The sequence below is a fragment of the Neofelis nebulosa genome, chromosome 16, assembly GCF_028018385.1.
Source record: "Neofelis nebulosa isolate mNeoNeb1 chromosome 16, mNeoNeb1.pri, whole genome shotgun sequence".
In the NCBI taxonomy this organism is placed as follows: Eukaryota; Metazoa; Chordata; class Mammalia; order Carnivora; family Felidae; genus Neofelis; species Neofelis nebulosa.
In genome coordinates this window covers 57804806-57876894 of record NC_080797.1, presented here as the reverse complement: position 1 = coordinate 57876894, position 72089 = coordinate 57804806, and the positions used below count along the sequence as shown (strand labels likewise).

Here is a 72089-nt window from a genome sequence, read left to right as displayed (position 1 = left end):
AGGCTGTCTTCCATAGTGGTAGTGGTTGTTTCAGGAGGCAGTGGGGTGGGACCTCATACCAGCCACACTTCAGAGTGAGCAGACCTGCCTTCACATCCTTGCTCTGCCACTCACTTGCTGGGTCAGAGATCAATCAAGTTGCACACCTTTCTCAAGTCTCAGTTTTCTCATCTGCAAAATGGGGCTGATGATAATTTATGACACCTCAGTGGCTGTAAGGGTTAGGTAAGTCCAGCAAGTAAAGCACTGAATACAGTGCCTGGGGCACACGCAGTAAATGTTTCTCCTTTGTCAGCAGTCAGGAAACTGGTTCCAACACCATATCCACAACTCATCTCCCAAATACCCAGATTCCACAGGACTCTGGTACCTGGAAACAGATCAGGAGGTGAGAATTCCTGTGGATGCTCAGACACCATCTGGAGGCTCCCGTTACATATTCTAAACCTTACACCCTTGCTTCTTTGTCTCCATCTTGCACCTTGTGTTGTTCCTTTAAGGCCTCTTATGAAATGTAGGCAATCAGACTTGCTTGATTTTTGTCCCCAGGAATACTGTGAGGACCATCAAGGTAATCTACATCAAACAGCTTTTAGATGATCAGCTGTAGCACGCCAATCAGTTACAGCTACTATGACCTTTGCTACAGCTACTAGAGGGCATTGGCAGTGGGAAAGTGACTAGGGAAAGGGACCACGTGGCTCATAAGCTGAAGATGGGGCTTGAAGACAACAGACCAAGTTCAACCGACTCCACAAACATCTTTCCCATCATCATCAATACGTGGCTTTGGCGCTCTGCACATAGTAGGCATTGAATGTCTTGCACAGAGTAGGTCCATAATAGGACTCTGTTAAGAATTGGTCACGCTGATTCTCATCACAAACATGATGATGGTGATAATGCTATAAACACTGATTAGGTACCTACTCTATGCTAGGCACTCCAGGTGTCTGCTATGTAAATTCCATCTCTGAGGTAGAAAGTGCCTTCATCTTTTTTTTTTTTTTAACGTTCATTTCTTTTTGAGAGAGAGACACACAGAGTGTGAAGAGTGTGAGTGGGGGAGGGGCACAGAGAAAGAGGGATACACAGAATCTGAAGCAGCACCCAGGCTCCAAGCTGTCAGCCCAGAGCCCAACACGGGGCCTGAACTCACCAACCATGAGATCACGACCCGAGCTGAGGTCGGATGCTTAACCAACTGAGCCACCCAGGTGCCTCAGCGCCTTCATCTTCTACAGGAGAAAAATAACAGGCTCAGGGAGGTTAAGTGGCATGCCCACCATCGCACAGCTGGCCATAACAGAGACCTATCTGTGTCCAGATGCTTCTATATGCAGAACTCATATTCTTGCCTCCAGGGTCTCAGCCAAGCTCTTAGTTTCAAATTCTGGGAGTGGCGGGCGTCCTACACTGGAAGGTAATCATCAGTGTTTCAAAGGCTGGTTCTTCTGCAGGCTTGGACAGCATAGTTACAGGCTGTGAGGCTGTCCCCTTGATCCCGCAGCAAGGGGACAAACACTTGCCTCCCCCCGCTCCCTGCAAAGTCCTTGCACTGCAGGAGGCCTGACTATGGGTCAGCATAGAAGAATGCGTAAAGGGGTTCTTCATGAGTGCCTCTTAATAGCTGCTGTTCTGCATATTGCCAGCCCTGGGCATCTCTGTGGTCTCTGCAAGGTCCAGCCCTCCCTGGCAAATAGATGGTGTGCCACCAGGGTGGTTACCATGCCCCAAATCATGCCTTTTGTGTTTGCTTTTACTGCTGAGCACCCAGAGTGCACACTCACCAAGAATTTCTCCAGTGAGAAAAATCAGTGAAGATAGGCCAATGGAGGCAGGTTTGTATTTTACAGAAGAGCTGGAATCACTGCTCACGGTTCTAGATGGCAGGGATTGGGGCCTTGGAGAGGGAGACCCCTGGCTTTTCCCAGCAGGCGGCTTGTATCAACACTTAGTGGGTGACTGTACCTTCTTTGTCCATTAAGAACAAAGAATTGTTATTCATCTCTAGCGGGCATGAGGGTTGTTCAGAGAGGATTTATTAGCTCTGAAGCCAAAACTTGACATGTATTTTTTTCTGGAAATGCCATGTTAGGAATTCTTTTTTATGAAACGGAGGGCAAACTGACTTGCTTGGGGCAGGTTGGGTCACAGTCTCCCTGGGCTGTGGCATGGTGGGTGGGACCCTGCATGTATCAGCGGCTACTACTTCTGAATCCCACAGCTGGACCCCTTCACCCTTCTTCAGTGCAGACCATATTCAGGCCTCCTGCAATACAGGGGCTGTTTGGGGACGGTTTGAACCCTGGATGACAGATCAAGGGGACAGCCCAGAAGCCAGTGATTATGCTGTCCAAGGCAGTTGCAGGACAAACCATGGCTGCTTTTGCCCTCTGCAGGTCCCACGTGGCCACAAACCTCCCTCATCAGACTCTCTGCTCTTGTGTCCTCTTATCCAGGCAGATGGGGGAAAGCTCTGGCTCTGGAGTCAGATAGCCCCAACTCAACTCAGCCACTACTGGTACATGCCCCAGAGTGAGGCACTAAAACCCTCGGTCCCTCCCCTGCTCCTCAGTGGTAAGGTAAGATTAGTGATGATAACACCACCTGGGAAGTTCATTCTGAGGAAGTGGGAAGAGCTGAGCCCAGGGCCTGGCACATAGTAGGCATTCAAAATCTGGTAGCTATTTCCGTGACCATGAAGGATATGAAAGCATAGGTTATGGCAAAGACAGGCCTGGGCTCAAATCCTACCTTCTCCATATACTAGTTGAATGGCATTTCACACATTCTGTAAATTCTCTGAGTCTCGGATTGCCCTGGCAGGGTCCCACAGCAATTTGTCCACCCCTCCAGGAGAGCATTTATCACATAGATTACAATGACTCGATTGCATATTTTTTTCTTTCATTAGAGAGCTTGAGGGTTTGGCCATGTGGGAATTGTGTTTGCATCCAGGATGTCCATATAAGAATGGGAAACCATGCATGCTAACTTGTCTTCATGGAAATATAAGTGTATTTACTTCTTTTTCATTTAAAAACAGCATGTTCAGCCCCTACCTCCTAAGAGCACAGCATACTTTCCAGGTTGCTGATATAAGGGAATGGATGTATAAGACGTTGTCTCGGAATGACTGGCAACTGCAGGCTTCATGGCAAAAAGTCATCCCAATATCAATAGCACACTGACCTTTTGACTCATAGTCTGCCCTTTTGTGAGTTTGACACAGTGGATCAATTTTTCCATGTCTCAATGTCTAGACATTGGGAGACAGTCAGTTTTAGACAGCATCAGGGCCCTACCCTAGGCCCCATTCTTGGCCTGACAAATCCCCTGTTTCTGTCAATGACTCAGAGAAATACAATGAGCTTTTGCTCATCAAATTTGCAGATGACAAGACAGTGGCAGAGATGGTGATTATGTCAGATGACAGAATCAGGATCCAAAATGATCACAATAAGCTGGAACAAAGGGTCAACTCATTTAGCAGAGATTAATATTGGGCCAGAAACCAAGTGCACAGGGATTGGAGGAGGGTGGAGTGACTTAGCAGAAGCATGTGGGGACAAAGGCTTGTTTACTTAGGAGTGAGTTAGACACAAGCCAGAGAGTGGTGTGGCCATTAGGAGTGGAAGCCGAGTGTGTATTTTTAAAAGTAGAGGTTCCAAAAGGAAGGAGGTGATGATCCCACTGGACTAGCATCAGATCTGATAGCATGTGGATACTGATGCTCACTTCTGGCCCCCATACTTTAAGTGAGGCATTGACAAAGTGGTCCATGTACCCCAGAGAAGTGATCTGATACTGAGGGCACTGAAGTCCGAGAAACTGGGAGAATGTTACCCTGTAGGATTAAGGCTGAAGAAGGAACATGACCACCCTTTGCAAGTGTCCAATTTTGTCACATTGAAAAGTCATTTTGTAAGGCTAATGGACAGAATTAATGTTAATTGGTAAAAGTGTCAGCCAGGCATATTTCTGCTCTGTGTAAGAAAAAATGTTCTAATAAGTCAGTGCTACTCACCAGGGGAATGAGCTGCCCTGTGATGCTGGGGCTCTCCTTTACTTGCACTATTTGTCAGGAATTTAAGGGAGGGATTTCAGTGTTGGAGGGATGTGTCAACTTCCAGTGCCATCAACACTCGAGAGGCTAAAATTCCAAATTACATTTGTTTTCATGTTACTTTAATAATCTGAGTTTCCCCAAGCTGTCTCATTCTGGGGAATTTGGGGGAGGACAGTGGGCAAGTGGCCTTAACAGAGAGGCATGTCATGTTGCATCCGTCGTGCCAAGGGCAGATCATTGACCTTGAATGAAGGTCATGTTCTCTCTGTGCTCAGGGTAAGCTCCTTACTGTAAGGCTTCTTATTTTCTCATGCACATAGACTCAGTCCTGAGGCATGCCCAACTAAAGCTGAATCCTTGGAAGATTGAGCCTGAGCTCAGACCCATACTCTTGATAACTAACTGAGTTGTTTGCATTGTAAATCTATACATTTCACTCATACTCCCAATGTCGTTGGTAAACCCCTGGAGGACAGGGCCATATGTGTGTTACATTAAGCTCTTTCTTCATAGCAGAATGGTTAGGAGTGCATCCTCTGAAATTACACAGATAAGGATTCAATCCCAAATCCCACTCCTAGACTTTACTAGTTATGCGAGATAGGCAAGATGTGAACCTCTTGAGGGTCAGTTTTCTTGTCTGTGAAATGGGGGTGATAACATTACCCTTTGCATAGGTTGTTGTAAGGATTTAAATAAGATGTGCAAGGGGTGCCTGGGTGGCTCAGTCGGTTAAGCATCTGACTTTGGCTCAGGTCATGATCTCATCGTTTGTGAGTTCAAGCCCTGCACTGGGCTCTGTGCTGATAGTGTGGAGCCTGCTTGGGATTCTCTCTCTCCCTTTCTCTCTCTGCCCCTCCCCTGCTCAAGTGTTTCTTTTTTCTCTCTCAAAATAAATAAATACACACATACACACACACACACACACACACACACATACATATATACACATATGTATATGTGTATATATATATATATATAGGTATACATATATATGTATATACATATGTATATGCAGAACTTAGCAAAATGATAACCCACAGTAAGCACTCAACATATAGTAGCCACTGTTACTGTACTATGAATACAAAATGGAACAACTTGTCTTCTGCTGGGTTTTTGGTGGCCTGTGCATCCCTCTCTCCCTAACCCCTGTGCCCTTGCCTTTGGGTTGAACCAGGGGCTGCTCTTTCCAGCATCCCTGCCTCATCACAGGTGAGCCCCACTGCTCTAAGCTGTAGCTGTGGTCCCTGCATCCCATGATTCCTCGTGCACGTCCCTCTCATCACCCCCCCGAACAAAATCGTTCCAATCGTAACTGCCAGATTTCTCTTATTTCGGAGGGAAAGCTGTTCTCTCATATGCCTTGCATTCTAACGACTTTCATTGCTATTGCTCATTTTGATCTGTTTAATAACATGTTTTAAACTAATCCCTTGTAATAAAAGGATTTCATTACTAATGGAGACAGCTGCGTAATACAGCGGGTTCATTAGTTTCACTTTTCTAACGAGGCCTGCTGGAGTCACAAGTTTTGCAACTCTGCAAAGTTTTGGTGAGGAGCATTGCTGGGGGAGCTGGGAAGGGGATTTCTATTGCAGGGAAAGATCCACAGGATGCAAAAAAAATAGAGTCTGTGTTGGCAAAGGCTGGGTGGGAAGGGCAGAAAAATCCCCATCTCATGGCCTGTTGATGACTGTGAGGAGGGATGACAAGGGCTTCATAAAGGAAGACACTGCGTGGTGAGAGAAGGGCTCCCACAGTGGTAACAGGCCACTGACCTGTTGGTCATGGATCCCACCTGCCTCTAACTGACTGGCAGAGATGATCACACTACCTCTCCCTTGGTGGGTGCCTGCTCCTACATCTATCACGTTATATTTAATTATCTAACAGACCCAAGGCACTGTGTCTTATTCATCTCTGTATTCCTGGTATCAAGCTGGACCTGGAACAAGGAAGGTGTTTGCTCAGCTAAAATGAATTATTTTTCCCCTCTGTTTTCCCTGAAGTGCTTTCTGCCATAGCCATGCATCTTCAACAGCCATCTCTAAGCTGATGACAGAAACTTCTATCTCTGCCCCCACTTCTTGAGATCTACCTGGGTCTCCAAATACTCACTTTTCTTCTCCATGTGGCTGCCTCACACTCGCTTTCTACTTCAAATGTCTAATGCTGGATTCACCGCCTTCCCCTGCCCCCACCCCCACCCCCGCTCTTGTCACACCTTGTACTTTGCGTGTATTATATTCTGGTCAATGACGCCACTAACACTGCTGCATATTCAGTTGACAACCTGGAAGGCCTTGACATCTTTCCATCTTAGCGGTGAGCTAACCAATCCCTAAGTTTTGCTCATTTTGCCTAGTCAGCAGAGTTTAGATCCATGCACTTCTCTCCATCAACTCTGCCACCCACTTCGTCCAAGATACAGCCATCCCTCACCTTGGCATCTAACTTACACCCATCACCAGACTATGCTCCAACCAGGAGAAAGAGCGCTCTCTGATTATGCTCTCCCTGCTTTATGCCCTTTAAGCCATCCCATCACCATCCTTAACGTGGCCCATGGGTCCCTCACAAGAGCAGGCCCTTCTCATCTCTCTGGTCTCATTTAGTTTTGTGTGTGTGTGTGTGTGTGTGTGTGTTAGATTTCCTGACACAACCCTTATTTCAGTTCAGTTTTTTTTTTTGGCTTTCTGGGTCTTTTATTTGTACCCATGTATGTCTGCCACCCCATGAGTGGGCCTGGGGGAGTCAACTGACTTCCTCAATCATTTCATGCAGTGAGGGGATTGGGTGAGGAAAGAAATAAATAAGTGATTCTGACTCCTGGGTCACCCTCAACCCCTCTTAACTGGCAGATTGGGTAGGGGCATGATTGTCTTGGTGACTCAGGGTTGCAGGAGATTGGTGGGGTGAGGGGTGAAGAGGAAAGGCCAGGCTGGAGGCTGGGCTGTTAGAGTCTCTCTCTGACATTTCAGAGAGCTCACCCTGGGTTTGCCATGGCTTCCTTTGGTCCAAGTTTAGACCCTGTGCTTAGTCCTGTGCCCTGTTAGGCTATTGGCCTGGAGGCCTTTTTATGCTGCTGCTGCTGCTGCTGCAGGGCCAGCTGCATGGCCCAGATGTTCAGGGGCCACATGTAGGCCAGTGAACGGAATACCCCCTGCTGGCAGTATGCTTCAGGAGTCTGGAAGGCTAGGCCCAGGCGCTCCCACACAGTTCAGTAGCAGCCTTCAGCTGTCTGGAAACCTTCCCAAGTCAGGCCCTTCTGGATGATGGTGGCTGCCCAACACATTGGGCTACTCCCATTAGGGCCTTCACCTTGGCATGTCCATAAAGACCTCCAAGTGGCTAGCATGTAACAGGCACTATGCTAAGCAGTCAAACACTAACTGGAGTGTATCACAGCTCCTTTCATAGAACCTTATCATTTTTATCATTGTACAACCTCTTCCTCATTGTTCTGGCAGTAGACAGACCTTTTCCTCCTAGCCAGGTATAGTAGGTAGAATGATGCTCCATCCCAAATGTATCAGAAAGTGTATGTATTACTTTATAAGGCAAAGACTCTGCAGATGTGATTAATTTAAGGATCTTGAGGGAGATAGTATCCTGGACTACCCAGGTGGGCCCTAAATACAGTCTCAAGCATCTTCATAAGAGGAAGGCAGATGAAAGTTTGACTACAGACAGAAGAAGAGAAGACAATGCAATCACTGAGGCAGAGATTGGAGGAATGGGACCATGAGCCAAGGAATGATGGTAGCCACCAGAAGCCAGAAGAATCAAGAAACAGATTCTCCCCTAGAGCCTCTTGGAGGAGCATGGCCCTGCCAACATCTTGATTTCAGCTTAGTGACACTTCTGGCCTCCAGGACTGTAAAAGAATAAATATCTGCTATTCTCAGCCACTCATTAACACAGAGAATGGGCCCCAGGCTTCCAGCAGCATGTTTTAGTTTTTCAGAAATGTCAGTCTGGATGAATGATGCCCATACCAGAGAGAAGCAGAGAATGAAGGTGGACAGAGAGTCTTCTTGGTATTGGGGTGACTAGTTCCAGCCATTCCTGAAGATAACTATTTACTACCCTGCCCCCAATAGCCATGTATTATTATTCATCTGATGGTATTTTCACCTTTATTAAAGATGTAGACCTTCACCAGCAATGATCACTCATTCAACAGTGATGGCTTAGACCACATTTCCAGGAATTTTTAGCTAGAGCTGCCATTTATGGCTTTTGGCTAGTTCACCACATGGAAAGGGCTACCTCAGTGAGCTCAGCGGTCCCTCAGTATAAGCAAGGCTCTGTTGTGGTAATAGATAAACTCAAATTTCAATGACTTAACATGGAAAATGTTTGTTTCTTACCAATTCAAAGTCCAGGTGAGGGCGGTTTGTTCTCCATGTGGTCACTCAGCAATCTTGGCTGCTTCCATCTTACAATACACCCATCTCAACTCATCTACTCAATGGTCATTGCAGCAGAGGAATAGAGGTCGAGAAGAATCCACTCCCACTCTTATCTACCCTCAAACAGATGGGACAACAAATCTCTCCTGTTTACAGCTCATGGTCTAGAACTAGTTACCTGGGTCCCAACTTAACTGCAAAGGAGATGGAAGAGTCTGCAGGTAAACATCAGACAAAGAAGACAATGGATATGGTGAGATTTACTAATATATACTAGAGGGAGATCACCCTAGTTCTGCTAGTACATTCTAGGCTCAAGTGGAAATCCCATCATATGTGAAAAATTTCTGGGCAGAGTTTCAACAAATATGTCAGCAGTACAAAGGCAACATGAGGCTAGTTTTTATAAATGAAGCTAGGTAAGAAATTAATGAGAGCTCTTCAAGGACTAAGACACCTAGCCCATTAGTTATATCTGTCTGTAGAACAATATCAAAGAAGAAGTTTAGAAAGTACATATCATAATAGCCTCTGACAAAAAGATTTTCATATGTCTTCATGCATGCAAATCAGTAGCCCTGACATACATTCTTTTTTTTTTTACATTTTATTTATTTTTGAGAGAGAGAGAGAGAACAAGTGGGTAGAGGCAGAGAGAGAGGGAGACACAGAATCCAAAACAGTCTCCAGGCTCTGGGCTGTCAGCACAGAGCCCAACGCAGGGCTCAAACCTGCAAACTGTGAGATCATGACCTGAGCCAAAGTTGGACACTTAACTGACTGAGCCACCTAGGTGCCCCTACTGACATACATTCTGAAAACCCTACAAGACATGGCAAACTATTTATAAACAGGAATTATATGATGAGTTTGGGGAAATGACAGTTGAACACAGTAACATTTTTGAAGGATTGTGGGCAAGTGACGATGTGAGTTAACCACAATAAACTTCATCGAATGAATATGAAGAAACAACTCTGTGTTGGGCCTTGTGTGGGGGTTTGAGAATCATGACCCAAGCCTGAGATTCATTCATGCCATTGCTTCTTCCTCAAATGCTCTCTTTATATGTCTCTTTTCTTTCTCTAGCTAATGCCTCCTTTTCTTTAAAAACATCGCTCAGTTGTTCTGTTTGTAGTCACATAGTTTGTAATTATGTATTGTGGTGTACAAATCACCCCTAAAATTTAGTGGCTTGAGAACTCAAATATTTATTATCTCATGGTTTCTGTGGAATCCAGGAAACTAAGACCAGCTTAGTTGGGTGTTTCTGCCTGAAGGTCTCTGGAAAACTGCAAATTATCAGACAGGGCTGTGGTCTCATCTGAAAGCTAAGTTGAGGGGGACTTCTGTGGTTGTTAGCAGGACTCAGTTTCTCATGACTGTTAAATTCCTCACTCAGTATTGACAAGGGGCCTCCCTCAGTTATTTGCCACAAAGACATCTGCACAGGGCACATGGTAGCTGGCTTTCCTCAGAGTGAGTGAGAAAGCATGTAAGACCATGCAAAGTGAAAGCCATAGTCTATTTGTAACTCACAGACCCTTTGAGTCTCTTTGTAATCTCTGAAGTGACATCTATAACTTTTACCATATTTTTATTCATTAGAAGCAAGTAACTCGGAGGCTAGTCCATCACACTCAAGAGAAAGGGATTACACAGGGGCATGATTACAGGAGGCAGAGATCATTTGGGACCAACTTAGAGGTTGCCTACCACATGTTACTTCCTCCAAAAAAGTAGCAGTGGCCAGGTAGAGAAGGAAGGAGGAAATGTTCTAGAGATGTTGCTGAGACATCTGAGATGTCTCTACACATCTCTCTACAGCAACATCTCTAGCACATTTTCCCAATTTCTTTCCATAGTGACCCACATCCTGATCTGCTGCTTAGAATCTGAGAGGTGGAAAGGAATTTAGAGGTAATATTGTCCACCATCTTCATTTTATAGATGAGGAAAAAGGAATAGAAGGAGTGTCTGATCTTCCCAAAAGAATGCTATCATTTGCAGAGTGGGTCCTAGAACTCAGGTCACCTGCTTTTCTCAAATTGGTTTCCTCCATCTACTCTCTTCTGCCTACTCTGATTCTGATCTCCTACAACTTTATCAGGACTAGTCATTGCATAGAAATTATTCTCCCAAATTTTATCTAGAAACTTCTTGGTTACGTATTTGATCCTGACCTACCTGAATTGTCACCTCCTTTGGTATGCATGAAACTACAGAGATTTGGTCCCACCTTCTCTTTCAGCGGCCAGCTCTTAGTCCTCCCTCAGAACCAAGCAAAACATTTACAATATCCCAGATACTCAGTTCTTTGTCTCTGCCCTTTTCCTGCCATCCAGGCTCTTTAATGAAATGGTTCTTGGGGCTTGGAGGATCATATTCCCTCCAATCTATCTGCAGCATTATATAAATTACCTGTGCAAGCTAAAGCATGCTATTCGCCGCGTCTTTAATGCTTTGACCTTGAGTTGACTAGTTCCCCCATATCTAACTGCCCGATGAGCATTCTCATTGACATGTGATTGCCATTTAAATTCAATGATGATAAGAACAACCACAACTATAATTTAGTGAGCTAATATATGTGCCAGTTCTTATGCTAGGTGCTCTATTTATATTTCTTATTAATTCTCTCAAGAACACTGTGCTGTAAGTAATACAGTTCACATTTCAGAGATGAGAAAACTAGGTGCAGAGAGGGAGAGTGACTAATCTGATATTCCATGACTAGAAAGAGATCTATGTCCTTTTGATTCCAAAATCTGAGGTTTAAACTACTATGCTCATGATCTTTTCCTTAAAACTGTTCCCTCTGGACTTCCCCATTTCTGTTCTGCTCTTTTCCAATTTATTCAGCATCAAAATCTAAGAGTTTAAAACATGTCACACCACAGAACACCTCTATGCCTTTGTACGTGCTGTTCTCTCTTCTTGGAAGGCCCTTCCCCTAATCATCACTATGATCAATCCATCTCCTCCAAGTCAGCCCACTGCTGAGGTCATCACTTCTTCCTTGATGTCACAGGGCTGAGCCACAGCGAGCTTGAAGTTGTCCTCATTGGCTGCATCTTTGATACAGGAGCCAAGGCACCCCAATCTAAAGTTGTGCCTTTGGATGCCTCTACAATAGTAACTATCACCTGAGCTATAATGACTTTTTTTTAACCTATGGGTATCTCCTTCTGCATGAGAAAATTTATAGGAGCAGGGACTGTGAATGCTACCTTTGCAGCTCTTGTTCCTGCAGCAGACACTCGATGGTTAATGAGTTATCTTCAATGTATCTCATTACTTTATTCCCCACAGCTAATCAGTAGATGAACCCTGAAGAATTCTCTTTGTTATATTTCTCATATCGCTTCCTCATTTTCCATTTTCCCAGCCACCATCCCAAGTTCGTGTCTCCTGATCTCTTATGTGGCCTATTGTGATCACCTCTAAACTCAACTCCTGGTTCACTCCTTGCTCCCCTGTCCAGTTCATCCTGATGATTTCTACTCTATTAACACTGCTTTGTACCCATTGCTTGCCTACTCAGTGACTCCCTGATGCCTACATAATAAAGCCCAAGCTCCTTCACCTGGCTTTCAATAACCTTCCCAATATGCCTCAGTGCATGCTCCAATCCCACTGCAGCATTATATAAATTACCTGTGCAAGCCAAAGCATGCTATTCACCACATCTTTAATGTTCCACTGAGTCCTACTTCCATGCCATTGCTCATTGTTCCTCCTGCTTAGAAAGCCCTCCCTTCTTCCCTCCACATATTCGAACTCTACTGTGTCTGCACATCCCAGCTTAATTCTCACCTCCTCCAAGAGCCTTCTCTGACCGTTGACCCATAGCAACTTTTCTAATTTGCTGTAGAGGGAAAAGCTTGAACTTTCCTATCTGAGAGATATGACTCAGAATTTCAACTACTGACTAGTTTGTGGCCTTGGGTAAGTTAAACTAAAAAAATGGGAGATCACAATACCTGTGTCTTGGGATTGTGGAGAGAATAAAATGAGAGAATATATGTGCTGAAAAAGGGTTCCAACGGGTGACCTAAGCAGGCCAGTTTAGGATTCAGAGATAGCCAGGCCCACCTGGAATGTCCATAAAGTAGGCTCAACTTGCCACTCTGTACCAAGACAAAGAATACACCCATGGTCTCTAAGACTCCATGTGATCAGCCTTGACTGAGATAATACCTTGGTGACATAGACAAAGCACACAGCAGTGAAGGGTCTGGGGATCTTGCTCTTGCATTTGAATTCCAACTTTCCCATTTCTTTGCTGTGTAATCTTGGGTAAGTTCCTTTACCTTTCTGTGTCTGTCTTTCCTCATTTCCAAAATGGAACCTATTTCATAAGGTTAATGTGATGATAAGTAAAATACCTGTTAAGAGTTTAGCAAGACTCTGGCAGACTATAAACCTTTAATAAATGGTATTATGTTTTATATTATTACTCTTGAGTCTGGTCTCTGTGGACTTGTCTTCATCCCAGAGTGAAGGACTGTGAGTAAAAATGGAAGAGATGTTTCACTAATCATCTTTGGAAGAGCTCGGTAGGAGCAGAGGGAAACCTGCTCCATAGCATCTGTTACAGAGAGTAGCACAGGTGAGAACAATGATGCAAAAAACAGCCCCAAATTGGGTCGCCCATCAGGAGGTTAGAGCAGTGGCTCTCAGCTCTGGCTGCAGGGTGGAGCTGGTGGCTTTCAACAAATGCTGATGCCTGGATACCTGGTCCCTACCACTGGAGCTTCTGCTTCAGTTAGTTTGCCTGGGCTCCCAAAAGTGTATTTTTTTTTAAAGCCTCTCAGATGATTCTATGGTGCAGCTAGGGCTGACAAACACTATGCTAGAGAGACAGAGGTGAAGGTCAGAATAATGCAAACCAGGACAGGAGGGGAGAAGTTAGGGAGTAGAATAGACCTGAAGGGAAATAATCTTGAAGACAGGACCGGGACTAGGGTGAGGCAAGGAATGTATCTAGGGAGGCAAAATTTATGGAGGAGAGTGTCTCCTTATATTTTGTATCTTAGGCACCTCCCTTGACTCACCTTAGAGCCAGTCCTGCCTGGAAACATGCTAGAGGCTTAGAGCAATATCTTAAGTTTTCCTTTCATGCTTGTATAGGTGAGTTATGTTTTTTTTTGAAGCAGATATACAAAAGGATAAAAGTCTAAATTCTTACTTTCATAGTACTCCCATCCATCCACTCACCTATCTTCTCATCTATCTATCCATCCGTCCATCCATCCATCCATCCATCTCCCATTCGCTCACTTATTCATTAAGTAAAGATATATTGAAGGTCTATTATGCACAAATGCCTAGCTAGACCTCCACTCTCTTGTCATTCACTCTAATTGTCCCAATCTGTTAGCTGCCTCTTTGGGCATATGTTGGGAGTTCTACCTCTGATATTAACTTATGAAGAGGAAGACCAGGGGAAGTAGGGTCTGGAACTGGACAGGCTAGATGAGTGTCGATGTGAGTGAAGGTAATAATGTGTAGGAATTTCCCATCAGGGGTCTGGTAATATGGAGAAAAAACCCAGATTTTAACACTTAGTAGCTAATCTTGACCAATCTTCACCTCAAAGTGCAGTTTCAGAAGTTAGAAAATGGAGGGGCGCCTGGGTGGCGCAGTCGGTTAAGCGTCCGACTTCAGCCAGGTCACGATCTCGCGGTCCGTGAGTTCGAGCCCCGCATCAGGCTCTGGGCTGATGGCTCGGAGCCTGGAGCCTGTTTCCGATTCTATGTCTCCCTCTCTCTCTGCCCCTCCCCCGTTCATGCTCTGTCTCTCTCTGTCCCAAAAATAAATAAAAAAACGTTGAAAAAAAAATTAAAAAAAAAAAAAAAAAAAAAGAAGTTAGAAAATGGGAACATTAGATTGTGATGATGGTTAAATAAGCAAATGACCATGTGAGGCCTGGCTCATGGTAAGTGTTCATAACAAAGGGCAGAGAGGTTGGGAATGCAATCTGTAGGACTTTTGAATTACTTTCAAGCTTTTGTTTTCACTTTGTCCTCAACTGGAGGAGAACAGTAGAATTCAACTGGAATTCTAACATATTATGTAATTTCCCTACCTATGTGGATCCCTTCACAACTAGAGAAAGTTAGAACTTGAAATGGGAAGGAATGTAAGTGGCATCTCTCATTTTACAAATGAAGATAGAATCCCCAGAGTGGGGAAATGCCTTGCCCAAGACTGTACAGCAAGTAACTGACCCACAGGGTTAGAAGAACTCAGGATACTGAGTCAAAGCTTTCATTGCTGCACCCCAAAACCCCTCTCATTTCTGCTGAATAGAAAATGAAATATTTTAACAGTTATGGCTCTGAAACTCAAAGTGATACAACAGGAACCAGGGGTGACATTTCACATTTCTTGAGCACCTGAAATGTACTAGGCACATATATGCATGCTGTCTCATTCAAGCTTTATAAAAGTCCATGAACTAGGTATTATGATTATTTTTGTTGTTTTATAGATGTGGGAAACTGAGGCTCAAAAAGACTAAGTGACTTTCCCAGGGACCCATAGCTGGGAAGTGGTGGTGTTGGGATTGGATCCAGGTCTTTGTGACTACTAAGCTCACACTTTCTGTGCTTTACCTCATTGTTTCACCGACAGCAACTTCCCCAAATAATTTACAGACATTTGTGGGTGTAGGACTAGCCCTGGATCACATATCGAGGGTAAGATGGAGGACTGGTAGCATTTCTCATCATGGGGACACAATTAGACCATCTTTCTAGCAATCTTTCACACATACTGAAAACATATCAGTGGCAACTTCAATGAGGGGGCCATTATTGGGAAATTCACCTACCCTCCCCCACTGCCTGCTCCAGTCCACCATTAGTGGTTTCTTCCTTCTGTTAATTTGTGGCTCTCATCCCCATAGCTGGGAGTGGGGACGAAGGCACTGTAAATCCTGGAGCTTAGTATGAATGAATGTATTCTTTCTTCCCTCCCCCACCTGTTGAACTCTGACTCATCTTTCAAAGCTCAGCACAAATGTCATTGAGCACAGGAACTTATAACATTCTGAGTCATCACTCTGTGCTATGGGCTTGGGCTACAAGGACTATTAAGGCAGCACAGGTCCTGCCTAGACTGTTCACTGTCTGGGGGGCGGATGAGAAAATACACAATTACAATGTAGAGTGGAAAAGATGATGACAGATACAAACACAGGGCTGTTTAGAGGATGCACCCACTTCCAGAGAGGGCTGGGTCAGGGACTGAATCTGTTACCAAATTTCTCTGGGATATACCTTCTCCTCTCATATTTCTCACCTCACATTTTGCATGGTCCCTGTCAAAGCACTAATCTTGGCTATTTGTGAGGGTCTATTTACTTGTCCATCTTAGGATGTGAGCTCCTTCTGTCAGCTGTGTATTCCCTGTGGCTAAAATGGGGGCTGGTACATAGTAGGTACTCAATAAATGTTAGTGGAGTGTAAGTGTAGGTGGAAATAGGAGACAGACTAAAGATAAGAGATAACAAGGTTGGAGGGAGGGCAAAGAAACTAGAGGAAAGACAACCAGAGGAAAGTGAGGTGAGGAATATGGGGCTACAAGAACACATTGGATTTACTTTCTGTTTTGACTGGAGATGGCCCTGGGGTCTGGGGATAGGCCAAATCCAGGGGAAGGCCTTTGGGCCCCTGAGGTAAAAAGGCAATGATCCTCCCATTGCCCTGTTGGTATCTGGTTGGTGAGTGAGAAAGCTCGAGGCACAGCCCAAGGTCTTGCTAGAGGAGCCCCGTTAGGGCATTTCTCTGGCTCTATAACTTTTTCACTGTACTCTTCATATTGATTGAGATCCCAGCTTTATTGTGAATAATTTACTAATTCATTGTACCTTATTTTTAGATCTCTTTTTAATCGGATTTTTTTTTTTTTTTGGTCACAGTGATTTATATTTGCTAAATAATGACCTTCTCAATGAAGATCACAGTGAAAAAAGAAATCTTAGGCTAGGAAGTTTTCCACAATGGTGGGGGGCAGTATAGGCTGTAGAGAAGGCACAGGGAGACACCTCTGTCTGCTCTCTCTCCTTGCGCACCTGATATTACTTTATGTTTTTGTTTTTCCATGGCTTGACCACCTTCTAACATATCATGTAATTTACTTGTATATCATGCCTCTTATTCATTATTTCTCTCCCCCTCCCACAGTAGAATGTAAAATCCATGAGATTAGGAATAGTTGTCTATTTTATTCACTGATACATCTCCAACATCTGGAACAGAGCCTGGAATATAGCAGGTTCTCAATGAATATTTGTTGAGTGTATAATTGAATAAATTAGAAGTAGTGCAGGTTAATGCAATCCAAGATTTGGAAGCCACTCTGAGTGAAAAGAGGGAGCCTAGCTTACAAACAAAGTTTCAGGCTCATGACTTCTGGAAGCCTGTGGAAACCAAGATGGCATTGGCCTTATTGGTGGTGGTGGTAGTCATAGTGATGATGGTGGTGGTGATGATGATGGTGGTGGTGATGTTTATGATAGTGGTGATGATGGTAGTGGTGGTCGTCGTGGCGGCAGTGATAAGTAATAGTGGTGATGATGACAATGGTGATGATCATAATAAAGAGGGCATAAACTCCTTCACACCCATGGAACTTCAGAGTTTATGGAACACTTTTGTATCCTTTTAACTCGGATGCTCACAACATCCTTGAGAGGTAGCAGAGGCCAACACTATTGCCACCATTTTCAGAGATTTCAGTAATGAAGTGACTTGTCCAGGACTGCACAGCCATCAGAGGCAGAACAAAGACTGCAGCTCAAGTCTTACTGTCATCCATATTAAGTCACCATTTACTGATGTCCTCCTATGTGCCAGAATTTAGGGCTCTACATTCCTCTCCCCTGGGGATTTGGGAGTCAAAGACTTGAACACTTCACTGCAGATGCCTCACTTGCCGGTGATGCAGGTTCAAAGAGTGATGGTGCCATTTTATGGTGGCCACCTTCCACTGTTTACCCAGGGAAGCAGTGATTGCAAGGCTTGAGGGAGAAAGTAGAAAACAGATACACAGAGATGGGCAGAGATGAGAGATCAGGTGTGTCCAGGGAAGATAAGGTGGGATCATGGGCACCACGGTTCCTGATGGCTTTCTGGGTCCAAGCTCTTGTCTTTCATGAGCCCCTTCTCTATCTACTAGTGTTGGGATCTGTATAATAAAACCCACTTTGTCTAGTCTGGCACTACTAGGAATCTGTCCTCTTCAAGCATCTCTGGCAGCCTGTTTGCACAGTCTTCAGGAAATCACGCATCTGAGACCCCCATACTTGAGGTCAAGCAGAGACACACTGGAGTGTGAGGAGGGAGGCAATAAGGTGAAAGGCTTGACCTTGCGCTCCTGAGTGATTACAACCCCAATCCCACTCCACCCCTTTTGTCTACACTCTCTTCTGACCCAGAAAACCCACTCTCCATCCTTAGGTGGAGTTAGATTTTAAAAATCCCATCTAGATCATGGTCTGACCTGTTTCTCCAGTTCATGCTGGCCATCATGTGCAGGGAGAGTGCTGGAGCCCCAAGGTGACTGAGAAGCAGCTTCTGTCTTCAGTGTGATTACATTTTTGCTACATCCCATGATATGTGTCCCTTCCCCAGCTTTCAGGAATTTCTATTGGAGAGACAGGCATGGGTAGAAAGCCCATGATTGGGCTTTCCTGAAGGGTGTGTGTGTGTGTGTGTGTGTGTGTGTGTTTGTGTGTGTGTGTGTTTGTGTGTGTGTGTTTGTGTGTGTGTGTGTGTCCATGATAGTAGTAGGCAGTGCCAAAAAGTGACCTCTGTTCAGTGTGGCCATCACTCTGCCCCATCCTACACTTGATAACTTGTGTCTTTGGGAAATAGAAAAATGAGCCTTTTTCAGATAAGCCTGGGACCCTATCTACCTCACTAGTTTACCTCCCCAAAATTTTGTGTGAGCATGGGACAAAATATGCAGACCTGAGCTACTTTAGAGATCTGTCTACTTGTGTCTGGGTCAGAAGTCCATTCTGGACCATACATTATTAATTTCTCTGTTGATCATAAGGAGCCTGGTCTGGGTTGAAGCTGAACCTTCCCATCAACTTCTCTCTCTTTTCTCCTTGAGCTGCAAAGCCATCTTGACAAGGGATTGCTAGATTAGGATATCTGGAAAGTTCCTGAGAAGCATCTTCCAGAGGGAAGGTGGGAGCTAACAGTTGTCAACGTGTGCCAATCATTATGTTCCTTGCTCTATCTATACGGTCTGGTTGAAGTTTCATCGCAGGGAAATAACACTGCCCCAGGGGTCTGTCAGGACCTAAAGTTTCAAGTATGTGGACAATCTTGGGACCAATTTTGGTCTTGGGAAGACCAAGCAAGAGGAAGTAAGCTTAGAGGAACATAGGAGAGGTCTCGAGGGGAGGGATATAAGGTAGAAGCACAGAAGGTAAATATTGGCTGGAGCAGATGAGGTTGTGAGCATTGTGGATCTCTCCAACCCTACTTCCTCCAAAGGTGGGCCTGATAATGGGGAGATTTGTTATCCAGAAGTCTCTCTTTGGGGAGAGACTGGAACCTTTATACTGAGAGCTGAGAAAGATCTATCATCTACCATGCAAACAGCATATGATTAGAAATATAGAAAGAACTTTGATTCATGTCCATTTGATTCCATTCTACATATCCATTCTATGCAAAACATTGTCCCGGGACTGAGAATTCAGATTTTGCTCAAATTTTGTCTCTCACATGTCCTCACTCTTAATGCTTTCTGGTTCTACCTGGCCTGCCCACAGCCTCTCCCTATTACAGGTCAGCATCTCTGCTTTCAACCCACCTGTGTCAGTCTCAATAGTTGAATTATGATGAAGGAACAAACACTTCTGTTATCTTAGTGGCCTAAAACAATACAGGTTTATTTCTCAGCCATATTGTATACTTAAAGTAAGTCACTGGAGGGTTCTGACCGTCCTAGTCACTCAGGAGTCCAGACTGACAGAAAGTAAATTAGGTGAATGACATCACAGTCTCAACACTCTAGCAGAGAAGGAAACAAGGGGAATTAGTGCTTTTAAGTGCTTTCACTTATGATATACTCACACATATCACTTCTGCTCTCAGTTGAATGGCCAAAGGAAGTCACATAATCATGCCTAATTTCATGGGGCCAGGGATGTATAATCTTCCCTTGTGTTTGGAAGAAGAGGAGAATCACAACTATTGGTGAGAACTACAAATATGTCCCTTACCTCCTGTAATTCACCTCCCTATTCCTTTCCCTCCTTCTGTTCACCCTGATCTTCTATAGGAACTTCATTCCTTGACCCCTTGGCTATTCTAATGTTCTCTCTTTCCATTCCTCCCTTTGTGTCCATTCCTTTATCCCTAACTCGGCCATCTGCTATCTCCCCCTTCTGTCCTTCTGTTCCCCACCTGCCCCCCTGATGGTCATATCTTCATCACTTGGCTGCTTTGAATAGACGTGACTAAACACAACCTCCAGCTGTAACTTCACACGTTTCCCTTGCCCCTAATTGAGCTTAATGATTTATGTCTTGTAATGGACACAAATGGGCAAGAATTCCTGTATCTCATTAATAATTTTAAGCATGCCAGAAGTAGGATTTTTAATCTTAAGCAAAAATTAAATGACCATAAAATTTTTGTTCGCTTCCCAGGAGACAATCCCATTTCAACTTGACAGCTTAATTAAAAGCTGGGTAAATTGGACACAACACTTTTAATAAACAGGACTTGGCAGGCCTGGGAAAGAGATAGAGGGGAGGTGAGAATGGGAGAAAATAAAGCTCACAAAGTAACAAAAGGAAATTAAGTTATGGGAGGTCTCTTGCCTTAGAGTGACCTTTCTGGGAGCTTCAGATATCTTCAAATGATGCCTGACCCAAAAGATTCTGAGAGAATTGATTCTCTTACCTGACTCTAATTTCCTCCAGAGCCCTCTATTTCACAGAGCAAGAAAGCTGTTGTCCAGGAATGTTTTTGGGGATCTTTGCAATCCTCCCTCTTGGGGTCCATGTGTGACTCCTTCTGGACCAACCTTCTTATAAGCCCCAAGTTCACTGGGAAAGCTGATGGAAGGCTGGGGTTTGGGGGGTTAATTCTGGGCAACCACACTGCATGGTGGGCTTCATGCATAGACTTATTTTTAGCCTCAATTCTTTCTTCCATTTTATGGTCTTACCTTACCCTTAGATACTTTTTGACCATGACTTTCTATGGCCAAGTGTTTTCACTTCTACTAAGATTTAGATCTTCCCCTGGTTCTGCCACTTCTACCTGCTGTAGGTTAACAGGCTCAGAAAGTCCAGCATGGGCCCTGACTGTAGAGCCCATTGTCAATGACTACGCAGGGCTTACCCAGCGTTCATGAGCAGACTGAGGTACAGCCTATGAGAAAGTTATCTGGTTACTATTCTTAGTATTAACAGAATACAGTTGTCTCATCATATTAATAGACGCACTATATAGAAGGTGAAGATTTGGAAGAGAAAGAAGGCAGGCTCACGGTTTCCCACTCTCTAGAACTCTTTGTTCCAATCAGAAGGGACCACATTTCCATTTCCATTTAAGAAGGTCACACTCTCACATTTCTCCCCCCATCAGTTGTCTGGTTGGGTTGATCTTATCTTTGCATTCAACAGGAATCTACTTATGTGTGGCTGCCACATGCTGCTTTAGTTAAACTAAGGCTGCCTATCTCTCTTGCACAGAAAAAAAGCCCACAGTATTTTAAACAAGGAAAGGAACTAAAAAATATGTTTAAAGGTATTTTATCCTTCTGTGAAAAGCCTCATCTGGTGGAACTGGCTACAAGCACCTGAGTAGGTGAAAATGATCTCTCAGGCAGGTGTGGGATTTGCTGACCTTTGAAAAGAAAGAGTTAGTGTTGAGGGAGAAAACAACCATCATCATTTGCTGTCCCCTTTTCACTTCCATTAAAGGCTCTTGTAAACCTAGAGCTTGAGCGAACCTTGGCAATCAACAGGGTGAAGAAGCCAAGCCTCAAAGAGAGGAAGCGACTTATGTGAATGCCAAAATGGGACGGTGCCTGGGCAGTCAGAAAGACGGCTTTCTCTGGATAACCAGAACTTACGGAGAGTTGCTTATTATTTTTGGCTATTGGTATTTCTAGCTTCGTGCAAAGCTACAATTTTGCCAAGTCTCCCTGCTAAGTGAAAACAAGTTTCATTCTTTTACACTGACTTCCGTAAAATCAAAGAGATGCTCTTGCTTAGAAGACCTCAAGAGCCTGAGGTTGTCACGTTTGGGTGGGGAAGGGTTAAAATGATAAAAAGAAAAGATGAGGGTGCTTAGTGTTTGCCTATAACCAGAGATGGGAACTAGGAGTGACTGTAAATGGGCATGAGGTTTCTTTCTGGGGTGATAGAAATGTTCTCGAACTTGATTGCGGTGGTAGTTGCAAATTTACTAAATTACTAAATTCTGTAAATTTACTAACATTTGTCCAATTGTACATTTAAAATGAATACATTTTGTGGCATGTCAATTATACCTTAATAAAGGTATTTTTTAAAAAGTAGAAAGAAAGAAAGAAGAGAAAGAAAGAAAGAAAGAAAGAAAGAAAGAAAGAAAGAAAGAAAGAAAGATGACCCAGAGTGAGGTCTCAGACAACACTTTCAGGACGAGAGCAGAGGTCAACCATACATCCTGGGTCTCCACATTGGTTTGTGTTTAGGCTTTTGATGGCCGTCTACCCCCAAGACCCATGGGCAACGTCTGAAGCAGATGGCTCAAGTTCCAATTAATCACACTCCAGACCCTTGTCTCAGAGCTCAGTCTTGATCTGACAGCTCTTCGGCTTCTGTAAAATGCATATTGAATTGGGTGACATTTAAGAAAGACAACATATGTATTGTGCTAGCCATACAATCCTCTGGGCTATGGATGTCCTGTTAGATTCCCAGAAAGCAGGATGCTTGTACTTCAGTAGCCTAGATACCCATGAAATGCTTTTTTCAGTTGTTACAACACTATTCTTTCTATTTTATCCAAGTTCAATGAATAAAATGACCACATGAAGACTATACAGGTACTGCTGGCCATTGTATAAACTACTCAATGTTCTTCCCATGAGACCTAATTTAGCAAGTACCCCATAGAATTTAGTACCTGACAAAAAGGTGAATGACTTATTTGATAAGCAGTGGGAGCACTGAGCCCATTATGGCTGCTTCTCCTTTTCTTTTTCCTTCTCCTTCTCCTTCTCCTCCTCCTCCTCCTCCTCCTCCTCCTCCTCCTTCTCCTTCTCCTTCTCCTTCTCCTTCTCCTTCTCATCCCCCTCCCCCTACTCCTTTTCCTTCTCCTTCTTCCTCTATTCCTCCACTTTCTTCTCCTCCTTCTTGTCTAGACTGCCAGGACACTCCACGCCAGTTAGAGCAGAGTGAAATATATAGTGTCATCTCTGATTTAACTTTTTCTCTGCTCTCTGGTCCACTTTTGGTCCTTCTCTCACATTTATTCAATCATCAAAGGTCTCTCCAAGCACACAGCATGGACCATTCTAGGCACTGGGGTTGAAATGATGGATAAAATACAGAAGGAGTCATGGGAATAAGTGCAAATAGAATTCCGTAAGAGGGGCCTGCTCCATATACTATGGCAGTAGAGAAAGGAGGAAACAGTAGGAATAGAGAAATAGGGGACAACTTTCCAGGATAGTGTATTAATTATATTTCCTTGTTTTCTGTATTCTTGATGCTCTGGCATTTGTGACTTCACTGAGTGGGGAGTGACTCTCTCTCCCAGGGCCAGCCAATTCTTAGGGCTCCACCTTTCATATGTAAACTAACCAATCCAGAACCCAAACTCTGAACCCCTTCCTCTCTCTGGCTATTATATTCCAGGAGGCAATCAATAGTCTTCTGCCCTATATCATCCTAGAGCCAGGTCTAGACAATCAGAGACCACCCCTGGAGTCCAGACCTACCAGCATTACACAAACTAGTCAGTCCTCAGCTACTCCTACTGTTCTGACTTGCCTTTCCCATAGAAAATGTAATAAAGGGGGGCGCCTGGGTGGCTCAGTCGGTTGAGCGGCCGACTTCGGCTCAGGTCACGATCTCGCACTCCGTGAGTTCGAGCCCCGCGTCGGGCTCTGTGCTGACAGCTGGGAGCCTGGAGCCTGCTTCCGATTCTGTGTCTCCCTCTCTCTCTGCCCCTCCCCCGTTCATGCTCTGTCTCTCTCTGTCTCAAAAATAAATAAACGTTAAAAAAAAAAAAAAAAAAGAAAATGCAATAAAGGCACTAGGCCATGCTTTGTCCTCACCCCCTCTGTCTCCTGACCAGACTGGTGTTCCCTTCTCTCAGGAAATATAATAAAAAATTGTCTTTCGGTGTCATCAGCCTCTCCACATCATTACTCCGTCACCTCCATAAATTAAAATCTTGTGGGTACAATTGATACAGGTAGGTAAAGCTTGATGGGCGACTGTGAATCTTCCAGATGGAAGGGTATTCCAGAAGTAAAACTAGCTTTTGCCTTGGCCCACTCGGTGTGTGGTGAGACTCGGTGAGACAGGGCCTTTAGGGTGCTATGTCTGGTGCGTACTTTTGGTTCTTTAAAGCCAGTCTGTTAACATTCCTTTTGCAATGGAGACGAGGCATAAATTATAAATAATCATGTCTGGGCCAAGTCTTACCTATATACGATTGAATTTTCCGCAAGGTCTGGTTCTGACTGTTGTTTCTTTTGTTCTATCAAACATAGACCATAACACAGTGTAGACTTTGAATCTTGACTTTATCTCTTATTGTATCCTTTTTCAAGTTCTTAACCTTTCTGCGCTTTAGTTTCCTCATCCCTAAGTGGAAATAATACCAGTAGCCCCCTCGGAGAGTGGCTATGAAGATTACAAGCATAAATATTTGTGTAGCACTTAGAACAGTGACTAACACAGAGTAAGGACTATGCAAGCATTTGCTAAATCACTTTCTGAATCCTGCTATGGGGAAGATTTTGGAATCTGTAAAGATGTGGAAGGTATGTTCCTACCCCTAAAGAGTTTACAAGTGTAATGGAAGCTTAGAGTATTCTGGGAGGTCAAAGGGCTGCTCGTGAAACCGTATTTGCATGAGATGATGAACAGACATGTTTAAGGTGATAGCAGACTAATATTTTGGCCTTTAATCACTCTCAGATAGAAAAGGGACAAGAGAAAGTGACGGACCTGGGTTCAAAATCTGGACAAACTGACTTCCTGGCTCTGCTGTTTCCTAGCCATGTAATCTAGTTAGTTAATTTCTCTGAGTTTTAGTTTCCTCACTCATACAATGTGTACAAAACTTGAGAAGATGGGAGAGAAATAAATAATAATAATAATAATAATAGCTGACATTCACTGAGCACTTGATACGTGTTGGGCACTGGACTGTGAATCTTGTGAGGAAACTGGCTTAGAGAAAGTTTAGTAACTCAGTGTCCTAAGTCACTCAGCAAAAAGCGGCTGAGCTGGGATTTGAACCCAGTGACTGTTCTAATAACTGTTATTTTATGCTAAATCTCAGAGCTGTGCTGAAGCCATTAGGTCCTCAAATAATGACAATAGTTGTTATTATTAATATCCTTGATCTACTGGGTTAATAGCCATGGATCATTTAAGACTCCTTCCAAGCATTTTATTTTTTTCTCATCCCCAGCCTAGTGATATGCCCATGATGTGTTGTTCTTGGCATGTATATACCAAATTATCCTAAAATTCTCAACTTTATTTTTTTTTTCAAGTGATAAGGAAATAAGGAAAAGTCCTCTTGGGTCCTAGGCACATTAATTAAAAAATTAATTCAATAAAGTTAGTAATGAAACAGACTGTTTACAGACACAATTAGAACTGCAGGTCTTTGCAAATGAAGAACATTAGGTTGGATAAATGATTTACTCCTAATGGATTTAATACAATAACACCAGATCTGAAAAGTCCAAGGAATTCAGGGAGCCAAGCTGGGACTGACTTGGACTGATAGCAACCATACAGTCCACAGCCAGGTCAATTTAGGTATTGGATCAAATGCCAGGCTAAGGCAAGGAGGGAGTTAGTTGGCAGCTCAGCTGTCAGAAGGTCCTTAATGTCATCAGATGTCAGCATGATGATGTCACTTTCAAATCCTTCCTGTTCATGACTGTGACTCCCATCCTTTGTAAGAACGGTGATACGTGCAATGGCAGCCCCAATAAATCGCTTGTGACGAGCTTCCTTTTTTTGTTCAGATACTGGACAGAGTTGAATACTCAGAGGGCACCTGCTGGGCCTATGCACATAAATTGATTTGAGTGAATTATGTTAAAAAAGAGAAAACAGCTTAATTCAACAACTAACTTTTGTTTCATTTGTAGCTTTCATTTTCTGTTTTGACTGATTTTCATTCCCCAACAAATGTCATGGCAATGTGATACAGTGGAGGGAACACCAGGCAACAGGCAGCTCTGGGTCCATCTCTGGGTTGTGGCTGTAGGTGATGGGTGGCAGGAGGGCAAGATATTCTGGTGTAGTGTAAAGAAAAGAAGCCAGATCAAGGTCTGAATATGGCTCTGGTACTTGCTATATGATTCTCAGTTTGCTCATCTTAAAATGTGTGTTAGACATCAACTTCCCAGTTCAAGTCATACATGAAAAAATGGTAGAGTAGAAAACTCTATTTAAGTAATTATTCGTGTGAATTAAATGCCTAACACAGGCTTAACAATAACCAGCTGCTTTTCATCTCCTCTCTCCATCAGAATTACAATGCTTTTGTAGGCAAATGTGATGAGGGGCCACAGCATGCATCCAGAAGCCACGGAGTTCTGGACCAGGCAACTCGAAATAACAGATACATAATTTTGTGCTTGATTGGATATCCTCTCCGAGTAGACCCTGGTCTAGATAAATAAGAGGCACTAACAGTTTGGAACCATATGTGAGAGGAGGAAAATATTAATGGAGAACAACGTATCTATTAGCTTATTTTCTTCCCTGGGTTGAGAAAAAATTAATAAGCCAGGTTAGCTCAGTAACACATTCTTCTGCAGGTCAGGGTTTGAGAACTACTGGTTTCGAGGGATACCCTCACCTGGGACTCAAGATCCTTGAGTGAGCGCCAGCCCCTCCCTGTGCCTTACCTTCTTCGGTCTCCTAGCCCTTGCCCATCAGATCAGGCTGTGTTCACAGTGCCTGTCTTCATCACAGGGCTTAATGTCCGCTCATTCCTGCATTTACTCATTCCCTTTTCTTAGACCCTGGGCTTTGTCAAGGCCCTTCCCTGATTGGGTTGCTTTCTGATGTCCTTCCCTGGCTCTGTGCCTATAATACTGTATCATCTTTGAGGAGCAGGGGAAGGGCATCCAGCATAGCACATTTCCTTTCCCAGCTCTTCTTGGGCTGACGGTGGTTTCCAAAACTCTGCAAGGGCAAAAGTTTCCTTTGTAGCCAGGCAGTGATGTCTAGGATCGAAGTGGATATGAGCGGATATTTACAGGCACTTGTGTCTGGCACAAAGATGTTCATAAGATATTGTTGAACCGATGTGTGAGTGAATAAATGAGAGAACAAAAGAGCAAATAAATGAACGGAGGATAAGTCAATGAATGCGTAAGAAATGGAAGCATGGATAGCAATTTGAATAGGTGAAACAATATGTGAGCAAATGATAGAATGAAATAATGAATAAATGATGCATGGATGACCACAGTTCAGTCAATGCTGCAGTGAACCAAGGCTGCTTTTCTGGCACGGCCAACCTGGCCTGGGCTAGTGCACACCATTCTCTTGCAATTCTCCTCAGAATCTTCATTAGGATAGCAATTTTCCACCCTATTGTTTCAAGTTTGGATTGTAAGATTGTTACCATTTGTAACTCTAAGCTGCATTAGGCACGGGCTCCTCTTGCTTGGTGCTTTTGATTTGTTCAGCTCAAACCTTGGTTGGGCCACTTTTCAGCTCTCCTTGCTGAAAACTGCTATCTACCAGGCTGAAAACAAAGGGGCAGGGGCTGGAGGGTTCAACGTGCAGCTGCCTAGCCCACATGTCTGACAGTGGGAGCCCCACAGCCTCTGTGGTTCTTGGAATGCTGTTGATAACCTGGTTGTTATGGGTGATGTTCCTTATCTGCCTTCCCACAGTTTGTGGTACTGCAGAGAGAAAGGGAGAGAGGAAAATTCACTGAACAGAGCAAAGTATCTCTCCCAGCTCCTATGGGCCAGGCACCTTGCTAGGCATTTCCCTACCACGACAGTCCTTGAACTCAACGTTGATCTTCCTTTGCAGAACTGCAGGCCCGGAGAGGTCAGACCATTTTCCCCAAGGTCAGACAGGGAGGCAGAGGCAGAGGCAGAATTAAAATCTTGGTCTTGGAGAGGTCAGAGCCATGAAATATCTGTTAGAGGGGGCGACAGTTCTGTTTTTCCTGTGGTCTCTGGGCTGGATATGGGCCATATCTTTGGGGATGGGTTAGGTTAGTACAGGCTTAGGGCAAGGTTGCCTGGATCATCTTTGCTGCTTCTGGGAGTGAGAGGAGAGAGAAGTTGGTGCCTTGTGATAGGTCCATAGAGAGATGAGAGGGACCATGAATTTGGATGAGAAGAATGGGCTCTCTGTGGTCAGTAGCAGGTCAAAGACTGGGGCTCTGAGAGGGACCAGGGTGTGAAAGGGTGCTGAGAGTCAGCTAAGGGCCAGTGGAGGTGAGGCCAGTGTCCTGCCTTCAGTATCAGGCAAGGTGCTACGGGCAGGCTGCTATTTATTCTTTCTCATTCCTGGTGAAATGCTTCTGTTCCTATGCCTGAAAGGCTCTTGGCTTCTGCGAGACAAGGGTCGATAGGCAGATTCTCCAGAAATGGGGACACAGGAAGCAGGTGATTGGGGAGCACTCTGCTGTGTCCCTGGGGGTGCATTTCCAAGGTTCCCAAGGTCAAGCAAAGTGGGGCACAGCCCAAAAAGCAGTCAGGGTTAAGGTCCTAAATATTCTCACCCAAGACTGAATGTCTCAGCAGGAAGAGGAATTACCAAATTCATTCATTAAGTGCCCATTGACACTTCTATTATAAAGAGTAATCATTTGTTTTTATTGAGATCTCTTCCCTTGATTAAAACCATTAGCACCAATGAGTAACCACAGATCAATCAACAAGCTTTTGTAAATGCCCCCAATTTGGTCCTCATTGCGGCATGAATACATCGATTATACCTCTTAAGCATTTCTCCCAGCTGCCCACTTATCTCCCCCTCCACAGCTGCCACTCCGGTCCAAGCTCCCTGCTCACCCGCCATTTCTCACCTAACCCAGTCCCATCCTTGCTTGGTTCTCCAACCCCCTGCCTGAGACTCCGCATGCTTGTGGAACTAATACATTGGAGGCAGGAAGATGCAAGGACGGGAGCTTGTTGGGAGCTGTGCCTGAGGGGAGGAGGGAACTGGAGAGGTTTAAGCCATCAGTGGCAGCCAGGAGACTGGAGGCAGCAGCTGTGGGAGAATCTGTTGGGTAGAGCAGAGAGGACGTGGGGCCAGTTTGGATGGGGAGGAGGCAGAAGGGGATGTTTCTAGGCTGGCCTGCTAGCAGTGCCCATGGGGAGGGGAGGAGGTGTGGAGGATGTCAACTATGATGGTTCCTACCTGCTCCCACCTCAGAGGTTGCAGTGTAGGCGCCCTGCACTGGGAGGTCTCTCCCTGGGGAGGGAGAATCTGCCACGGGGAGCTCTTCCCTTCCTCTGTTAGCTCTGGGCCTCATGTCTCCCCCTCTGAGGCCATGGTGGATCTGAAGGCAGGGACTTCCCAGGACTTGTCAAGGTCCATTTACACTGAGGATGCCAAACACGTTTCTCTTTTACATTTTAATTTGGTTCCATGACTATCACAATAGTCCCTACTGTCTTGAATGTCCCAGATATGTCCTGAGATCAAACAGATTTCAAAGTCTTCCTTTCTGTCCTCTGGTCCCTCTCCACTACCCCCTCCCCTCCTTTCCCCCTTACACCGCCCTCAGGGGACTTGGGGTCCAGTAGAATCCCAACCTTCCCCTTACCTGCACTGATTTACTCTCTGACTTTGGGCAAGTCATTTACCCTCTCTGGCACTCAGCGAAAACAGAGCGGGCTTGGATTAGGAAGTAAGACAGACTTTCAGGACTTTCATTTGAGTGCCCTTGGATTCGTCTGGGAGAGGGAGACAGAGACAGAGACAGATGGTAGAGAAGTCCTTCAGTTCAAGGGGGCCCAAGTCCCCCTCACTGCCCACCAACCTCATGCCTGCAGGAGCCAGTGTGGTGGAAACTATAGCAGCTACATATGACATCCTGGAGGGAAATACAGAGACAGGGATTGAGAAAAAAGAGACCGAAAGAGGGAGAGGCAGAGAGAGATACTTAGGTAAGGAATAATAGAGCAGAGAGAGGGACGTGGGTGAAAGAGAAAAGAGTCTGATCACATTTTGTCCCCAAGACACTAATGCTGCGCCTCATTTTGGGACTTCTGAAAGCCCAGGATAGAAGAGAAGCCTGTTCTCCTTCCCAGGATATTTGAAGGAACTTGTGTGGGTCCTGTGGGGTGAGGTGCATTCTGAGAGACTAAGAGAAAAATTACCAGGTGTACTCACAACTGCAAAGAAAAGACCCGCCCCCCCCTTCCCGAAACCAGCCAGGGTGTGCCCGGTTGTAGTCTGACATAAAGGCGGGAACCAATCAAGTTCTGCTGAGTGGTTTGAAATAAAGGCGGGAACCAGTCAAGTTCTGCTGAGTGTTCAAATTTAAATGTCAACCTGCGGGCCTGGGTGGCTCAGTCGGTTGAGCGTCCGACTTCAGCTCAGGTCACGATCTCACGGTCGGTGAGTTTGAGCCCCACGTCGGGCTCTGGGCTGACGGCTCAGAGCCTGGAGCCTGCTTCCGATTCTGTGTCTCCCTCTCTCTCTGCCCTCCCCCATTCATGCTCTGTCTCTCTCTGTCTCAAAAATAAATAAACGTTGAAAAAAAAATTTTTTTTTTAAATTTAAATGTCAACCAACAACAGCTCTGTAACCTCTAAAAAAAATCCCTAACTTGTTTGTGCCTGTCTATAGAAGAAGCTGTAAGATCCTTACTCAGGGCCTCTTAGCGTCACCGGCAACGAGTGCGCGGAGGACCGGGTTCGAACCTGCAATAAACGACCCTTGCCGCTTGGCTTTGACTCTGGACTCTGGTGGTTTGTTTTCGGGGGGTCTCTCGAGCCGGGGCATATCAATTCCATAAGGAAAATCATTTCCATAGTGACGTGAGTCCGCCTCTACTTAGTGCGTATGGCGGGGAGCAACACCGTTTGTCCCTGGACACGACGCCTTCTGCTTTGCACTTGCTGCTAGCAGCTGAGAGTCCGCGGAACACAGCCCCCTGCTCTGACTCACGCATGCGTTTTGAGATGTCATTGCTCTGGAGGTGACTCAACAAACCCATTTTCTGAGGCCAAAATCAAGGCAGGACTTGGAAGTCTTAACAGACGCACAATTCATTAATTTCTTCATTGTCCTCCCCTCACTGCACAAATGGACCAAGCTTGGACCATTCGTCATACCAGTCGACATTCTCACTTACTCTGTTTTCCATTTGCACTCCAGGGTCTTTGCCAGTGAATAACTAGATCTTGGCATCACCAATCTCTGTCTTCTCCCAGGGGCCTTCATCTTTGCTGTGTGATTATTCTGTTTTGATTTTGAGGGTCTTGTGACTCCTGGAGGACAGCCTCCCACAGGGGTGATGGGGGCTGGGAAGCCAGCCAGCCTTCGGTGCCTGGGACGAGCTGCTCATTACTGCAGGTGCCCGTCTGTGCGCCCCCCTCGGGTGCCCTGCCCACACAGGCAGCTGAAGGTGGCGCAGCTGTGCAGTTGCAGGAAGATGGCGATGGCTTTTTAATAGCTGGGGGCCCCCCTCATTCATCTGCACATGCTGAGTTTATTTTGCCATTTGTCAAATTCTGACTCTAGGGGACCTGGGTTTGGAGTGGTTTCGGGCTTCAAGATTGATGACCCGAGTGAATGACAGGTCCCCCTTCTCTTCTAAATAGATGGTGTGGCCAATAGGAAGCCCCATCATCCGCTCATCTCTGAAAGGCCCATTTCGCCACCGCTGCTGAGGCCAGAGATAAAATATTTATTTGGGAGCTAACCAATATGCCACAGCAGCCTCCCTGCCTGTGCTAGCTAGACAACGAACGAGCTCCGAAACGAGGAGGCAGCTTAATGGCTCAACCCGGGTCCTCGCTTTGCCAAAGGGAGGAACGAATGGAAAACAAGAAGAAGATTCCAGTCCTCTGGAGACTGGGTATTCATTGGATGGAGATAGCTCTCTATGGAGGTATGCATTTCCTGTGGCTGCCTCAGATAGTCCTACAACACACTTGGGCTAGAGCAGGGAGCCAAAGGAACAGGGTGTTTGAGGGAAATAAAGCATCATTTTCTTAGGCAGGAGGGACACTTCATGGAATCTTGAATTCCCAGGAGTTGTGAAATCCTAAACCCAGTCCAAACCTCTAATCCTTGAATCCCCGCTAGAACATTTCTCCTTATATTGGAATGCTTAACGGCTATAGCGAAATCACGACTTCTCAAAGCAGATGATGCCCTGTTTGGAATAATCTGTCTGTTGAAAGCATTTTTTTTTTTTTAAATGCTGAATTGACATCTGTCTCTCTCTGCAAGTTCTACCCACTGGATCAAGATTAGTTTAGGAAGCACACAGACCACATCCACTCCCTCTCCTTAATGGCTCTGGTAAAAAGAAAACCACAGGTCAAGGTGGAGTCCCTTGCCCCCAGGACAGCAAACCAAGACTTAATTGCAGTTGTAACTACTCTAGGAGGGGAGTTTTCAGCCAGCCAATCTGAATTTTCTCATCAGTATGAATGAGGTAATCAGACACGGGCTTTCTCCATTTCCCCCCACCCAAAGGAAGATGAGGTAATCAGCAAGGTAAGACCCCCACTGCCTTTCCCAGTAAGGGAAGGTGACCTTGCCCTAAACAACCTTTTCTTTTCTTTTGTTAATAGCTCCTTGCCCATCCCCCTTCTTATAAAAACCTTCCATTTTGCGAAGCTCTGAAGAGCTCCTTTGCTTCCTAGGTAGGATGCTATCTGATTCATGAATCACTTAACAAAGTCAATTAGATCTTCAGATTTACTGGTTGAATTTTTTTAACAGCTTTCAGCAGAAAGAAAGTAACCACATTCTCTTTGAGACTTCTTTCCTCCAGGCTGTCTCCTCAGAGGGCTCTTTCATGCTGGGCGCTGGGGATACACAGAGAAATAAGTCTAGTGAGACTGAGGACAGGTACCTCAAAGGACACACTTTCAAATCCCTTTACCATGCTGGCATTTGAGGATGGAGCCCGCGCATGGCTGGTTATTCCAACATTTCCACCCCTCTGCTCATTTCCTTCCTAACTCACCCCCAAGAAAAGAGGGTTGGCAATTCAGGATTCAGGATGCTCATTGGGCCCTGTTTGACTTGTGGGTAAGGCCACTGTGGGTGAAGAGTTCATACCATAAATGCAAGTGTCATCTCCCCTTTGCAGCCTGGTCCCCAGGAAGAAAGGAGGCCAGGCAGGGCTGGACTACTCAGGATAGACTCAACCATGCTTTCTCTGTTCTGCCTCTTCTGTGCTTACAACCAGGTCAGGCCTACTTTGTCGACTCCACCCTCTTAGAATCAGAAGTTATTGGCATGTCTGTGTGTGTGTGTGTGTGTGTGTGTGTGTGTATTGTGGGGACCATTTGACTAACAAGAGAAATCCTATGTCAAGGGATTCCCTCCTATGCCAAGGGAATTACAGACTTGCTCAGCTTCCTTGCTTATCTTGTTATTCTTGTTTTGCAGTAACTCCCTAGTTGAGGGACTCTCAGGAGGGTACAACTCAGGAATTCCCAAGCCTCTGGCTTCACACCATATGGATAGTACCAAACTTCAGGTTAATCTTTGGTTTTCTTATACAGAAAGGTCTGTGACATCCAGACCTAAACTGAATACCTACCTTAGAAAATAAAAATGTAAAAAAGATGGCCATGAGGCACTTATGCCTTGCCTGCCAGAGGGGGGTGGGGTAGCATTGCTGTATCTGTCGGTCTCTCTCCTCCTTGCCCTGCAGGGGAAGGGCAAAGATGGGTGATAAATGTGTACTGGGTCTCCTCCCTATCTTGGCTCTTGGTCTATGGGTAAAGATGAAAAGCAGCTCAGAGAGATTGAACTGGGTGTGCTCAAAAGAAGTAATGTCAAGAAGTACGCCCACTGAGGCTGGGGTTTTGTTCATCTGAGGGACGAATGATTTGTCCAACCTCATGCTATGGCACCACAAAAGGTGGTTGGCTCGGTCTCCTTCGGGTGCTTGGTGGAACGATCGTTAAAATAATGACAGCAGTTTCTAATGCCAGAAAAGGTGGAAGTGAGCAATGAGTAAGAATGAAAAAGCAGATAAAGACCACTAGAGAAATAATGGCATCCAAGTCTCTACATTCTTTATTGGAAGAAAATGTAGCAACATCTATCAAAATTAAAGGCATGTCTACTCTTTGATCCATAAATTCCATTTTTAGTTTTTTTTTCCTACAGATATACTGGTACAGGTAGGTAAAGATACATGAACATGGACATTAATTCTTGGCAATATGCAAGAAAAGAAGGAACTTACCTATCCATCAATGGGGGACTAGTTACACAACATAATCTGTCTTTATGAAAGACTATCACAGAGCCTTGAAAAAGAATGAAGCTGATCTAATTGTGGTGATATGAAACTATCTTTGGGACATATTAAGAAAGAAACCTTACAGAACAGTGTGCTTCCATTTGTGCAAACTACAAAGGTCTATTCACAGACATATATGCTTGTATATGTTTAAACTATTTCTGGAAGGGTATATATAAGAATGGTAATACTGAGGGGCACCTGGGTGGCTCAGTCGGTTAAGCATCTGACTTTGGCTCAGATCACGATCTCATGGTTTGTGAGTTCGAGTCCTGGGTCGGGCTCTGTGCTGACAGCTCACAGCCTGGAGGCTGCTTCAGATTCTGTGTCTCCCTCTCTCTCTCTTCCCCTCTCCCACTCATGCTCTGTCTCTCTCTCACTCTCTCAAAAACAAACATTAAAAAAAAAGAATTGTAAAAAAAAAAGAATGGTAATACTGCTTTACTTTGGGTTGGGAATGGTGGTGAGGGAATAAGGAATGGAGAAGGAAGGAGGCTTGGTTTTCTTTGTATACAATTTTGCATTCATTTAAATTCATTATCATAAGCTTGTACTCTATTCTCAACAAAAAGAGTGTATAATAAAAAGGAAGCATATGCCTTCTGCACATCTGCCAAATGCTGAGCCTCTCATTGCCCCAGATATTTATTGAACACACATTGTTTGCAGCACACTGAGCTAGCCCAATTCAGGGAGGAAGTGGAAATGATGCTTTCGGAGAACGTACTGTCCAGGTGGGAAGCAAAATGTGTTGACGTACTTATGGTACAAGTCAGAGGGAAAATTTAATCTTCTCCAGGGAGCTGGAGAAGATTGTGTAGAGCTGGTGTGTAAGGTATTGGTAGTAAAATTTTGAGACATGAAGATGGACGAACAGGACACAGCCGAGAGAGCAGCAGGAGCAAAAGATACAGAACAGGAAATGGACGACCATGTTGTGCCTGCTTGTCTGTTTGCTTTACCATCAGACATCCTTTCTTTGGGGTTATGGTGTCATTTGTTTTCAGGAGTCTTTGTGAGAATGCAGACACTTGCTTTTGATTGAGGTATAAGAGAATAGATTTAGTGGGAATACCAATAAACCAGCTCCTACCCCTCCCTACCAAAATGACTGGATTTGTAGCATTCGCCAATTTCCGTGGTGTAACTCTTCCCACCATGGCTGCCTTCAAGCTACCCATACAATATGGAAGTTAGGAAGAGACACACATAATCCATTCTTTTTAAGTTTGACAGAGCTCATGCCAACAAGTCACTGGAGACGTTAGGATCCCACAGTATCAGGGGCACCTGGGTGGCTCAGCCTGTTAAGCGTCTGACTTCGGCTGGGGTCATGATCTCATGGTCCGTGGGTGTGAGCCCCGTGTGGGGCTCTGTACTGACAGCTCAGAGTCCGGGGCCTGCTTTGGATTCTCTCTCTCTCTCTGCCCCTCCCCCACCCATACTCAATCTCTCTCTGTCTCACAAAAAGTATATCAGAGCTAAAAAGGACATCGAAGAAATTATTTTATTTATTTATTTATTTATCTATGTATACATTTTTTAAAGTTTATTTTGAGAGAGAAAGAGAGACAGCATGTGTACATGTGTGCACAAGTGGGGGAGGGGCAGAGAGAGAGGGAGAGCGGGAATCCCAAGCAGCCTCCAGAGTCCCACCTGGGGCTTGATCCCACAAACGGAGAGATTATGATTTGAGCCAAAATCAAGAGTTGGAGGCTTAACTGACTGAGCCACCTGAGCCCCTGAGGAATTTTTTTTTAAGTTTATTCATTTATTTTGAGAGAGGGGGGTGGAGGGGCAGAGAGAGAGAGGGAGAGAGAGAGAATCCCAAGCAGACTCCATCCTGTCAGTGTCCCACATGGGGCTCAAACCCACAAATGGTGCGATTATGACCTGAGCCAAAATCAAGAGTTAGACCCTTAACTGACTGAGCCACCCGGGCACTTCCCGCCCTTTTAAATAAGTTTGCAGGCATTGCTGGAGAAAAATTTTAAATGAACCTTAGCCACACATGGGAAAATGAAGGTGTTTGCACAATGTCAGGGGAGGTAGCAGAGTTGGGACATTATCTTCTACCTTTTAGTTTAGTGAAATTTCTACTTCTCCTTGGGAATCACTAATATAATAGATGGAGCATGGAACTGTGCTGTTTTGAGGGAACAAGAGTGTATAATGAAATGCAGAGAAATTTCTCCTAGAGATCAGAGGTGGGTAGGGTTCTGGCATGTGTTTTGGTCAACAGGAGGGGTCTGTGTGCTGGGGGTTATATCCAAAGACTATTGCTGGGAAGAAGGGTCAGAGCCAGAAGAGATTTTGGGGGGAAGGCTTGGAAGACAAAATCCCCAATGGAACAGTTTTGTTCGGGACTGACTTTTCTTCCTGGGACAGGAACGTAATATGCTGACCTGGTGTACGGAAAAGAAAAAGTGGGCAAGTCCCATTCATGGCCTTAGGATCTATGTGCATGTGGGCAAGTTATTTCCCCTCTGCAGGGGTCAGAGTCTTCCTCCTTTAAGAGGGGCCAGGAAGTGGGGGTTAGGAGATGGTTTCCCAGGAGCCTTCCAGTGTGAAGTCCCAACAACCATAATGTAAGAAGTGGGGGGAAGAGCTGGTAGAGCCTGCTGGGTTTAGTTACTTACACCCATTCTGGACAGACAGAAATCAGAAGCAATAGGAGGCAAAAGTGAGGTTTGTTTTTGAGTTTACGGCAGGTCCAGGGAGGAGAAGATATATTAGGGAAAAACAAGACGGAGGTTCCTCTTGATCATGTCATACTTTAAAACGACAGGACAGCCCGTCCTGAAAGCTCTTCAGTGGGGACTCATTACTTTCAGGGTGAGGTCCAAATTCCTTTGCATGGGTATAGGGAGATCCATTTTATTCCCTTGCTTATCTTTTCAGTCTCCTCTCCTGAGTCCCCCAGTCTACCCCTCTGAATTGCCCAGGCGGTGCTCCAGGAGCACCTACTGCTAGCTAATGTGCTGCAGTTTGGTCCTCAGCCTTTGCACAGAACCCCTCCTGGAATGTTCTCCCCATCACATTTGCTGGGCAGACATCTACTCCTTCTTTGAAATCTTGTTCCAGCATTCCAGTGTCTTCCTTAATTCTTTTTTACGTGGCAGCCCTGCCTCTAGAGAGAGACAATCACTCCCTTCCCTGTCTGGCATCCATTCTGTGTGAATGCCATTTTAATGCATTGCACTCAAGTTTCTGTGTTTATCTCTCCTACTTCACTGTGAGCTCAGGAGGGCAGGGAACTCCTGTCTTGGCTACTGAGGTTGAAACAATGACAACTGTTGGAGCTGGTGACTGACTCCCAAATGCTGATAAAGCCAAGAAGAGAGAAGGGGAATAAAGCTTGTCCTGTAACCCGCCCTAAAGCGCCACCAATGGAGACAGAGTCCAGTGGGCCAACCAGATGCAAAGACTTTTGCTGAAAACCAGATGGGAGTGCTAATCTACCTAGTCCCTCCAATTGTTTTTAGCCCCTAAGGGGAAATTAAGTGAAGCTCCCAGAGGGGTGGGCAGGAGGGTTGTAAAGATACTGTAGAGCAAGGTTAATGAAAGCCTTGTTCAAGGCAGCTCCATGCTGGGCTCCAATAACGTCATTCTCTCTGGAGGGGAAGATCCTTCCTCAGCTCCCATGAAACCCCATGCCACTGCTAAGAGCCAGAGTGGATGTTGTGGCGTGTCCCCAGATCCTCTTTCAGCACTGAGGGATTCACTCCACCCACCTTCCTTCGCCTTCTGTGGGTGCTGCTCTCCAGAGCATGCCCCATTAAACTTCTTGCATGCCCACCTCCAACCTGGAGTGTGCTTCCTGAGGAACTTATCCTAGTGGGTAGTATCAGCCTGCTGCTGGGGGCTGTTGAGATTAGCAGAGTGGTCAGAGTTGGTAGGTCTGGGTGATGATCTCTTGGGACAGGGGCAGGAACTGATATTACAAACAGAATGGTGACTCCATCAGAGTGACCAGGGGAGCCACAGTAAGGACTGGGGTCAACAGAGGTCATCAGAGTGGTGCTTAGCCTTGGTCCCTAAGCAGTGACCCACCATGGTAGTCTGGGACTTTAGCAGAACCAAGAATGTGGCAGTGGGAGTGGGTCACACTTCTGATATCACACTGGCAGGAGCTCTCAGGGTGCTTCTGTCTCACAGGGTGCTCTCAACCGTGGCTACACCTTCGACTCCCTTCAAAAATACTGATTCCAGGTCTTGAATTTGAGAGATTCTCAAGGCTTCGTTAACCTACAGTAAGGCATAAGCCCTTGCCTGTTGTAAAGAGTCAGTTTCTAGTGTGTGGCTCTTGTTGAGAACAACCAATATGGTAGAAAGATGATACACTCTTATATCAGACAGAGCAGGGTTTGAATCCTGGTCTTACTGGTGGTTGGGGAACTTTAGCATGTAGCTAATTTTCTGAGCTTCCATTTTTTCATCTGTAAAATCCTGTAAATCATATATTTTATAGAAATGTTAATGGGGAAATATGCTAATAGTAATTGCAATGATGGTGATGGTAGCCTTCGATCAGTGGGGCTATTCTCATGATCACTGTTATCACAATTTGTGTCCACACTTGGCCTTATACTCCTCCTCCAGGGTACAGCACCTTAGGGTAGACTTGCCTTTCTTAGCTCTTGCCCTATTATGGGGGAGATCTGTCTCCTTATCCCAGTTGTAGCTATTTGCAGTCCAGCACACTGTAGCTACAGCAGCTAAGTGGAAACCCACTGCCTCTGCTGGGGTTGACCAGATGATCAAACGTTGGCATCCACAGTTGCATTTCTGCTTACGCCTAGAATAACACGTGCAGCAGTTCAGCCCTTCAAGACCATGTGCCTGCTGTGTGGAAAAGTAAGCAAGACGGGTGTTACTCATACCTAAGGGCAGCAATGAGGCCCAGGGATACTCAAATGATATCCCCAGAATTGCACCAGTTACTATGTGGCTTTGAACAAGTTCCTTTTTCCTCTCTGTGTCTCAGTTTCTTGCTCTGAAAAATAGGAGTAGCTGATCCGGAAAACTGAACACTCCGGTCAGTTTGGTGCTGCTGGTTCTTCAAACATCCACCCTCCCCACCCCAAGCAAGATGCCTTGGGGGCTGATATCATGCCTGTCTTTTCCCACAGACTCCAATGTCAAAGTCAGGGCTCTGAGAGATGCCACTGTGCTGTAAGGGACCTGAGAGTCTGTTCTGGCTGCTGCCCACCCGAGATCCCTTCAGCCCCGCCCCCCCCAGGGTTGTAAGTTTCCCCATTTCTCCTCCTGCCACCGAGAACTTTAAATAGCCTCCAGCACACTATGTGGGTGCCAGAAGTTTTAATTAAATAATGTCCAGCTGTCAGAAAAGCTGTTATAAACGGTCCTTTTGTCTGCACCACTGTCTGGGAAGCCAGGAAGGAAAGAAGCTAGTGGGTTATAAATACGAAGGCAGAAGTTCAGTGGGGAGCCTGGGGGGCAACAGCTTTTAGGCACCCTGAAAACCACTGAAGGGATTTATTTAATTTTAATATGTGATTAGTCCATGGAAGGGCTCTTAGCCCTGGCTCTGTGACTGCATGTGCATAGGGGATAACCTGAAAAGGACTGGGCAAACCGGGGTCCTTGTGAAGAGCTGTCTCTCCCAGGCTGCAATCAGTATCCCCTTTTACAATCCAGGTGGGAAAGTAGAGGGCAGGGTGGGTGCTGGCAATTCAGAGGCAGTTCTCAGATGAACTTTCGTGATCGCTTCCCTCTTCCCCTCCCTTTTTTTGGTCCCTCCTTCCTCTCTTTCAACACATACTCTTGAATCTCTATGACGTTTGAGAGTTCTCTCTAACAAAGAGGAATATATACATACTTGTGGAGTATGTATTAAGTGCTAGGTATTTTATGTATATTACTCCATTTAATTATTGTCAAACACCCAGAAGATAATTATTATAAAGACTGATATTGTAGATGAAGAAACTGAGGCTTGTTGAGATTAAACAACTTGCCCGGGTCACATAGCCAGTAATGAAAGGGCTGGGGACTAGAACTCCATTAGGCTGCAGACAATATCTTTTGTGTATTGTCTTGCTGTGGTGCTGCTGCAAAGGTACCTGGCACAGATAGAACTGGAGAAATATTTACAAAAGGAGGAAAGGAAGGGAGGGAAGGGGGAAGGAGGGTAGCAACTCCATTCTGTCACTCACCAGAGCCAACAACCTTTCCATGATGACACATTATCTCTGGAGAGCACAGGCAGGCAGGTAGAAACCAGTTAAAATGTATAAAACAGTTGAGGGAAAGGCGTTGCTAAAAGGTGCATAAAAACAACATGATTAGGAAGCAGAAAGTTGGTTTCAAGAGCCATAGAGGAGGTGGAGCTAAAATGCTATGGGTAGTCGGAAGAGGGAGGTATGACTTCCAGCTACAGGAATGGGGGACTTCATGGAGGAGGCTGAATTTGTGCCTTGAAGGATGAGTGGGATTTGGACATTGAGAGATGAATGGCAGGTAGGCTCATCAGACAGAAGAGATGAGGAAGAATCATGAGTAGCCTATCAAGGAAGAGATAGACCCATGGTCAGTGCATCTGGGAACCACCGGATTGGAACCTGAACTTCATGGTGTCCTGGTGAGGTGCCTGGGACTAATCTGGCAATGCCATGGGTGAGGGAGAGGTGGCCAGGGCTAAGGCAGCCCAGGCTGAGTGAGCCTGAGTCTGTGAGTACATGTGTGCATGTGTATACGCATGTATATGCCACGGGGGTGGTTGGTACTTTTGCCTGAGCTTAGGTGCCATTAGATGCAAGTGGAAATTTGTCTGTTTCTTTGGTGGATCTGTCATGTACAGGTCTGCCATTAACTTCTGTCTGGGCATTCACAGAGATCTGATGATGGGTTCTGCAACCAGCAGAAACGGTATGGAATGACTCCCAGGATGGGCATATTCTGGTGGGTAGAGGACTTAGGCCCTAGCCTGCCCCTAGGAGACAGGGTCAGGTATGGCACCACAATGGTGGTTTTGGGGGTAAGAGGGTGTAGCACAGGGACTTGGGAGCTGGAGGGAGCTAGTCAGGGATAAGGGCTCTGACTTCACTTCTCTTCATCTGTCCCCACCATCCTGCAACCTGCCACCAGCATAGACAGGCTGGCCTAGGGCCGAGGGGCAGTGAAGACTTCTCAAGGCTATTATTGAGCTGTCCCTCGCTTCTGCCAGACGTTCTCTGAGAGTGATAGGAACATATGTCACAGGAACAAACAGTTCATTGGTTTGGGGGAATCATTAAATAATGGTAGCCAGTGCCCTTCACCTATGTGGACAGGCCTGGCAGCATTCCCAAAGGCTAAATGGAAACTCCCAGGGCTGTTTCAAGAGGCATGGATGCTCAAAATGAGAAGAGCTAAGGCGGAGAGACTCAGGGTTACCTTGATGAGAGCCCTCCCCAGCACAAGACAAGAGCCCAGCCAAAGACAGCTGTCACTTTTGGGTGGAGAAGTCATCCCTTGATGGCCACAGAAGCCTGGCTCTTCCATTGACAGGGAGCCATTGATTCCAGCTTTAGAGCAGGTGGTGTAGATAATTCTCCACGGGATGGGATTCAAGGGACATGGGTGGAGGATTCTAGTGACACTAGATACGAAGCAGGGATTCTGAATTTAGCATATCTGCCATCAAGCCCAGGCAGGTATCCCGGGTGGCCTTGGGCATGTCTCTAAATGTTTCTGGGCCTTGACTTTTATACTTACAAACATTCATTCAGCAAGCACCTTGGGAGCACCTACTGTATGCGAAGTGCAGTGTTAGGTACTGGGGAGCAGACAGCAGAGAAAAGTAAATGATCTCTGCCCCCATGGCACTCCCAGTTCAGTGGAAATAAACAAGTAGTCACACAAATAAGTGCATTATAATGCATCACAATAAATTCTCTGAGGCAAAGGTAGTGTGGGTCCCATGGGAGAACCCACTGGGTTGGCCTAGGAACTGATACCTGAAGGGTAAGTACAAGTTATCCGAGTCAGACTTGGAGGAAGAGCTTGTGCAAAGGCCCTGAGGAGCAGAACATAGTAATATGTTTTAGGAGCTGAAGTTAAACCTGTGTGGCCTGATTGCAGTGAGCAAGGGGCAAAGCAGAATGACATGAGGCTGGAGGTGGAGGGCAAGAGATGGGCCGATCACACAGGAGTCCTTCAACCATGAGAAAGATTGCGGACTTCACCCCATGATTGTTGGGAGGTCACTGCTCAAATCTGAACAGGAGTGTGATGATTAGATTCACATGCTAAAAATAAAATAAACAATCAGAGATGGAAAAAAACCAACAAAACCACAAAATACTTGGACCTCCCTGCAGGGGAAAAAAGATTTTTGAACAAGTATTTTCATGTTATAGCATTTACCCCCATGGGAATAATCTACTAGCAGAACAAAGAATTATGTACAAAAATATTCATTATAGTTAAAAAGACCAAAACCACTCTAGCTGTTATGTGAAGAGAATAAACACTAATAAGTCTCTTGTGTTTGCTTTGAGCTAAGAAAGACAGAGGCAGGGCCTCAGCCCCAGTGGGACCAGAAGCAATGATTCTCAACCTTGGCTGTACTTTAGAGACACCTGCTATGATAGCCAGCTTCCAAAACACCCCCCCCCCCAAAAGCCTTACCCTCCTGGTATACATGTCCCTAGGTAGACCCTCCCACAACAAATAGGACTATCCTGTTCAATGTAACCCAAGAGGGTATGTGGAGACAATGGAGTGTGAATTCCAAGCCCAGGCCAAGACAAAAGACATGGTGGCTTCTGTCTTGCTCTCACCTTCTTACATCCCTTGCTCTGGGGAAAGCCAGCTGCCTGTGGTAAGGATGACCAAACAACCCTATAGAGAGATCCATGTGGCAAGTTACTGAGGCCTCCAGTCAATAGCCATGTAGAAGAGCCATCCTGGAATCAGGCCCTCCAGCCCCATCTAATATCTTGACTATAACCTCATGAAGGGCCCTAAGCCAGAACCACTAAGCCACTCCTAGATTCCTGACACACAGAAGGTATAAGAGGATGCCTATCTATTGCTTTAAGTCATAAAGTGATCTGCTGTGTAGCATTAGGCAATCGGTGTTCCTAGGGAGCTTTAAAAAATATTGATGCTCAAGCCACATCCCCAGAGATTCTGATTCTTTTGGTCTAGGGTAAATTCCAGGCATTGGTGTGTCTAAAAGCCCTCAGATGACTCTAATGTACAACCAAGATTGAGAACCACTGATGAGTGTAGTGGGTAGGTCAACCAAGAAAGCTTAAGCATGGTATTGCCTCAATTTCCAGAGCTAGAACTCAGTTTATGTTGAGGGTTCTATCCTGGGGGAAGGAAAAAGCCCAGTTTGTGGATTACAGCCCTGGGTCATTGCGCACTTACAGTCAGGTTGCCTTAGTGTCCATGGCTTCTGACCAGAGGATACCTAAATTTCCCTGAGGATACAGGCCTATAGAAAGGAAATTAGTGGCTTTAGCTGAAGGGAGAAGAGAAGTCCAGCACCAGGCAGATAAATCCACCTTCTACAGACCACAGCTTTGACCCATAAACCCTCTCTGCAGTCCTACACCTTCAGGATGAAGGTGTACAGGATGCTCAGTGTTCCAGTGATGGACTGCTCTCCTGATTCCTCCCACCTGCCATTGTGTTTTCTGCTCAGACCCTGTTCCTGCCTCTGAATATGCTCTTTGAAAACTTTATGAGCAATGATGACAGCTGACTCTGAAAACCTTTGTGCATCTTCAAGTTTCCATGGTTAACGGGACATTGTTCCCGTCTCTGAATAATAAGTCAGGGGGCCCGATGGTCTCTTTGCTCTCCTTCGTGTTACTTGCCTGATGAAACTTGCAATAAAGTAATTAAAATGATTGTAAAGGGAGCCCTAGGAGATGAAAGATGCTGATGAGACAGTCAGATGCTGTGAGCTCACCCAGCTATCTCAACACTGCACACCAGGGGTGACTGGGCTACTCTCCTGCGATTCTCCTAAGAATGGGCACTGGTACCAGCTGCATCCCTGTGATACCTAAGATGCTCAGAAGTACTGATAGATTTTTTGAGCACCTGGAGCATGGTAGGTGTAGGAGATACAGAACGTAGTAAGATCCTTTTCTTCTTTTTAAGGAGATCTTAGCTTGGCAGAAACAAATAAGGGAAGAGATAATAGAATGTGATGAGTACCACTCTCAGGGACCTATGGAAGCCCAGAGGAGGCACTTCACTTGGCCCAAGAAGTCTCTGGAGGAGGTCAGATCTTAGGTGTTTTATTGCCTGGGTAAAGATGGTGGGAAGTCAGTACAAGAGGAATGGCAGGTACAAAGTACAGGTGTAGGAGCTTGAGGCTCTTCAGGGAATTGCAAGCATCTCCTTGCAGGTCTAAATGCTTTCCTGGGACCTACAGCTTAGGGGGGCAGACCAAAGGCAGCTGGCAAGCAGCACTTCTTTAGGCTGAGTACCAGGCTGTATATAGAAGGCATCCAGCAGGCAGAATTCACCATTTCCCGTCACCCCACCCTGCTACATTCCCAGATCCTACTCTTGCTTTTCATCAACCATGGACGACCCTCCCCTTCACTGCCCCGGCCAAATGTTTGTTTCAGCCCCACCTGCAGAACCAGCACTTTGATCTGCTTTGTCCTCTGTTGCCTGATACACCAAACCCCTGGCTACTGGCCTGTGTATTCCTCCTGTCTCCTGCCTACATCTTGTTGAAATTGGCTTCCATGTGATCAACCTTTCTGACTCTCAGATGGAACTCAGTGCCTTCTCTTAGGAGCTGTGTCCATAGGCAGCCTTAGAATTTGTAAGTGTGCTTCCTGGAACAAGGAGCTGGACAGGGGAGGCCTGGGAAGGGAGAAACCCAAATGCCTGAGGGGATTCCAGGAAACACACGTGGAAGGAAAACCCTGGGTAAGAAGGTAAGTGGGTCCTGGGTATTTCCTACTTCCTGTCATTGGCCCTAGAACAGGAGTCAGAGTGTAGGCATGTTCTGTGGATATAGAGCTAGGAAGATTGTGTAAATAGGTCACCTGGTCAGTGAAACAATGGAGGGTGCTGGGGCATAGCAAACAGGAGAGCCCACACCCATCTAATGGGGGATGCTGCTACTTAGTTCCGCTGTTCCCCATTCCACATGGGAATGCAGGTGCAGTGTAACTAGGCATAGGAATTTCTCAAGATAAACCCCAAATATGGATTTTAATGGAAAATAGTAGGCCGTTAATTCAAATAAAAGCAAACAAAAAACACCTGTACATAGAAAAGAAGGCAGCATGGTTTTCGAATTTCAGCAATTCCCCCGCAGAAAGATGGGCCATTAGAGACCAAACCCTCCAAAGCTACAGACGTTGACAGCAAAGCAGGTGATGAGGTACCCCCAAGAAGCCTAACACACGAGCAGGTGGGGACAAATCATTAACAACCCTAAGCCCTACAAGGTCTCAACATCTATGTAGCAGGAAGCAGAAGGAGTGGTCAGGTGTTTGCTGGACCTGAGAAAAGAACAATATGCAAATGGCCAACTGAGACTCACTGGAAAGTTCTATAGAGGCAGGAGAGTTTCATAGTGATGGGGAGGAAGGGGGAGAGACACCTTTTTAATTGCTGCAAGGATGGCTGCCAAAGAGGTCCAGTAATCCCACTCCCTTTTAGGGTCTGGGAGGAGGTGACTTGTGTCCCACCGGAGTTCCAGGACTGTCTGCTGTGCTGGCTCAAGTCTGCCATATTAACAAAGAGACAGGGAAGGTTGGCACCACCATCCCTAATACACACTCACGTCCTTCCCACCAGGCTCCCACGACTCCTCTCGGTGGGCCCTTGCCCTGCCTCGCTTGCCCAGCCTTTGCCAAAAGGAAGTGGGGCAGCCAGTGCCTCAGAACAGAGGGGAAGGGAAAGCCAGCCAATTGTATAGCAGCCGGCTGTGCTACTCCCCATGACAGGCACCTTAACATCAGCCTCCACAAGTTTCCCCTGGATCCTAAAAGAAGGAAAGAATGGGTTCTCCCACTTAGGCACAACAATTTTGTGCCAGGAAAACACACCTTTCTTTGTTCAAAGCACTTTGAAGCCTCCTATTTAGACTTAACAGGACAAACTTGGCTACTTAAAATGGATGCCGTTCCAACTGTTTTTGATTGGTGTACCCACTGAAAGTCTGTGAAACTCAAATCAAGGAGTCTTTTGAAGGAAAACAACACTTGTGCTCCAACAGGACCTCCTCGTTTAAGATCAAACATTAGAAGTCAGTAAGTACTACTTGAACGCAGTTATGCTTTTAGAAATCTTTTGAAGGCAAAAAAAAAAAAAAAAAAGGATAATTACACTGGAAAAAGAAACAACAAGCTTAAGAAAGACGACGAAAACTTGTTTACAAAAAGAACGCAGAGCAACACGAAGACGGATCAAAGTCACGTGCTTGATGGAGACTCTGGAAGCAAAGAATGAATTAGCCCAGGACATAGCAGAACACATTTTTACCAACTGCCTTAAGTGGTTTTCCTCTGGAAGATTTCGAGATTCCTGGACAAGATCAATAAGATAATTACCAAACATGATCAATAAGATAATTACCAAACATTACCAATTCTGTAAAACAGACCAAGAGGACCTTCATTTAAAATTAGCCTACATAGGGGCGCCTGTGTGGCTCAGTTGGTTGAACGTCCGACTTCGGCTCAGGTCATGATCTCAAGGTCAGTGACTTCGAGCCCCGTGTCAATCTCTGTGCTGGCAGCTCAGAGTCTGGTGTCTGCTTCAGATTCTGTCTGTCTGTTTCTCTCTCTCTCTCTCTCTCTCTCTTTCTCTCTTAAAAATAAATAAACATTAAAAAATGCTTTTAAAGGACTATGACAACGTGTTTCATTTACATTAAAATTTTTTTGTACAAATGTTGGGAGAGTACATTCCATGATAAGTAGGAGTTAACTAACATTAAATATGAGTTAAAGAAAGAAAAGAAACTAGAAGGTCTGCCCAGTCGACTAGTGGGTGAATGCAAGGGGTCTGTGACAAGGTCTGAAGGGATGGAGCATTCTAGACTCTATGACTGTTCAAAACTGACTGGCCAGGGATCCCCAATGCTCATACTGATGAGAAACTGCTGGGTATGGGATCAGAATTGAGTGGAATAGGGATAATAGTATAAAAAGAAAGAGTCCATATAAAAATGGGGTGGGGCCGTAGAGCCAGGACATCTCAGAAGGCGAGCTGCCATGTTTTTAAATACTACACAAACACAACCAAAGAGGGAGCCCTGTGGAGTTAGAAGGCTACCCTGAATGAGGACCTCCTTCACAAGGTTCAGGAACATTGCATTTACATAAAAAGCAAACATAAAAATGTCAAGGGTGAAACCCACACAGAATTATTATTAGAACAAAGAGACTAAGGAAGAGAATAACATCTTTATAGACGGCGAAAGTGTGCCAGAGAGAGGTACCTACAAAATAAATCAAAACTGTAACCTATTGCTTCAAAATGAGCTAAAAGAGATTAAGGAAATGACATCATCACCCACATGAATGAGAATAATAATAATCATAACCTCAGAGATTACCTGACAAATCACAGAAAGGAACTGGAAGAACAAAGTTGTTTCAGAAAGGAAGACCCAAAGTAGAGGGAACGTGAGAGTGAATAGATATAATAAATAATGCCTTATAGATAACAGAAGGTAAATAGGAAGAAATTCATAAGACTCAAAAGAAGGCGGAAAAAAAGAGAAGATAAAAGGAATTTGAGAGAAAATGAAAATACTAAAAGATACCTGGAATATTTTGTATGTGGCAACTGTGGTCCCGGAAAAAGAAAACCAAAGCAAGGGGGATAGAGCAAATACTAGAAATGATAATTTAAGGAAACTTTCCCAAAATAATAACAATAATTAAAGATCTGACCCTACACATTGAAAGAACACACGCACACAGTGTACCTGAAAAACTGAGGCCGAATGATTGATAGCAAGATGTCTTGGTAAAATCGCTTCACGTGAAGAAGAAAATAAAAAAAGGCAGAAGAAAATTATTCAGGCATCTAGCCAAAAGCCAGGAAATGGCTTATAAGGGAAAGAAAAATCAGGTTATCAGACTTTCTGACAATAGTGCTTTATGTTAGAAGAAAATGAAGTGACGTTTTTATGGTACCTAAGGAAAGCAAATATAATTCAGGAGTTTTATATCCAGAAAAACTGGCTTTTGCATACAAAGGGCACAGGTAACTATTATCTGCATGTAAGAACTAAGGAATTTTATTCCTAAGAGCTCTTCCCGAGGGATTTACTAGATAATAAGCTTCACATAAGCAAAACAATCAAAGAGACATTGATATATATGATACGCTAGTATAAAAGTAGGTTTGAAGGAGGGCCAAAAGGCAGAGGGCATAGTCTGCAAGGCTATATGATTTGAAAATACAGGTACAATACAATTACACAAGTTCAGGAGACAAGGAGGGGGACGATGCATATGTTTTTTCTAATTGTTTTCAGTAATCATATTTGAACAGTAGCATTTGTATTGTTTTTCTGAGACTGTTGAGTGGGTAATATGAGGTAAAGCAAACGATGAATCACAATTAATCACTGAATCACAATTAATCATTCTAACCTTATTATCTCCTGCATCCTCAAGAAACCAGGAGGCTCAGTTTGGCAGAAAGGAGATACAGATGCAAATATATACACTTTATTTATAAATGTGTAAGCATGATTATGAACACAAATATTTAAATATATGTGATAGGTTTTAATCCATTTCAATATGCTTACTGAGGTTCAGATAGACTCATCTTTTGTCAGTGGGAGTTGTTTATATATATATATAATTGGTCAGCTTGGGAAGATAATAGGGAACAGTTCATTATCTTGAAATCGGGTGAAGAAAGAGAACGGGGGCTCCTGGGTGGCTCAGTCTATTAAGTGTCCAACGCTTGGTTTCAGCTCAGATCAAGATCTCATGGTTTGAGGGTTTGAGCCCTGTGTTGGGGTCTGTGCCAACAGCTTGGAGCCTACTTGGGATTCTCTCTCTGCCCTCTACCATCCCCTCCTCTTTCAAAAATAAGTGAATGAACATTAACAAAAAAAGAAAGAGAATGGATCAAGCATTTATTCTGCTTTTCTTATAGGGAAAGTGTCTCTTTATAGAAGTCTTTGAAATAATAAATGGAAAAGAAGTGATTACATTAGAATGTCATTGTAAACTCTAACAAATGATGAACTTTAAGCATTGAATACCAGTGGCTGGAAGCATCATGAAAGGAGAAAAGACATCCGTTGCCTCCTGATGTACCACTTGTGGTCTGGCCAAAGGGGTGAAACCTGAGTGTGGTTGGGCCTCTGGACCCAGTTACCCTTTTGCAGGAAATGCAGGGGACAGTGGAGCGGGTTGAACTGTCTCACGAGTGAGCAGTGGGCAAACCCTAGACAGGATACATTGTGTGAACCATGAAGGGTTGGAGAGCAACCTGTAGTGCCTTAAACAGGCAAGACTAGACTCTGGTCACTAGTGACTCTGGTCACTCTGGTCACTTGAGGGATAAAACTATAGGGAAAACATAAAGGATGGTTTACTATAAAAGTCAGAGTATAATTCCTTTGGGGTGCAGGGGAGAGGTTGGTGACTGGAAAGAGACACGTGGAAGGGACTGCTGGGGTCACTGGTGAAGTGCTATTTCTTCACCTGTGTGATGGTTATGAGGGTCTTATCACAATATTGTAATATTTTCTTCAAGCTATAAATTTATTTTGTGTGTTTTTTTGTATTAGTTTTATTTTAAATAAAAAGGATGGGGTTTTTTTTGGTTTTGTTTTAAAGTGTATTTATTTATTTTGAGAGAGACAGAGACAGCAGGAGTGGGGGGAGGTGCAGGGAGAGAGGGAGACGGAGTACCCCGAGCAGGCTCTGCCCTATCCGTGCAGAGCCTGATGCGGGCTCGATCCCATGAAACTGTGAGATCATGACCTGAGCTGAAACCAAGACTGGATGCTTAATTGACTGAGCCACCCAGGCTCCCCCAAAAGGTTTGCGCTTTAATTTACATATCAGTTTTTTTAAATTTTTTAAACGTTTCTTTATTTTTGAGAGAGAGAGAGGCAGAGAGCCAGTGGGGGAGGAACAGAGAGGGAGAGAAAGACATGAAATTCGGAAGCAGGCTCCAGGCTCTGAGCTGTCAGCACAGAGCCCGAGGTGGGATTCCAACTCACAAACCGCAAGATCATAACCTGAGTGGAAGTTGGAAGCTTAACCCACTGAACCACCCAGGTGCCCCTTAATTTACATAAGTATGTAGGACAAAGGTAACATATCTACTGGACCCCTTTGGTCCCTAAGACCTCCTTATTCCAATTCTGCCTGGGAGGACACTGGGTACTGGTTCTAACATGGATCCCCAACTTCATATTCCCCTGCCTTTTAGACATTTAAAGAGATTATCCAGAGAACACGTAGAAGTCACGAGAGTAAACTTACTATGGGCTTTTATTAGGCAGCCAAGAATGATCTGAATAATAAAATAAAACTTGGCTCAAAGTAGAGAGCTCCTTGCATTTGACATTTTTACTTTATTCTAACCAGGAGCTCTCAGGGACAGTTCCAGAAAATGTCATGAGAAATGTATATTTATAATGGTGGCTCAATATTGTTAGGTGAATTCTACCTTAACATCCAATATGCAAAATTTCATGGTAATTGTGATATTTCCATCACAATGTATATTTCCATCACAATCAGGATTCTTCCCTTTAAAGATGGGTTTGGCTTCAAGATTCCTTTAAATGGCAGCTGGCAGGACAAGGTATGCATTTGTTTACAGAACCGTAATTGCTTAACAGTGTGGAGGGAGGTACAGGCTGTTCAATAATTGTGCCAGCTCGTGACAAAACAAGGCCTTTACACAGAGGGGACCCATGGTTGGGAGGGCCAAGATGTATATAACAATGCAAAGAATTAGGGAATGTCCTTCAATCCTACTCAGGACAAACCCCCAACTTTTCTCCTTCATTAGCTTGGGTCTTCACACAGTTGGACAGAACTACTCTGCTAAGAAAATCAGTGCGTTCAGGATTTCTGAATCATTTTGTTAAGCACATTTCTAATTGTTCAAATTAGTCATAAAGGCTGTTTTTGCTATTTTGGGGCTCTTGAGCATCTGAGTTCCCTTCCTATGTTTGGAGACTTCTCTGTGGTATGAATTTTAGTGAGAAGAAGAGACTATCTTTCACTGTAACAGCTGAAAAGGCCAATTACTCATCTTCCCTCTCTCCTCTGTGGCTAGGAGGCAGGCACGTGACTTGAGTTCAGCCAATCACAAACATCCACTCCAGACTTTGTGGCCAAGAAACAATGATGGCAGCGAATTCTGGAAGCAGTAGTGAGGGGTGCAGTGGCATCCTGTTTCTACGGACGGGGTGGCTGACTCATTTGTGCGAACTTCAGTGTTTTGGGTTCCATGGTGGCAGAAGCAGTGTTTTTCACTGGTCTCATTCTAGGGTGTGGGCTATATTGCACAGTCTACCTCTGTTCCTGTTTATTTTCCGAGGATTATTCTAATCTACAGTCTTCCTGGCAATTCTTTGAGCACCCCAATATCTTTCAACAAAGGTCTTCTCTATTTAAATCATCTGGAATCTTTTTTTTTTTTTTTGTAACTTTCAATTTAGAAATCTGGCTGATTACATGGTTTGAGGCAATGCTATGATAAGTCACTTGGCATGAAAGATGATAAGACCTCACAGAAGGCAGATAAACTGATCTTTATGAGAAAGAGGAATATATATATTTGGGGTTATTGAAGAAGGAGTGGAGAGAAGGACAGAAAGAAGAAGAGAGGGTAGGGAGTTGAAACAAGATAAGGTGAAGGACCTGTGAATATTCCCTGAAATGGCTTAAGAGGATGTTAAGAAAATCTAATGTTCCATGTAAAGTTGCTTTAAGTGCTCTAGTATAAATTACTTCCCTCTTCCTCAGCTCCATAAGTGTCTAGAATAAAGAGCCAGAGGAGCACAGGAGAATTTAAGTCCTTTGGATGTTTTCAAACATTTTCAGGAGGGAATGCTACAGAGTGATGAGAGGGTTCAAGAGGTTACAAGATCCTGGGTGGCCTCAGGATCTACTTAGGAGTAGTGGAGGAAGCATTACTGCTCCTTCCAGTGAAGAAGACAACGAACTTGAGACACGGGCATGTGGATGGGAGTCAAGGGTAAGAAATGGTGGAGACATTTCTTGAAGACAAGAAATGAGGCTATACACAACTGGGGAAAGAAGATACAAAGCAGGGCAATTGGATTCTAATGGGTTTTAGTCCTTTCATTTTTAATTAGATATTTCCAGGTATAATTTACATACCATAAAACTCACGCCTTGTAGAAGTGCAAGTCAATGACTTTTGAGTTGTGCAACCATCATCATGAACCAGCTTTAGATTTCTTTTGTGCCCTTTTGCTGCCAGTCCACATTCCCATTCCTGGCCCTAAGCAAATGCTGATCTACCTCTGTCTCTATAAATCTGCCTTTTCTGGAAATCCCATACAAACAGAATCATATAAGATGCAGTCTTGGATATGGCTTCTTTCACTTAGCATCATGATTTTGAGGTTCTTCTTTTACACAGCATGTCTTAGCAGTTTGCTCTGTTTTATTGCTGGATAATACTCTATTGCATGTGTATCACATTTTGTTTATCCATTCAACAGTTAATAAACAACTGGATTGCTTCCACATTTTAGCTATGATGAGTAAGGCCACTCTAAACATTTGGATACAAGTCTTCATGTTTTCATTTCTCTTGGGTAGATACCTAATTGTTGGATCACATGGTAACTGTATCTTTAACCTTTCGTAGAATTGCCAAATTGTTTTTTAAAAATTTTTTTTGACATTTATTCATTTTTGAAAGACAGAGAGAGACACGGTGCGAACAAGGGAGGGGCAGAGAGAGAGGGAGACACAGAATCCAAAGCAGGCTCCAAGCTCTGTGCTGATAGCACTAAGACACGGGGCTCGAACCCACAAACCGTGAGATCATGACCTGAGCCTAAGTCAGACTCTCAACTGACTGAGCCACCCAGGTGCCCTTGCCAAATTGTTTTTTAAAGTGGCTGTACTTTATATTTCCACCAGCAATGAATGAGGGCTCCAGTTTCTTTACATAGTCACTGAGATCAACTATTGTTGGTATTTTTTATTAGAATTATTTTACCAGGTATGTAGTGGTATCTTATTGTGGTTTCAATTTGCCTTTCCCTAATGGCTATGGCATGCAGTACCTTTTCATGAGCTTATTAATATTCATGTTGTTTCTTTGGTATAGTGTCTATCCAAGTCTTCTGCCCATTTACTTTATGTATTTATTTTGAGGTGGTGGAGGGGCCAAGAGAGAGGGAGAGAGAGAGAGAATCCCAAGAAGTCTCATCACTGTTAGCACAGAGCCTGATGTGAGGCTCAAACCCATGAACTGTGAGATCACGACCTGAGCTGAAATCAAGAGTTAGATGTTTAACTGATGAGCTACCCAGGCACCCCTACTTTTTTAAAAGCAATCTCTATGCTCAATATGGGGCTCGAACTCACAACCCTGAGATCAGGAGTCAAATGCTCCACTGACTGAGGCAGCCAGGAGCCCTTCTTCTGCCCATTTAAAAGAATGAATTGTTTGCCTTTTATAATGGAGTTGTAACAGTTCTTTACATATTCTTAATATAACTCCTTTATATCACTTGCCAATATTTATGTTACTTGTAATATTTATATTACTTACAAATATTCTCTCCTATTCTGTGGCTTATTTTGTTCATTTTCTTAATAGTGCCTTTTTAAGAATGCTTATTTAGATGAAATCTAATTTGTCAAATTGTTTCTTTTATGGACTATACTTTTGGTGTTGTATCTATGAAGTCTTTGCCTAATACAAAGTCATAAAGATTTTCTCCTATAAAAAGCTTTATAGTGCATCCATTTTGAGCTATTTTTTTGTGTGTATGATATGATGTGAGGGTACAAATTTGTTATTTTTTGTATATTAATATCCTATGGTCCCAGCATCATTGGTTGAAAAGACCATCCTTGCTCCACTGAGTTGACTTGGCACCTTTGTCAAAAATTAATTTACCATCAATAAAAGAATTTATTTTGGGACTTTCATTTCTGCTCCATTGATCTCTAAGTCTATTCTTAGTATGGCATAGTATCAAACTTCCTTAATTTCTGTAGATTTATAGTAAGATTTGAAATTGGGTAGTTAAATCCTCCAAATCTGTACTTTCACAAAATAGTTCTGTTCATTTGACATCTTTTGCATTTCTATATAAATTTTATAACCAGCTTGTCAATTTCCTAAAAAAGAACTTTGATAACTTTACTGGTTTGAGTTGAATCTGTAGGTCAATTTGGAGAGAATACTGAGTCCTCTAATCCATGAGCTTGGACTCTCTCTCTATTTACTTAGGTATTTAAAATTTTCTCTCAGCATTTTAGTTTTCAGTGATCAGGGTTTGCATTTCTTTTGTTAAATTTATTTTTAAGTATTTTACCCTTTCTGATGCCATTGTGAATAAGATTATTTTCATAGTTATAGTTTTGGATTTTTCATTGCTATCATATAGATATGCACCTGATTTTGAAAAATTACCATGTATCCTGCACCTTTGCAAAATTTGTTCATTAGTTCTAGCCGTGGGGGGGTTTTTTTTTGATAGATTTCATAGATTTTTTGATAGATTTGATAGATTTCATATTTTTCTACATATAAGATCATGCCATATCAGAATAGAAAGTTTTACTTTTTCTTTTCCTGTCTGTGTGCTGTTAATTTACTTTTCTTGCCTTATTACACTGGTTAGAACCTTCAACATAATGCTGAAGAGGAGTAATGAGAGTCAATACGCTTGCTTCCTTCCTAATCTTCAAGTGGAAACATTCAGTCTTTCATTATTAAATATTATGTAAACTGTAGGGTTTTCATAGGTATCCTTTATCCAGTGAGGAAGTTCCTTACTATTTTTACTTTGTTGAAAAAGTTTGATCATGAATGAATGCTAGATTTTGTGAAATGATTTTTGCACCTATTGTGATTATGTGTTTTTTGGTCTTTATTCTACTCACATGGCATATTACATGAATTGATTTTCATATGTTAAAGCCAATCTTGCATTCCTGGGACAAATCCCACTTGGTCATAATATATATAATCTTTTTAATATGTTAATTCAGTTTGTTAATATTTAAGACATTTTGCATGTATGTTTATAAGGAATATTGATCTGTCGATCTTCTTTTTTGTGATGCCTTTGTCTGCCTTTGGTAGTAGGGTAGTACTAATGTTATCTAGTGAGTTGGGAAGTGTTTGCCACTCCTCTATCCCCTGAATGAGTTTATGGAGGTTTGGTATTATTCCCTATTTAAAAATGTGAAAGAATTCAACAGTGAAGCCATCTGGGGCTGAGCTTTTTATGCGTGTGGAAGATTTTTAATTATTAATTCAATTCCTTTGCTTGTTAGAGTCCTATTCACATTTTGCATTCCTTTTTGAATCAGTTTTGGTAATCTGTGCCCATTTGCCTGGACTTAAACTGCGGAATTTTTTGCCATGTGCTGTGCAGCTGCTTATGTCTCTGCTCAGTTTCTTAAAGATTTCTCATTTTATTTTAGCTTGCCATCCTATGGTCTTTGTTTCCACCTAGCTTAGTGGTCATCCAAGAATGGGCAGAGTTTGTGCTCAAACTCCTCTAGCCAATAGGGCCTCCACCTTTTGTAGGTGGATCTGTTTGAGGGCTGGGGAGTGCATTTAAAGGTCATGCAATTTTCAGCTTTGCCATGGTTTTTACTTTCCACCAGGCACTCGTAGGTCCCTGGTGTTTGAATAGCCAGGTCACGTATGGATGTGTGGAGAGCTTATCAAGACCCCTGTAGTCTCTTATTTCCAAGATCTCTCTGTTAAACTTCCGGCTAGTCCTCAGGTCTGCAGTTCACCTTGCCTGGGATCGCCACCTGAGGCTAGGAGAGCTGTAGTTTCCCCCATTCATAGCTGGCACAGACTCTCCCTTCCACTCTCCATCAAGTCAGTGCCCTCTGGCAGGGAAGCTGACAGTTTTTATGGCCAGCAAGCATGCCCTAGACTCCTGCTGTTCATACCTGAAGTTTCAAAGTTTCCAAATGTGTTGTTTGTCTTTGGCCAATTTCCAGAGACTTGAAAATGGTTGTTTTTGACAATTTTGCCTAGTTTTATAGTTTGTTTTTTGCAGAGACGATGTGTCGACTTCTTCACTCCTCTACAGCTGGAAGTTCTTTAGTCTTTTAAAAGGCTGGGTGTGCGACCTGTCAGCTAAGCCTCTCCTTGTTTTGAAGGTGCTGTTGGGCATTAGGGAGCCAAACAGTATAAGCTTTTTCTTTTTTTAAAGTCAGAAATAGAAATGATGCCAGGGAAGATGTGAGTTGGGGCACCGAAGAGACTGAGAAGTGGAGAGAGGTCAGGAGGTGATGAGAGAGAGTAAGGAGTGAATGGGACAGGGACACAGAGGTGGAGGCAAGAACTGAATTCATGGTCTATTGGAAAATATGGAATTCAAAAAGCCTATCTTTCCTACCCTTAATGCCCAAGCTAATAGCCACTGTTTTCATGAGTGTTTCTCCCAGGCTCCCTGACTGGAACTTCCAGTCCTCTGGGGAGTGGGTAGGTGTTAGGGTAGGGATGGGAATGTGTTGACCATATGATGAGGAAGGTAGGGTGGCAGTAAATTGTGTGCCACTGGGAAATGGAAATGGCCTGCATATCAGCATCAGTTAGGTGGGCTGGAGTTGCTGACTTCGACCTTAGTTCTACCTTTCACATAAAGATTTGGTCCTGATAGGAGAGGGGCAGAAAGAGAGGGAGAGAGAGAATCCCAAGCAGGATCCACACTGTCAACACAGAGCCCCACATGGGGCTTGACCCATAAACCATGAGATCATGACCTAAGCCAAAATCAAAGAGTCGGGTGCCTAACCAACTGAGCCACCCAGGGCCCCCTGGTCCTGATACTTTTAAACCAGAGGTGGGCAGATTATAGCATGCAGACCGCATATGGCTTGCCATCTGTTTTTGTAAATAAAGTTTTATTGGTACTTGGCTACACCCATTGTCTCCATATCTATGGCTGCTTTTGCACTAATGATCAGCATTGGATAATTATGACAAAGGCTGCATGGCCTACAGGTATAATAACATATTTAGTATATGGCCCTTTACAGAAAAAAAGCTTGCCACTCTTCTTTTAAATTAAAATTGCAGTGGATTACCTCCGTGAGGCATGATAATGTGGATAGAGCTTCATGCATACAATCAGAAGATAGGATGTTAAGTCTGGGCTATGTTACATATCAACAGTGACCCCCAGGGCAAGCATTGGCTCTCTCTTGGCATTGACCCCCTGAAAATAGGAAATCAGAGGACTCTTTCCATCATTTGGGGTTGTTGTTCAAACAACACTACTGTATGAGAAAGTATGTTGCAAACCATGTAGCACCATATATATGCTGTTTGTTTTGACATTTACAGAACACTCACTTTGACCTTCTAAATCCCCTGTTTGGATCCATTCTTCCTGTGGACTGAATGTTGCCTTATGTACTTGAAAAAAACCTTTTTTAATGTTTATTTATTTTGAGAGAGAGAGAATACGTGAGTGGGGGGTGTGGGAAGGGCAAAGAAAGAGAGACACAGAATCCAAAGCAGGCTCCAGATTCTGAGCTGTCAGCATAGAGACCCATGCAGAACTCTTAGAGCCCAATGTGGGGCTCAAACTCACAAGCTATGAGATCATGACCTGAGCCGAAGTTGGATGCTTAACCGACTGAGCCACCCAGGCGCCCTTGCCTTATGTATTTTCATGTGAAGTATGTGATGTAGTATTTTCTTAGGCACTTTCCCTGACTTGAAGAGGGATCAGGAGACCATTTGTATTACAGAAGAGAGAAAGACAGGACAAGAGGACTCTAAGAAAACAAACCCCCTTGTGTCATAGACATGCTGCAAAGGAACAGTCCATAGGCCACTTTTCTTCCCAAGGATGTCCCTGCTGAGAAGGACAAGCATTTGAGGCTTAATCTTATGAATTATTTCTTTTCCCTTCAAGAGCCTGAACCTGGTAAACCCTATTACACCAGCAAGGGTAATTTCAATGGTTGACATGAAACTGAATTTTAGGTGAGAGTTTATTAATAATTGTAAGCTTGAGTTGTAACTCAGAGCCTGGGATTCCCAGCCTCTGTGGCTACAGCAAGAAAACAACTCCTTTCAGGCACTTGGCCAAATTAGAAAGATTAGAATTCTCCATGTGGATTCCCGACTGCAGTGCCGAAGCCATCTGTAATCTGGCAGACCTTCTCAGTGGGGGAGGTTGCCAGTCTCCAGGTCCAGGAGATAAAGGCCACATCTTCTCCCCCACTTTGGTGTCTGCAGGTGAATTACTACAGAATGAGCTATGATCCCTGTTCATTTTCTGCCTGCCCTGTGAGTTCAGGTCCTGGTGTGTGAATGCACAGGACCCAGGGGAGTGTTGATTGCATGTAATTGCCTACAATCAGATGGCAAGGGAGGACTTCTGAAAGCCTGATGGGGCCAGCGAGGTTAAGACTAAGTGCATCTGAAGAAAAGCAGAATCAGAGTCTGTCCCCGGTGGCGGATGTGTCCTGGGTGGCCTGCCTCAAGATGCCATTAACCAGGAGAAGTCAAGGGGGCCTGTCAAAGGAGAGTGTGCTTATTGGTATAACTATTTGTCAAAGTACTACTGGTAATGGAGAAGTCAGGAGACTGGAACTAAATAGCCAGAGGCAGGCGTGAGCGGTCAGATCCCATAATGAGAGGGACGAGGCATGAGGGACAGAGAGATGAGTGAGGTTCATTAGGGAGAGGAAAGCAATAGAAACAGTTGTGAATGGGCAAGTCAGGGTCGTTCAGAGCTGGGCCTATGAATACTGGTTGTAATTAGCTAGTTCTCCTTTGGTTGAAAATAACAGAAACTGGTTCTGGGCAGCTGAAGAGGGGAAAAAGACGTTGGGAGACAGTTACTAAAAGGATAACTGAAGCATCTAGGAGAATTGAAGGGTGGAGATGCCTGCAAAGATCAACCAGCATTGGGAGTTGGATTACCATGAAGAAACCAGACATTTTCCTCTCTCTGACTCTTGCCTTCTACTTCTCTTTATGTTTTCTTCATTTTTATTTTTCACTGCCAAATGACATTTTTTTGCTAATCAGGTTGTGGCTACTAGCAGCCCTGAGTTATCACGTCCTCAGTTCTGGCTACCTGGGAAGAGTGAGTTGCTTTTCTCAGGGCAGAAACCACCTTTGAAGGGCTCTGATTGGCCCAGTTCCGGTCAGGTGACCACCGCTGGACCAATCACCTGTGGCTAGGGTCACATTGAAGAAGCGCACAACTCCTGTGGTTGGAGGAGGGGCTGGGAAAGCAATAGTTCCCAGAAGAAAGCAAGCAAGCTTCTAGGAAAGAAGAAAATGCTTCAGAGAAAGAACGATAGCTGGCAGTGACACCAGGTGTCCTGCACAGTGATTTTTTTATCTGCACCCTGCTAGGCTTCAAGAAAATGAGGGCAGAATTTTTAAAAGGCTAAGCAGAAGGGCATAATATGGTGGGTGTTCTGCCCTACTCCTTCCTGTCTCCTTCCCCAGCCTCCTCAAAGAACAATCCAGTGGGCAGCAAGGCCATGCAAAGGATGCAGTGAGGAGGGGCCACTCTGGAGATGACCAACTCTAGAGGTGATGGGGCTGTGCTCTGGCCTGGAGCAAGGCAGGATGTGGTCAATCCACGAGGTGCTCCATCCATCAGATGTTCTTTCTAGGAACCTTAAGACTGAGGATGGAGAATTGGGGCCGCTGGTGAGAAGGATGCAGGAATGATGATCTAGAAGACAGGTGGAATAATGTTTGGAATTGGGTTCTTTTCTTTTTTTTCCTTCCCCTTTCTGGAATAGATGTGGGGATGCACATTTTGCTTCTAGCATTACCTTGGACCTTGGGGAGTTGAGGGGACCACATGGGGACCAAGGAAAAGACAGCAGGAAGCTGGCTGCTGAGAGCTGGCTCCGGTGGCAAGAGGCTTTCAGGGAGTGGGTGAAGGTGGCTCTGTCCAGCCTCGCTCATCATAGAGGGAAATGGACCAGGATTTGGGCTGTGGGAGGGAGGCCTGGTTAAAAAATAGTGTGTCTATTTGCCCCGATGTCTCCTGCACTGTCCCACAGGGTAAGGATTCCTTTGCTGATGGGCACCCACTATGGCTGCCTGATTCCTGGGCAAGGTGCAGATAGGCAGTGCTGAAGGAACCACACGGAGACCACTTTGCAAACACATGGAGAGGACCTCTTGGAGCATTAGATGCCCTGCGGTAACCACATGTGTGAGATGAATTCCCTTTACTCCTCTGGTCATCTCCATTTCCCCCTGACTTTCAGAAGGCAGAAGGCATCTTACTTTTGCTCTGCAGTGCTCTTTTCCCTCACTCTTCTATCAAGTAGTTCATAGCTTGACTGTAATCAAACACATTAACACCATGTAAAGACAACTCCATGCATGTCATTCAGTCAGCCTGAAAAGGTCTGATACCCCACCCCCAAAGACCCCATTCCACTGATCTTCCTGACTCATTTCCACTCATCCTTCAGGTCACAGCTCAAATATTCCTTCCTGTGGAGTGGTGTGGCCCCTGTCTGGGCTGCTTGCACACTGCCAGGCTTGTGGTGCTGCTTTGATGGGATCTGGCCAAGGGTGTATTAGATGGGGTGGATCCGCAGGGTGCACAGGGGCGGGAGGGGCAGACTTAAGCTAAAGATCTGTATGCTGAAAACTATAGAAAGCTTATGAAGGAAATTGAAGAAGATACAAAGAAATGGAAACACATTCCGTGCTCATGGATTGGAAGAATAATTATTGTCAAATGTTGCTTCCTTTGGGAAGCTCTCCTGAGACCCTCTTCCTCCCATAATGCACCTGCATTACAGTACCTAATCCATTGTATTGTAATTGCTCATATGTGTTGCTGTTTCCCCCATCAGTCTGTGAATGCTATGAGGGCAATGTGGTGGGTTGAATGGTGACCTGAAAAATATCAGGTCCTGATCCCTAGAACCTATGAGTGTTACCTTATATGGTAAAGTTTTATGCATATGTGAATAAATTGAGGATTTTGAGATGAGATGGTTCTGGATTATCCATATGGGTCCCAAATGCCAGGATAAGTGTCCTTAGATGAGATAAGCAGGACACACAGAGGAGATGGCAACGTGAGGATGCAGACAGAGATCAGAGTGATGTGGCTATAAGCCAAGGAATGCTGGCAGCCAGCAGAAGCTGGAAGAGACCAAGAAAAAGTTTCTGCCCTAGAGCCTACAGAGGGAGTGGGGCTCTGCCAACACTGATTTCAGCCCACTGAAACTGATCACAGACTTCTGGCTTCCATAACTGGGAGGTAAGAAATGTCTACTGTTTTAAGCCACCAAGTTTGTGGCGATTTGTTACAACAGATGTGGGGCATGAACACAAGTAGGGACCATGTCTCTTCATCCCAGTACGTCGCACATACCCCAAAAAGATTAGGTGTGCAGTGGTTGTTGAATGAATGAATACCCTAGAGGGCAGTCTTTGAACCTAGTCAGAAGACAAGGCATATCAGGGGTCTGGGTCAGTTCTTGGTCCTGCCTCTCAGTCATCTCCATTTCCCAACAACCCAGTTGCCCCATTGTTAAGGTAAAGCAATTGTATCTGCCCAATAGTATGGCTTGGTGGGTTAAGTGGAATAATGGGTAGGAAAGTGTTTTGAAAAGAGAACATCACTGTTTTTCTCTTCCCCCCTGCCTGGCCCCTTCCTGCCCCAGGCTAAGGATAACACAACTAACACAACTAGACTATCTCTGTGCCAGTAAATACCTGTCTCCAAACCACAGTGTGTCCTGATGAGGAAAAGCTTAATGATGCCTTCAAGTGGTGGGCTCAGTTCATGATGATCTCCCTAGAACCAACTGTATTCTTTCTCCCAACCAGCTTTAGAAATTATTGCTGGTCAGGGGCAAAGAGCTGCTGTAAGGTGGTGACCGTTAGTAGTCTTCTGGGCTACCATGCGGCTGCCTCTCCTGTGTGTCCCCATTTTTTCCTGAGGGCAGGTTCCTGACACAGCCACCTTATCACCTGTTTGCTTCTTGCCAGGTAGCATACTCCTGATGCAGCTGATTCCAGAGATCTCATTCCTGTTAAGCATCCCTGTTGCAGTTACTTGGACACAACTGTGTTGTCAAAGCAACTGCCTCTATCAACTTACCAACTTCCCAGGAAAATATAGTGGTCCATACGAATTCATGCTCTAAGTAATTGGAAACTACTTTTTTAGTATATAAAAAAAAATCAGAGTTGCTGATTCTAATGGAAAGTTTTCCAGACACAGAGCATTAAAGATCTTCGTACTCTTTGGATCAGGAATTTCACACCTGGGTTCCAAAGTTACATAAATGGATTCACAAAATAACCTTACTGCTGCATTTTCTGAATAACCTCAAGCTTCAAAACAGCTGAACCATCCAAAATAAGGGGCTAGCTTAATAAATTGTGGCTAGCAACTAATAACTATTTTGGAGACACTGGAAATAATATTTAGGTATCTATTATATATATAATATATAACATATACATTACATATAAAATATATGTTACATATATAAATATATATAATAGATACCTAAATATTATTTCTTTTTCTTCTTGTGACTTCTCATCAAAGCTCCATACCCACACATCCAACTGCTATCCTGACGTGTCCCTAGGATTTTTAAAATTAACATATCCCCAAACAAATATTTTTTCTATTTTGGAAAAGTGTCAAACTTGCAGAAAATTTTCCAGTCATACAATAAACTCTTGAACATCCTTCCCCAGGATTTACCAACTGTTAACTTTTTGTCATATCAAATGGAAAGTTTGATTTCCCCCCCACCTCCCCTCCTGCCCAGAATCTGTTCTTTTCCAGGGTTCCATCTCTCTGTCCCCAGCACCCCTATAAACCTTGTTGATCTCACCTGGGAGTTGTTTGAGATGCCTCCAACTTCCTTTCCCCCCACATAAAACTAACCACCCAATCCTGTTCATTCTGTCTTAAAAATAATTGAATCCTTTCACTCCTCTCCATTTCTGCTGTCATGCCCCGATCTAAGCCACTGACATTTCTTTCTTGGACTGTTGCAATTGCCTTCTAATTATGTCCCTCTTGCCCTCTCTTTAATCCATTTTTATTCAGAGTAGCTTCGGTTTGAACTTTGAAACACATCCAATTGTACCAGTTTCTTGCTTAAAATTCTTAATGGCTTATCCTCAATGGTTTGTTCATTTCTATCCCTGACCTCTTTCATACCACCCGGGCCAGGTTAGGTCCTCTGTTCTACACCCCACACCACTCTCTCTTTTCCCTTCAGAGTACTTCTCATAATTGTCACCACAGGGTAATTCACACATGTTTGTTGACTGCCATTGTCTCCTAGAAGTTCACGAAGGTGGGGACTTTGATGGTATTAGTTACTGCTGTATCTTCAGAACCTGTTCTACCTCACCTGCACAAGGCTTGACACACATTTGTTAGATGAGCGAATACACAGAAGAATTAATGCAAAATCTTGTAGTGAGCAGATTTTAATCTGCTGTGAAATGAAAACCTGGAAAACCAAGTTTGAGCTGCATATAAACTAAGAGCGTAAAAAAAACCCACTAACTGCTGGCCTGTTTGCACATTAGTATTCAGATTTTCTACCACCTACCTGTTCAGAGGTAGTGAGAACTAATAGAAGGAGATTTACTTCTGGCCCTGTCCCTGGCTGGAAATCTTGGGCATGTTCTTGGTTTCTTTGAGCCTCTGTTTCCTAATCTACAAAATGGATACATTAATATCTATCAGAGGGCCACTGTGAGGTTTAAATCAGATGGCCTTGCTCCGGGGGGGGTTGGTCAGGAGTTCACACATCCTCATGCTGCCCCTGTTCCCCAATGATTTGACCTGCTCAAAATCAAAGGAAATGAAAATCTTGATGGTGGAGCTAGGTTTTATATGTTATTTGTCGCTGAGAATTGATGTTTTCTATTTGGAGAAGGGTGTGTGTATGTGTGCATGCATGCGTGTGTGTGTGTGTGTGTTTGTGTGTGCGTTTGCAATGGCTTTTCACCAGCAGGGAGGAACCAGGAGATCATGTGTGTGGTGCACCTGCAAGGGGGTCGGTTTCCTGGGCTAGAACCCAATTAAGACTTTTTGTGAAAATCATCAAGCTCTTTATTGATGAAGCCCCTCCTCCCCCAAGTAGACAACTCGATGCGTCAGTATTTAGCACAAGAAAGGTAAAGTCTCAGGAAATATCAGGGCCTTCATGTCTCACTGCACAAATATCATAACTCCTTTCAAGGGCGTGTTATTAGCATGCCTTTCAAACAGGCTTGCAGAAGGTTGCTAACTTAACACACTATGGGATTTGCCTTCCCTTATCTGCGGAGTATCACACAACCTTCTTTCCCGCTCCCCTCTTCCCCCCACCCCCAGTTCTCAGAGTGTGTAAATAAGTACATGGGGGAAAGGGTTTTGGATTATACTCATGTGTAAAAGAAAGCCTGTGACTTTGGATGTAGCAGGGCATTGGTGTATTAGGGTTTCCTAGCCTCTCCTTGGGGATAACCCTCTTCTTCCTCCTTGTAAAGCAGTTTTCTGTAGGCAAAAAAAAAAAAAGGCTGATTTTACATTCTGAGTCTATGGTCTTATTTTTCTACAATATCTCATACTTTGGGAAGTGTCCCTATGCCACTGATTTTTCTGAGGGAGGGTGATGGAATCTAGAGCCAGAAACCCCTTATGGATGGTGGAGGACATTTCAAAAGAGGGTAGGGGAGGGGGTCCATGTAGACAGGCAAAGCAGGACGTGCTTTCAGAGAAAAAAAGGGCAACATGGATGGCCACGAGGACACCTCCAACTCCCCATGAAGATTTTAAAATTTTGTATTTATTCCCTTGGTCTATGATGACAGTCAAAGGATATTTGCAGTTTTTTTTTAAAAGAAAGCTTTATTGAGAAACAATCAATCTATAAGAAATTGCATATATTTAAAGTGCGTGGTTTAATGCACCTTGACATATGTATACACCTGTGACATAATCACCACAGGTAAGATAATATCCATCATCCCCAAAAGCTGACTTGTGCTCCTTTGTAATTCACCCCCATCCCCCAGCACTGTACCCAGGTGACCAGTGATCTACTTCCCGTCACTATAGATTAGATTGCATTTTCCACAAGTGTATATAAATGTAATCCTACAGCACGTAATTTTTTTTTTTTTGGTCTGCCTCTTTTCACTTGGTGTAATTACTCTGAGGTTGAACTCTACTGTTGCATGTAACAATGGCCCATTCATTTTTTCCCCTCTGGGCTTATACCACAGTTTGTTTACCCATTCACCTGTTGATGGACATTTGGGCTGTCTCCAGTTGTTGGCTATTACAAATAAATCTGCTGTGAGCCTTTGCATACAAATCTTTGTGTGAATATATGCTTAAATACACAGTAGTAAACCTTTCTCTTCTCTTGTGGTGACATTTCTTTTAGTTGTCTCCAACCTCTGCAAAGCCCGACCCAACCAGCCAGCCTTACGTGGTGGTATGGTGGGACATAAAGGGACAGGAAAGGGCAGTGTGGCTTCCCCATGTTCACCATCCACAGTGCTAATTCTGTGTGGTGACCAATGGTATAATAATCGGTGGCCTATAGCAGAACCGAAGGTAGCCCAGAGAAGCTACTACACCAAGGACTTGACTCAAGGCACAGCAGTACAGTGAAGCCCCTATATCTTCGGGTGGACACGTCGGTGGGTGACAGGCTGATCCCTGAGATGTGTATAAAGGATGCCAAACCTTTGCAGACACCCGATAACATCTAGATTCTCTTCTGCTATATTTGCTTTCTTGATTACTTCGCTTGCAGGTCTAAGGTTATTTTCTTGATAACTGGGGTTTGTAGGTAAATAACCACAGGGTAAGGGAGGCATTACTCTATTATTTGTTAGCAATCTTAGGCCACACGTTAATATCGAGATAGACACTGATCTCGTGTCTGAGGGGTCTAGGGGTTTCCTTCTCATTTATAAACCCCCTTTGCGGGGAGGGCGTTTGTTGCAACATAGGTATCCTAATGTGGTCTTACAGGGTGCACAGTGGGCCTCTTTCCCTTTTTTTTCTTTTTCTGGCTTTATTGGGATATTATGCAACATATGTAAGTTTAAGGTATACAACATGATGATTTGAGACACACATTATTGCAAAGTGGTTACAGCAGTAAGTTTAATACCTCCATCCTCTCACCCAATTACCATATTTCTCGCGGTGCTGGCATTTAAATATAGTCTCAGCACCCTTTTCAAGTAGCCTCTTTGATGGTTGCTAACTTATGCCATGAGTTTCCTTCCTCATCAATTTCAGAATCCCCCAGAAGTCTAAGGAGCAGTGACACTCACGCCGGTGGGGTTCCATTTACATCTCACAAGCACCCGGATATTTGGAATATCTGGAGGACTCACTAAATGTGCTCACTTTCATCTAGTTGCCCAGGGCTGTCTCCATGAAAGTAAGCTTTTGTACAAGCCTTTATCGCAGACTGTCAGAATTGTGGGGGGCTTTGCAGGCCATGTTGTCCAACTGTGTCATTTTCAAAAGGAGCCTGCAGAAGCCCAGAGAGGTGAGGCGCCCTGCCCCGAGTCACAGAGCTCGTTAGTGGCTGGGCTGCACTAGGAACCCCACCTCCAGGCTCCTGGTCCACTGCTGTCTCCGTCCGACTCCCCCAATCCCCAGTTCTCATTTAGTTTTTCTGTGCTTAATATGTTTTCCTTGAATTGATTTTTCTCCTCTGCCTCATCTGTTACCTTCAAGGTTATTTTTGGTGTTCCTCTCTACCTCTTTCATTTTGCAGACTGATTTCCCAGGCTTTACTAAGGTTGACGGCACTTCCCACCCCAGGGTCTCTGGCTTTCATTAATGTTCTGTTCCCTCCCCACCCTGTATTGTCTTCCTGGGAGCTATAAAACAGGCCAGCCCCCCAAGACCCCTTAACGCCATCTACTCACTCCTTTGCAGCCCCCAAGGTGCTGCTATTTCCCATCATGCGCTCTCCCACCCCCTTCAGTCTATTCCCAGCTTACAAAATCTGCTCATAATGACAACCCTCGGAGCCCATCCTTCAGTGATAATTCAAGGCTGCACCAGCCACTGGATAGTGACTACCGATACATCTTTCTGATGGCATTTCTTTTCTCCGCCGGGTTTTTGCTGTGTGGAGATGCGTCTATCTGGGATGATCCCTTCTCTCTTAACTATGCAGTGGGCGGGGAGCCTGCCAGATGCTCGCAGGTAATAGTTGCTGGAGTATGGATAGCTTGGGGGTTGTGTGTATGTATAGATGGAAAGAGAGCTGAACTGAGCATCATCCCAGACACCAAGTTTCTAGTTCGAGGCCCTGGAGAATCAGAAAGAAAGGAAAAAAGGGGCAGGGTCAGACGGCCCTTCTTTCCAAGCCCAGCTGTGTCACTGACACAGGCAAGACTGAATTTCCTCATCTGTCAAGTGGGGGTGATAGTCAACCACTGTCAGTTTTGTGGGGAGTACTAAATGCAGCAAAGGGCCTAAATTGCTTAGCCCAGAGCCAGACACTTTCTAGTTTTAATTTTTTTAATGTTTATTTATTTTTGAGAGGGACAGAGAGAGTGAGCAGGGGAGGGGCAGAGAGAGGGAAACACAGAATCCAAAGCAGGCTCCAGGGTCCAGGGTCCAAGCGGTCAGCACAGAGCCTGATGCAGGGCTTGACCTCACCGAGTGTGAGATCATGACCTGAGCCAAAGTCGGACGCCCAACCGACAGAGCCACCCAGGTACCCCAGAACCAGACACTTTCTACTGGACTCAGAAAGGGATAGGTTCACACCTGGGTTCCCTGCTCAGTGGCTGTAAATCCTGGGCAAGCTCGTGAATCACTTTCAGCTTCTGTTTACTTAACTGCAATGTGGGGAGAATGCGTGCCTCCCTAATAAACTGACTGTGAGGAGAAGTACACAAAAGCGTGTAAAGGACTCAGTGCAGTGCCTGGTGTGAAGTAAGTGCTCAATAAACGTTAGCCAATAAACGTTAGCCATTTTAAAGTGTTCAATAAGTGCTACTTCCTCTTCCCTTGTAAATGTAGCCCCAGCCTTTAAAAATAAACAAGTGGGTACACATCTTGAGCATCCTATGAACTTTGAGAAGTTTGCGAGTTAAGCATCCATTAAATACTTTTACATATACTGATATTTACTCAGTGCATACTCTGTAGGGAGAAATATCAAATTCTACGGAGCTCAAAACCTGAGTGGCAAGCCATTGGGCAAATGATTTGAAAACAATTTATAGCCAGGAGCCAAAACAATCCATTGCAAATTGAACAGCTGCTACACCAATTCAATTCTACATCCGTTTATTAAACACTTACTAAAGGCCATGCATAAAGATGAGCAAGGCCTCCAGAAGCTTACAGTCTATAGCAATATTATTAATATGTATATGATGATGATGATGATGATGGTGGTGGTGGTGATAAGGGCAATAGTTCAACAACAAAAGCTAAGATGTATAAAGAGCTTACTGTAAGATAGACACTGGCTAAGGGCTTTACATGAATTATCTCATTAAATTCTCATTAGAATCTTTTGAAATAAGTAATCTTATCCTCAAAAAGGGAAAGAAAACGAAGGTTAGAGAGTTCCTAATTTGCCCAATGCCACACAACTTTTTTTTTTTTATTAAATTTTTTTTTAACATTTATTTATTTTTGAGACAGAGAGAGACAGAGCATGAATGGGGGAGGGGCAGAGAAAGAGGGAGACACAGAATGCGAAACAGGCTCCAGGCTCTGAGCTGTCAGCACAGAGCCCGACTAGGGGCTCGAACTCACGGACCACGAGATCATGACCTGAGCCGAAGTCGGCCGCTTAACCGACTGAGCCACCCAGGCGCCCCGCCACACAACTTTTAAGTAGCACTGTTAGATTTCAAACTCAAGTCCAGCTGGTGTCAAAGACCTTGCACCCAACCACCATATGTGCCCTTCCATGACAAATTATAATGGAGGAAACAGTCATGTGAATGTGGGAGAGGGCAAAGCGACTGGGGGAGAGGAGTGGAGAATCCAGATTCTGATCGGGGAGATTGCTAAAGTCGTCACAGCTGAGGTGTCTTTGGGGCTGGGTCTCAAGGGCTAAGCAGAAATCAATGGTAAAGGGTGGAGGAGAAGGGGATTCCAGATGGAAGGATTGGCCTGACCAATACGAAGGGAACTCCGAATTCTAGGTGTGGTTGGGAAACAGGAAGCAGGTGGTATGGTAGGAAGGGGAGTTCTTGGGGGGAAAGCTTTCAGGTAAAGCCCGGGTGGGTGTAGCTTAGAAGTCTTTGGAGGCTGAGTTTGTGAGAGGTAGCACAAAGGCTAGGAGGCTTCATGTTACTTATTTTATTTTGTCAGCTCAAGTAAATTTTTTCAAGATCCATAGGGAAAGATATTTTTTCATTTTGATTTTTGGAGTTCCTCACGTTTGACCTGGGAGCCAGGAAAACTGGATTTTATTGAAAAGGCAAAACCATAATGGGCTCTGAAGTCCCCTGGGTTTGGAACCCATCTCTATCACTTCCTGGCTACATGACTTTGGGCATATTAGTTAACACTCCAGGGCCTCAGTCTTATCGTCCACAAAATGGGTTTGTCGACAGACTTGGACAGATTAATATAGAGAAAGCATTTAGTGCAGTGCCTGCTTACAAAACAAGCACCCCTAAAATAGCATCAGTATTATTGGCCATGGGTCAACGACCTGTTGGCCACATGATTTTCTCTAACTGAGCCTCAAAATCCTTATCAATTGATGAAGGGATTAAATATTATTTCTAGGGTCCCTTTCCCTCTAAAATGGATTCATTCCAAATGGCTCCTTTGGTGAAGGTTAAGAGCAAAACAACTTGAGGTCTTTCCTTTTCTGATAAAAACAGAGAACTGGAATAACTCAGTGCATGCAGCATGAGATTCCTGCCTAACAGAGCCTTCTCAGAGTTGACAATATTAGCAAGACCGAGGGCCACCTCATCATTCAGCCTCCACGTTGTCAATGGGGAGGTACAAAAGGCCTCTTCTGGCTAGACAATTGAAACAGCCTGTCGATTCCAGAGATCTCATTACCTTAGCTTGTTCATCAGTTTGGTTTTGTTTTTTTTTCCCCCCGATCACCCAGGGGTCCTACCATTATTCAAGCATTTTGATCAGAAGGCAGTTTTGTCTTTGCTAAGTCTCTTGCCTGCTAGGCTGGTCACGGGGTCAGCTGTGAGTGACTCATCTCCTGCTACTTGTCCACATCCCCGTCACCTAAGCTCTTGTATGCAGCATGTTTATCAGGCAGGCTGTGTGGTTCCTATGTGCTGTGTCTCAGGCTCATCCTGCCACTGAGAGGCTGCCTCCCAGGAGACGCACACAGGATCAGTGCCTCTAATTCACCCAGTGGATATTTAGCTCATTAAACAGCAGTAGATTCAAACAGAAAAAATGGAACCATGCACATCATTAGAGCTAAACGCATTTCTTTGTCTTAGTTTTATGTTCTGAAGGGAAATGTAAGGAGCTCTGCATGCCGACGGGCTCATTGCTGGAGCTGGGGTGAGAAGCTGAAAGCATCCAGGCAGAGAGATAAAAGGAGATTGGCTCCAAGCAATATCCCTCCTTGCCGGAAGTCAGAGGTGGTGAATCCATATTTGTACACAATAAGCTGTGGGGGTCAGAGTGTCCCTTCATCAGAATATCAGACAGAGCTGGCTGTACCTGTGAGGATGAGGTCATGGTCCCTGCTGGTCTCAGGGTCAGCAGCTGGCCCGCCAGCGTGGTCTGTCCAGGCTTTCCCTTTGCCGTGTAAGGAACACTCGCCTGTGGGCTGCACCACAGTGTGGCCTGATGACAGCTGGGAATTGATTATCTCTTGGTTAGTCTTCATTGGAGTGATAATGATATGAGGTGGCACCAAGTTCATTTAGTTCTTGGTTTGCAGTTACATTGTTCATGACCCAAAAATATTCTGGGGACTGTGAAATGATTTTTAAAAAATCCCAGCTTGGGATGCGCACTGGGTGTTGTATGGAAGCCAATCTGACAATAAATTATATTTTTAAAAAATTCCAGGTTTTTCAGTATATGCAGCAGAGTCTTACTTAGATTTCTATAGTTGAGAGCCCAGCTAATGGCTTATTTCATTTTATTGTTGTTGTATTTTGCTTGCCTCCTACATATCTATGTCCCATTTCATTCTGTCCACAATGTGAAGATTTGCTTTGTCCACACCACTGCTCCCTGGCATCACCCTTGGGTATTGACCTGCGCTGTCAACATGAGGGGTGAGCTTAGATTGGCTTGAGCCCATCAGTGTGTCCTGTTCCCGGGTATGTGACACAGTTTGGGCAAATAATACACAGGTGCTAATAAGGAGATGACTGACCCACTGTCCTCCCATCCAGGAGTGGATGAGGCACCCTTGTCCTCCTCCTGGATGGATGGTGTGCTCTGTAACTACAAGGTTGGACTTGGTGAAGCCCTTTTGGCCTCCTTGATGAGGGGCATCCTGAGGGTGACACTGGTGTGCAAACGAGGCCGAGTGGGGAAAAGCAGGGCTGGCTCCCTAGTGACCACATGAGTCTCTGGAAGAGACCACAAGTGAAGCCAGCACCACTCCTGGATTCTTCAGTTATGCAAGCCAATTACTTTGTTTTGGGCCAGTTTTTCTCTTAGTTGCAAAGATAAGTTTTGGAACAGATGGTCCCATCAACTACAGAAATGGAGAAAACCCATGGCCA

General features: G+C 44.4%; 1 pseudogene; it reads left to right on the top strand.

Annotated features, from left to right (window-relative positions):
• The first annotated feature begins 16986 nt into the window (after nt 1-16986).
• LOC131496983 (THAP domain-containing protein 2-like) lies at nt 16987-46732 on the top strand (annotated as a pseudogene).
• The last annotated feature ends 25357 nt before the right edge of the window (nt 46733-72089 follow it).